At 33.0% G+C, this 72,089-nt stretch overlaps 1 pseudogene; it reads right to left on the reverse strand.

Annotated features, from left to right (window-relative positions):
* Positions 1–17,726: 17,726 nt before the first annotated feature.
* On the reverse strand, positions 17,727–17,857 carry LOC134364270 (U2 spliceosomal RNA; annotated as a pseudogene).
* Between the last annotated feature and the right edge of the window lie 54,232 nt (positions 17,858–72,089).

Consider the following 72,089-nt stretch of genomic DNA (forward strand, 5'->3'; position numbering starts at 1 on the left):
CAAATCATACTAAGAGTTGGTCTCCAGACATTTGTTGGAAGCATTATTATTGATTATTCATGCTACTTCATTCATATATTTTATTAAGCATTGTAGAGAAAGAATTTTAACAGTCCTAATGCTCTGGAGGTTGTAATGTCTAATATCTCCATGTGCAAGATGGTGGTAAATATGAACTATTTTTATACTTTACTTTGACAAAAATATGAACTATCCAATTTGTATTTTGATGGTTTTTTCAGGGCCTGGTTGGACATTTTTACTTAAATGTTTCACATGGGAAACTTTTGAAGGGAAGAATTGAGGATTATTGTCAAATATGTGAGATATCTGAGTTCAGCCAAAGAGTATTTCTATGAACCATTAACAAGCTGTTTGATGAAAAATGTCACTGAATTCTGGTTGAGCGGGAGTGTCAACTAGATTATCAGATTATCGAGGTGATCGAAAGCATTTGTGAAAGCAGGCGATGCTTGTTTTAGTAAAAACTCAGCTTGCTCTGAGAAAACAGTGAAGCCGTTGACCACCCTGCTGAGTCTGTTTCTTCATTTATAAAGTGGGTACAAAAATATGAAATGTATTGTTTTAATGTACGAATTACACATATTTATGAATATAGTAAACATAAAATATCTCAAGAAAAGTAGTCTTTTTTCTCCTTGCCCACTTTACTTTTTATTTTGCTTCTCAGACAGTGCACTTCTGACACTCAGTAGTCTGCTTCCGAATGTGTCCTTCTCACATGGTGGATCTAAAAGAGCTCAGCTCACAAATAGGCCCTTTGTGGTCTCATGATCTCTACAGCGTCTGATGATCAGAAGTTCCATCTCTGCTAGGACCCAGGAGCATGTCAGGAACCATTCTTCAGGAAGTTCTACTGCAGATCACCTGGCTTTTTGCCAGAACACTAGAAGATTTCATTCTGTGCCTTCTGGTGGGGATTGCCATAAACTCCACACGGCAGTTTTTTGGGTTTTTTTTTCTTTCCTCAGCACAAATATTTCCAATAACACAGCCCAAGAAACAGCTTCTTGCACTGAATCCTGGAGCTGCTGCAGAGCCCATCCCTGATCGGGGCACCACTGAAAACTGGCAGTGTACGCTGTCACTTGTGTCACTCACAAAGAGATTTATCAGGGATTGTGTTTATTTCTTTGTAATGAGATGTGTATGGTATCACACTTAGTCTGTTTCCCACTCTATTAGATGTCTTTAACCAAGGCCTCCAGTGTACAGCACTTCCAACAAACACGTTTCTATCACCATAGGTTATATCTGCTTATTTATTTCCTGGAATTTCATAATATGTACTTAGATAAGATGGATTTTTATGTGTCTGACTTCTTTTATTCACATACTAATTTATATGCATCTATTTGTTTGCATGTATTAGCAGTTCTTTTTATTTATGAATAATGTTCCATTGAATGAATATACAACAGTACATTTTCCATTCTCTTAACTGATAGACAGCAAGCCTATTTTCTATTTTTGGCTATTATGAACAAAACTGCTGAGGTAATTCTTGTGTAAGTTTATTTCTGAATGCATGCTATAACGTCTCTTAGATAAGAGGACAATTTCTGGGTCAGAGGATAGATATATGCTTTTAAAAACTGCCAAAAGTTTGCCAAAGTGTATAACACGTTATATACGAAATGGGCGTAACCCTTTTAAACTCTCGTGATTAATGTATGAGCGTCTCAGTCGATCCACATCTTCGCCATTTGGTGCTATCATTCTGATAATTTGTATATCCTCTTTCTGAAGTTTCTGTTCGAATATTTTGTTCATCTGTAATTGGATAGTTTGTGTTTTTATTATTGAATTGTACCAGGGTACTTCAGAAAGTTCATGGAAAGATTTATATTATCTTTCAATTCTACTTTTCTTTTTTTTTCTTTTTTTGTCTTTTTCGTGACCGGCACTCAGCCAGTGAGTGCACCGGCCAGTCCTATATAGGATCCGAACCCGCGGCGGGAGCGTTGCAGCGCTCCCAGCGCTGCACTCTCCCCCAGTGCGCCACGGGCTCGGCCCTCAATTCTACTTTTCCAAGAACTTTTTGAAGTACCCTTGTATGAGTTTATTGCATAATCTGTTTATGCTTATTATACTCAGATACGTACATACTTATGTATATACTTGTGTATACACAAGCAATTTGCTTGAAATATATGCTGCAAATACTTTCCTGCAGTCAGTGGCTTGCTGTTTATTTTCGTGATTTGATTTGCACAAGTTTTAAGTCTAATAAAATACAGCCCATCATTTTTCCTTTTTTATGATTTGTAGTCTGTATCCTTTCTAAGAAATTCTTGCCTATCCCAAGGCATAAAGAAATTATTCCAAAGGCTTTGCTAGTTTAGTTTTACACTTTGATCTATTATTCATCTCTAATTGATTTTTGAGTATGGAATAAGATACCGATTAGGTTATTAATTTTGCATATGAGTATCATATTGTTTTATAAGTTCCTGTAAAGATTTTCCTTTACTGGATAAATTGCTCTAACACTAGTTTAAAAAACAATTTTACTGTTATATTTACTGCATATTACTGTGGGTATATATACATATAAATATATATATATAGAGAGAGACTCTATACTGTTCCATTGAGCTATCCTTACACCAATAGAATATTGTCTTGATTGTCATAAATTTGCACTAAGCCTTTCTATTATTATCTATTACTGTGTAACAAATTATCACAAATTTAGCAGATTAAAATAACACCAAATTATTATCCCTCAGTCTGTAAGTGGGAAGTCTGGGATGGTGTGTCTGTGTGTTCCTGGTTTTCTGCTTATGAGGTCACAAGGCTGTCAAGGTGTCAATGTGTCAGCCACCTGTGTTTTTGCCTGTAGTTTCAGGTAACCTTCCAAGCTCATTCCTGTTGTTTGCAGAATTCAGTTCCTTTTGACTGTAGGACTCCCTTATTGACTATTAACAGGAGTTTACTCTCAGCAGCTCATGGCTGCTTTCTGGCCCTTGCATGTGACCTCATCTGTCTTAACAGCCTGTAATGGCACATGGAATCCTTCTAGTGCTTCAAATCTCTTTTTGGTCCCAAATAGAAATATCTTTGCTTTTAAAGAGGGGCATGTCATTTGATTCAGAACGCCCACATAATCTCCCTACATTACTTTTAGCTGTGCCAGGTAGTATGACGTGATCAAGAGAGTGATATCTCACCATATTCATAGACTTGGGGGATTAAGGCATGGGATCTAGGGGATCATTTTAGAATTCCACCTACCAAAATCTTGAAATGAGATAATATAAATCCTTCCAGTTTCTTTCTTCTTTCTCTTTCTTTTCTCTTTTTCTTTCTTTCCTTCTTTCATTTTTTAAAAATTGTTTTCTCTTATTGGTCCTTTATGTTTCCAAATAAATTTTAAAATGAGATTGTTGATTACTTTAAAAAATTCTACTGTGATTTTGATTGTGATTGCAATGAATCTATAGATAACTTTTAATAAAATTGTTATCATATATATATATATGTAGAATCTTTTAATTCATGAACATAATACACCTCACCATTTCTTTCAGCCTCCTTTATGTTGGTAATGTTTCATGATTTTCCTTGTAGATATATTTTATATCTTTCATTAAATGTATTTCCAAATATTAGATGTTAACAAGCTATTGTAAATTATATGTTTAAATTTATTTTTAATTGTCCATTGTTTATTGTTGTCACATTGCTAAAATAACACATTAGTTCTAGTATTTTTATATATCTGTCAAGATATTTTATTAAATAATCTATTATATAAAAATAAAACTTGTTTTACTCCTTTCTTTCTTAGATATATACTTTTTTTCCTTTTTTTTTCTTGTTATGCTGGCTAGGACATCTCACAGATAATTATATGGAAGTAGTAAAAAACAAAAACAACTTTATGTTGATTTTTGTTGCTGTTTTTAATTTTTAAATGTCCTTCATCAAACAAGTTTACTTATATTCTTTGTTTGATGAGATATTTTTAATATCAGAAATGGGTGATATGTACGGATTTTTAAAAATAATTACATATTTTGCTATTATGGTGAATTATAGTTATTGATTTTTATAAATTAAAATAACTGTATGTTGTTGGAATTATACCTACTTGATCATGGGTGTTTATTTTTGTTATACATTGCCAATGTGTGCTGATTATTTTATAAACTAATATTTGTTTAAAGTATACTGGTCCTCACTTTTTTTATTTTTTTGGTGTTTTTGTCTAGTATTGGTATCATAAAAACATTTGCCTTGTACAATGAGTTGGAAGGGATTCCCTCTGTTTTATTTTCAGATCATTATTTTATTGAAGTTTGGCAGAATTCATCAGAGAAACCATCTGTGCCAGGAAAAAATAGATAACCTGAGTACTCTATATCTGTTAAAGAAAATTGACTTTAGTTGAATGACACGCACAACAAAAACTCCAGACACACATGACTTCAATGAAGAATCCTACCAAACCTTCAAGGAATAAATTTAATACAAAATACTCCATGAAATAAAAGATAAGGAATATTTTCTCAAACATTCTACAGGACCTGCACTATTCTCATACCAAAATCAGGCAAAAACATTACAGGGAAAAAAAGCAAGCAATAAAAAAATGCAAATTAAATCATGTACATTGAGATAAATTCTAAATGAAGTGCAGCCATAGAATCTATGTATAAAACGGAAAACACATCATAACCGCATGAGATTTATCCCAGGACTACAAGATTGTACTGACATTTTAAAATCAGTGATTGTAATTTACCACATTATGGGAATGGATAGGAGCTAGAATAGTCAGAACAATTTTGAAATGGAAGAATAACTTTGAAGGACTTACACTACTATACTTTAGTACTTATTACAAAGCTACAGTAATAAAAGCAATGGTGTATTTATATCAAGATAGAGGATTAGAGCAATTGAACTGAAGAGGTAGTCCGGAAATTGACACTCCCATAAATGGTTAACTAAATGTTAACAAAGGAGTAAAATAAATTCACTGGTGAAGAGATAATTTCTTTCAAAAATATGCAAATTGTTTATCCATGTATAAAAAAAAAAAAGGACTTCATTCCACACCTTGCATCATAATTTTATTTTGAGCTGATCAGAGTAGAAGCTACAAGTCAAATTGGCAAACATTTTGGAAATGAAGATGAGACGCACAGGTTGTTTAACCTCTGGCAGAACAGTAGGAGAAGGCAGCAGCTACCAGAGAAGTGGGTAAGAACAGGACAATTGGGAATTTCACAATTCTTTTAAGACTGAGTGTGGGTTGATGTGAAATTCCTGGCAGCCCCAGACACAAGAGAACATAACACTACCATTTATTTTTTTTTGCCTTTGACTTCCATGTAGTGCTAACAAGAAAGATGGGGAGGGGGCCAGGGAACCAAGAGAATCCCCCGGGTGGTGAAGGCATGCAGAGCCTGTCTGAGATTGAGGGTGGAACAATGAAACTGAAAAAAATCTGTCCCTTTACCAGACCTAGTTCGAGTTCCAGAAGTGATGGCTCTTAGGGATTTGGAATTGCAATCAAGGACATACAGAACTCATTTTTCTATTCTTCTCTGTTGAGGCAGAGATGACATGAAATATACTGTTCATATTGAAAGGGTGCAATACGATAAGTTTTGATATCTTTTTATACCCTTAAAATTATCAGTGCAATCAAATTTCCTCTTGCTTTTTGCTATCTTGTCCTTCCCTATTTTCCCTCTCTCTCAAGACAACCACTGAACTGCTTACTTTGCATTTTATAGAAAGTTTATATAAATGGAATTTATGAACTCTATATTTGTCTGGCTTCTTTCACTTAGCGTAATTATTTTAAAGATAATTCATGTTGTTTTGATGATCAATAGTCTAGTGCTTTTACTGCTGAATGGTATTCGTTTGAATGGATTTACCACAGTTGTTTATCCATTTGTCTATTGATACAATTTGGGGAAGTTTCCTGCTTGGGGAAACTATAAATAACATTATTCTGAATATTTACGTACAAGTCTTTGCATAGACATATGTTTTCATTCCTCTTTGGCAGATACCCAGGACTGAAATGTCTGGATCATATGACAAGCATATGTCTAACATTTTAGGAAACTACCAAACTATTTTCTAAAGTGGCTGCAAAATTTGACAATTCAAAAGCTGCCTATGAGAGTTCCAGCTGTTTTCATCCTCTACAACACTTGATATGGTCAGTCTTTTTATTAGGCATTCTGACAGTATATGCTGATACCAGCTGGCTCTCATTTGCCCTGCCCTATGACTACGTACATTTGTGATTCATATTTATATCTTCTTTGGTGAATTCTCTGTTTATTTTCCAAATCTTTTGCTCTTTTTCGTGTGTCCATCACCTCTTAATTTTGTGTTTTGGGTGTGCTTTATATATTCTACATATTAATCTTTTACCAAACATTTAATTTGCAAATATTTTCTCTAAATTTTTAACTTGTCTTTTTATTCTCTTAACAGCTTTTTTTAAAGTACGGAGGTCTTAATTTTGATGTTATATAATTTATAAATTATGTCTTTTGTGGATTATGTTTTAGGTGTTGTCTCTAAGAAATCCTTACCGTACCCAGGATCACAATAAAAAATTCTCCTGTATTTTCTTCCAGAGGTGTTCTACGTTTAGGTTCTACAGCTAAGTCTACAATCCATTGAGTTCACTTTTTTGTATGATGCAATGGTGAATGTGCAAGAGTAAGCAATTTCTGCAGGCTCAAATTTTTAGAATTTAAGATTTTTGAGCACCTGAATCTTGATGAATCTATTTAATACACTAGAATCTCATTCTTTCTCAACCAGGGTCCTGGTTTTGAATAGGAGATCTGTGTTAGTTGGAAGATCAGATAATCTTACATTTAAGCCCTAAGTGCGGACCTTAATGCTCCCTGGTTTTCTGTGGAAGGAAATATGTCACCAAGGAAGCCCTTTGGCTCTCAATGCAGCCTTTATTTTCCAATTAATCAGCTTTTGCTTTTAGCAATCTTTTTCAGTGTTTAATCAAACTATGTATTAGCTTCCCAATCCCACTGTATTTATATACAATATTTTCTCTTCTTTCTCAATTGTCTGATATATCACTTCTGTTATTTATTCCCTTTTATCATCCTAGTTCACCAACTACGTAAGTTAAAAAAATTTCAAAGCTACCTTTTGCCAGAGGCTGTCTGTGCTCCACCTACAATAAAAACATCAGGTGTTTATCTCCCGCGGTATGTCATCCAGCTACAAAATCTCATTGCAGAGTCTGCTTTCCCAGGCCACTGATGGAAGTCACTGTCTGTAGATTTTGTTTTCATGTATTAAAAGATTTATTAGGAAGTGTCATGAGATTAACATTGGTGGAAGGTATGGTAGAAGAAGATTGGGTGGAAGCTGAGCTCCAAAGTAGATTCAATAGACATGTCAACTGTCTCTTTCGAGAGTTGTAAAGTTAGGAGGACACCTTAGAATTGTCCCAAAGTTGGGCATGGAGTCTTGTCATTTGTAACCCAATGTTGATTAATCACTGGAAGTAGGAATTACTTTGAACAAAGAAGCTCTCTCCAGCTGGGACAAATTCTTTAAATTGTTGACAAATGAGGATGTTCTGACAGGGAGAAGTTGGGGAATAAATCCATCATTCCTACTGGGGAATCTGTCTGATGCAGCCTACCATCTACTATAGGGTCCTTAGAAGGCATCAAAATAACCTCTCAAATAATATAGGTCAAGTTTTTTCAATAATTCAGCAGTTTCTTACAGTCTTTTGATATTCAACTACTCTAATACTTTCATTTCATCCAGTCTAGTGCACTATTATAAAATGGGATTGAGAACTTAAAAAGTTGAAATTTTGCCAGCTGAAACATAATTAGTTTGCATTGATGCCATTTTAATTTAATTTTTGTTAAACCTCTGAAGTATACAATTCTTTTATATCCTAATGGATCAATATCATGACAATAAAGTTATTAATGGAATGACAGGAGTAAGGAAGGGCCTATTTCCAGAAAGACATTTAATTGAGGTGTATCTATTTTTTACAAATTCATTGGAAGTACACATACATACACCCCCCCCCCACAAAATCTGGTAGAATGTACAGTTGTGCCAGGGAAACAGTTGCTTTTATATTGTATAGACATTGTCTTATATCAGTGGCCTGTGAGACACCTCTTCCATGTAATCTGCCAATGAGAGGCATTTGTTATATTCTGTTTTATGCTTGAAAATCATAGTACCTTTAATTCAAAGCTGCAATTAAAACTTCCCATTGGCAATTTCTGTCATTGTTTGCTTTCTGATAGTGCAATATTTTGCTACACTTATTTATAATTTTGGCATGTATTCTATGAGTGAGATTGTTTTATAGTTATTTTTTTTATTATCTTCAGATTTGGGTAACTGATATAATTAAGCTGTGGAATCATCAATTCTGGTGACTTTCCAAAATGTTTCCAATCTTTCCCAAGGAAATTATAGTATTATGGAGAATCATGTATTTCCTATAGCATTACAAACCTACTACATGTAGAATTATAATTTTTTTTCATTTTTTGTCTATGACTATATGTCTTTGCAATTTAATTTTCTTTATTTTTATATATGAGAGTACTTCAAAAAGTTCATGGAAAAATAGAATGGTAAAACAATACAAATTTTTCCATGAACTTTTTGTAGTACCTCGTATGTTTTTGTTTTTAAAAGGAATTAGCTTCTCTATATTTTCAAAATAATATTTTTTATATTTACCTATCTATTCTACTATATTTGTGTATCTTCCATTTTATTAATATCTTTCTTTATATACACTATTTTTTCATCCACACTATATTAGTTTATGTTATTTTTTCTAACTTTTAACACATAGTAAACCCCTTCATATTAAGTTTTACATAATAATGAAAACATAGAAGACTGTAAAGGATTAATATTTACCAAGTACAAAATAAATATATTTATTATAACATTTTGTGCAAATTCCCATTTTTTCCAATTATGGTTATATAAAAGGCTTACTCCAACACACTTTCATGTACACATACTCACACTCACATAAAGAAATACAAACACACAAATAATTGTGCTTTCTTTAAAAATAGCTTTAGCTTACTGAACTGCCTGACTTGTTTTTGTATGATAGATATGACCAATTATTAAACAGGTATGTCAATATGTGTTGCTTTTATACTTTAATGGCAAAGAGAAGTGAATATATATATATATATGTATATATATATATATGATTCTGGGATTTAAAGTTCTTACTCAGTTTTTATAATATTATAAATAAAAGTTTCTTACACTTTAGAAACATTTTTTCTATCCATATATACCAAATTATGTATAAATTTTAAAAAACCTATATTGTTCATCTGATTTGGTTAATTTGTTATTAATTTAATGGACTAAATATGCTTAAACTTTTAGTTCCATTAATAACCTAATTATTACACTTATTTAACATGTAGAAAATACATTTATAGTTATATAACCTGCAATGAATTGTGAGTAAATAAAATTCACTCCTGTAATATGACACATATGAATATATTGAAAATAGAATACAAATTTTGAAATACAGTGTAGCGTATTATATGTAATATGTACTTAATAGGGAATATATAATTTTCAAGGATACTTCAAAAGGTTCATGAGAAAATGGAATTGCCATGAACTTTTCAGAGTACCCTCATATTTATATATGAGAATATATGTAATACATAATATATACTCACTTCTTATATATATTCACATTTGTATATATTTTAAATAAAAATTTTAACATATTTCATACTAATATGTGTATGCAGTATATATATATATATTATATTTGTATAGCATAAATGGTCATATCACAACATTATATATTTCAACACTTCATTTTCTTAATTGATAATACTTATAAAGTTGGGCAGCCAAAATTTCTTGAGTTTAAGCATAACATAATTGAGATAGGCCACATCATATTCATAATGAATTTGTAATAAAGTTGCTTCTAACAAAAAAATTTAATAAATTTATTGAAATTATCTTGCACCTTTCCATTTGAAACCAAAATATCACTATGTCAGTTTCTTTTAATTATTGCATTTTATAACACATAGAGACATTAATTTTAATTTCCATAAATTTATCCAAATTAATGGTATTTTCCCCTTCAAAACTGCTGTATTTATAGAAATTTATTTGCCTAATGAAGAGGATAGTTTTACCATTTATGTAAAAGCTGAAATCAAAGAATTGAAGTTTCAGGATAACAATATTGCTACGTATTATCAGAGATTTGAGACCAGTATGAAGAAATGAACGATTCTATGTATATACAGAATTATTCTCCAGCACACACTTATCCCGTGACATTCAGCCAATTTCCTTTCCTTAACTGGGGTATTTGGAATTCATATCTCATCAGAATGTTGCTCCAATTTTCTGTACTATGTTTGGCTTCTGCCTTCAGTTTACATTTTTGGACTTGTTCACACTCTAGTTATTTATAATGAAATTAGGTACTCTTTTCATATTTGCTTCTGGTTCATCATCACCAGAGGTGTATTAATCAGGAGCTGTGTTAAAATATTTTACTGCAATTTATTTATCAATTTTCGTGTGCATTTCTGAACTTTTTACACTGCAGGAATGTTTGTTTCATACATCTTTACGCCTGTGTTTATTCTGTTTCTTACCCTTTCTCATATTAATATGGTCACTGCAATTTTTGTTTGTATTTTCCTAATATCTTTGTGTACTTGTTCATCTTCATCCTCATCTCTCTGTCTTTCTCTCTCTCTTGCTATCCCTCTGAATTTTTACTCTTAAAAGGTGAATTTCCATAACCAATTTTGTTTGTTGACATATTCAATGTCTCTGCTGTAATTGGGGATTGTTGTTGTTAATAAAAAAAACATTTTGTTTATTATTGGTGAACTCTTGAATATATTTCCATGATTTGACTTTCTATTTATTATTTCTTTCACTTTATGGTTTTCCTTTTATGTGCATATTTATTTTTATACTTCCTGTATATCAGTTTGAGTAAAATGCCATTTATTCCTCTATTCCTCTTTTATTAGTTTTAGTGCAATATTCTAGGTTCTTACTTTTAACATTACCTTTCCTATGGATCAAAATCAAACTCATATAGCCTTACCATTATATAAATGAGTGATTAATATTCCCCTTCGCCAATCTGGATACTCTTTTCCTTTACTACATTCCCTCTCCAATAAAATAAAACTTTTAAAATATTTTCATTTTTCTACTCATCGTTTTTCAACCTTCAAACTACTCTCTAAGTCAGTACAATCTGTAGGTTTTGCTTAGGGAGTATATCGATCTTGAAATCAATACTCAGACAGATCTTACTAAAAATGTTCTTATTTAAAATTTGTGATTCAAATCCCTAGAAGTTTTCTCATTATTCTATTTGATTTAATTCTGTATTTTAGGTATAGACTAAAAATACATGTGCATTTCTAAATATATTTTGTATTCATTGTTTTTTATTGGTTATGAATATTCATGAGATACAAGCCAATCGTCTCCCCTCGTGACCAAGATGTGAAGGCCAGATCCATACTGGCAGCATGCCCATTACCACAAATGGCATTTGTACCCCGTGCCCCACCCAATTATCCGCAACCTCCCTCCCCCTCCCCCTTTCCCCCCACTCCACTTTGTATCCCAAAGTATGTTCTCTGCTTCTGCAAATCCAACTCACCACTGTGATCTTTCTTTCCTTCCTTCTTTCTCTCTTAGCTCCCACTCATGAGTGAGCACATGTGGTATTTATCCCTCTGTGCTTTGCTTATTTCACTCAACATAAGTTTCTCCAAGATCATCCATGTGTTGCAAATGGGAGAATTTAATTCTTTTTTACCGCAGGGTAGTATTCCATGGTGTGTGTGTGTGTGTGTGTATATATATATATATATATATATATATATATATATATATATATATATACACACCACAATTTCCTTATCCAGTCATCCATCGATGGACATTTAGGTTGGTACCATGCCTCGGCTATTGTAAACAGAGCTGTGATGAACATGGTAGTGCAGATATCTCTTTGACATGATGATTTCCATTCCTCTGGGTATATACTCAGAAGTGGGATTACTGGATCATATGGAAAATCTATCTGTAGTTGTTTGAGAAACCTCCATACTGTTTCCCATAGTGGTTGTACTAACTTGCAGTCCCACCAACAGTGCAGGAGTGTTCCCTTCTCTCCAGACCCTAGCTAGCCAGCATTTGTTATTCACTGTTTTTTTGATTATAACCAGTCTAACTGGGGTGAGGTGGTATCTCAATGTAGTTTTAATTTTCATTTCCCTGATGACTAGTGGTGTTGAGCACTTCATCATGTATCTGTTGTCCATTTGTATGTCTTTCTTTGAAAAATATCTATTCAGCTCCTTTACCCATTTTTGAATTGGGTTATTTGGGGTTTTTTTATTGTGTAATTGCTTGAGTTCCTTGTATATTATGGATATTAATCTCTTGTCAGATGCATAGTTAGCAAAAGTTTTCTCCCACATTGTAGGTTGTCATTTCACTCTGTTGCTTGTCTCCTTTACTGTGGAGAAGTTTTTTAGTTTGATATAGTCCCATTTGTTTATCTTTTCTTTTGCTGCTTGTGCTTTCAGGCTGATGTTCATAAAGTCTGTGCCCAGACCTTGTTCCTCAAGTGTTTCACCTATATTATCTCTTAGTAATTTTGCAGTTTCAGGTCTTATACTTAAGTCTTTAATCCACTGGGGGTTGATTTTTAGTATATGGTGAGAGATGCATATCAAGTTTCATTCTTTGGCATATGATATCCAATTTTACCAGGACCACTTGTTGAAGAGGCAGTCTTTTCCCCAATGTAGATTTTTATTGCTTTTGTCCAATATCAGTTGGCTGTAAGCCTGAGGGGTGATTTCTAAGTTCTCAATTATGCTACACTGGTCTGAGTGTCTATATTTATGCCAGTTACCATACTGATTTGGTTACAATTGCTTTGTAGTATAATTTGAAGTCAGGTAGGGTTATGCCTCCAGCTTTATTATTTATTTATTTATTTATTTATTTATTCATTTATTTTTTTGCTCAGGATTGCTTTGGCTATTCAGGGTCTTTTGTTGTTCCTCATGAAAGTTAAGATTGTTTCTTCCATTTCTGTGAAGAATGTCATTGGTATTTTGGTGGGGATTGCATTGAATCTGTAGATTGCTTTGGGTAGTATAGAAATTTTCACAATATTAATTCTTCCAATCCAAGAGCATGGAATATCTTTTCATCTTTTTGTTCTTCTTTAATTTCTTTCAGTAGTGGTTTATAATTCCCATTGTCTCAATCTTTCACCTCCTCAGTTAAATTGATCCCTTGGGGTTCTTTTTTGTGTGTGTGACAATTATAAATAGGCTTACTTTCTTTCTTTCTCTTTCTGTTTGTTCACTGTTTGAGTATATAAGCGCAACTGAGTTTTGGGCATTTATTTGTTATCCTGCAATGTTACTGAAGTTATCAACCAGCTCAAGGAGTTTTTTGATCGAGTCCTTGGGTTTTTCTATATATAATATCATGTCATTGGCAAATAGAGACAGTTTGACTTAATCTTTTCCAATCTGGATTCCCTTTATTTCTTTCTCTTGCTTGATTTCTCTGGTTAGTACCTGCACTGCTATGTTAAATAGAAGTGGTGAGAGGAGGCATCCTTGTCTTGATCCTGTTCTTAACGGGAAGGCCTTCAGTTTTCCCCATTCAGAATGATACTGGTGGTGGGCTTGTCATAGATGACTTTTACTATTTGAGATGCTTTTCTTCTGTATCTAATTTGTTGAAAGTCTTTATCATGAAGGAATGTTGAATTTTGTCAAATGCTTTTTCAGCATCTATTGAGATAATCATATGAACTTTGTCCTTAAGTTTGTTGATGTGATATAACACATTTACTGAGTTTCGTATGCTGAACTATCCTGCATCCTTGGGATGAATCCCACTTCATCATGGTGTATAATTTTTTTAATGTGTTCCTGTATTCTGATTGCTAATATTTTGTTGAGGATTTTTGCATCTATGTTCATCAAGGATATTGGACTGTAATTTTCTTTTTTTTGTTGTTGTTGTGTCTTTATCTGGTTTTGGTATCAGAGACATGTTGGCCTCATATATAGAAGAGTAGCTTCTGTTTAATATTTTATGGAATAATTAGAGGAGAATTAGTATTAACTCCTCTTTAAAAGGTTGATAGAATTCAGCTGTAAAGCCATCCAAGACCTAGACGTTTCTTTGTTGGAAGATTGCTGATTATCACTTCAATCTCATTGCTTGTTATTGGTCTGTTCAGGTTTTCTGTCTCTTCTTGGTTCAGTTTAAGTGGTTTGTATCTTTCTAGAAACTTATCCATATTTTCCAGATTTTCATATTTGTTGTCTTACAGTTTTTTATATTAGTCTCTAATGCTTTTTCATATTTCTGTGGTATTGGTTGTAATGTCTCACTTTTCGTTTCTGATTTTTGTTATTTGAAATTTCCCTCTTCTCTCTTTTTTTTTTTTTTTGTTATCCTAGCTGATGGTTGGTCTATTTTATTTATCTTTTCAAAAAACCAACTTTTTGTTTCATTGATCTTTTCTATTGTTTTTTGGTTCTCTATTTCATTTAGTTCTGCTCTGATCTCAATTATTTCTTTCTGTCTGCTACCTTTAGGTTTGGGTTGTCTTTTAGTACTAGTGTTGAAGTCTTTCCCATTCTTTTGATGTAAGCATTTATTGCAATAAATTTACCTCTTAGTACTGCTTTAGCAGTATCCCACAGGTTTTGGTATGATGTACTTTTATTTCCATTAGTTTCCAGAAGTTTTTTTATTTCATTTTTAATTTCTTCTTGGACCCATAGGTCATTCAGGAGCCTATTGTTTAGCTTCCATGTACTTGTATAGTTTCCAAAGTTTTGCTTATTATTAATTTCCAGTTTTAGTCCATTGTGGTCTGAAAAGACACTTGGAATGATTTCATTTATTTTAAATTTGCTGAGACCTGATTTGTGACCTAAAATGTGGTCTATCCTGGAGAATATTCCATGTGCTGATGAGAAGAAAGTATATTCTTTAGTTGTTGGGTGAAATGTTCTGTATATGTCTGTAAAGTCCAGTTGATCTAAGGTGTAGATTAAATCCTGTGTCTCTTTGTTGATTCATTCCTGGAAGATCTGTTCCACACTTAGAGAGGGGTGTTCTGATCACCCTCTATTCATGTATTAAGGCTTATTTCTTTCTTTAGGTCTAAGAGTGTTTGTTTTATATATCTGGGTGCTCCAGTATTGGGCACATATATATTTATGATTGCTATGTCTTCTTGTTGGATAGATCCTTTTATCATTATATAGTGGCCTTCTTTGTCTCTTTCTATGGTTTTTCATTTAAAGTCTATTTTGTCTGATATAAGAGTAGCTACTCCTGCTCCTTTTTGGTTTCCATTTGCATGGTCTATCTTCTTCCATCCCTTCTCTTTGTCTGTTTTTTTCTCTACAGGTGAGGTGGGTCTCTTGAAGACAACATATACTTGGGTCTAGCTTTTTAAACCAATCAGTCAATCTGTATCTTTTGAATGGAGAGTTTAACACATTCACATTTAGGGCGGTTATTGACAAGTATTGTTTAATTCCTGTTGTTTAATTGCTTTTTGTTTAGATTTTATCAAAATATATTTTGCTCTTTACTTCTCCTTTTATTTCTCTTCTTCATTGTTAGTTGGATATTTGAGGTGACATGATTTAGCTTCTTGCTCTTTCTCACTGGCAGTTTTGTTTTAACAGCAGGTTTTGTTGTTTCTTGTGTATTCGTGATAGTGACATTCATTATTCAGATTCCAGATGCAGGATTCCCTTAAGAATTTCTTGCAGGGCTGGTTGTGTGGTGGTGAACTCCCACAACTTTTGTTTACCTTGGAAATACACTATTTCTTTCTTATTTCTGAACAAGAGACTTGCTGTGTAAAGAGTTCTTGGCTGGCAATTTTTTTCTTTTAGTATTTTGAGTATATCATCCCACTTTATTCTGGCTTGTAGGGATTCAGTTGAGAAGTCTGCGGTTAGTCTGATGGGGGCTCCCCTATAGGTGACTTGATGCTTTTCTCTTGTTACTTTTATAATTCTCTCTTTGTCTTTGAGCTTTGCAAATTCAACTGTTATGGGTCTTGGGGTGGATTTTTTTGGATTGAATCTATTTGGGGACCTTTGAGCTTCCTGGATCTGAAGGTCTGTATCTCTTCCCTACACCTGGGATGTTTTTTGTTGCTACTTCCTTGAATAGATTTTCAATACCCTTTCCTTTGTCCTCCCCTTCTGGAATACCCACAATTCAGATTTTAGAGTGTTTGAGGTTGTCTGTTATCTCTCTCAGATTTTCTTCATTATTTTTAATTCTTTTTTTTCCTTTTTTTGTCTACCTGTGTTATTTTGAAAAGACCATCTTTAAGGTCTGAAATTCTTTATTCTGCTTGCGCTACCCTGCTGCTCAAGCCCTCTGTTGTGTTTTTTATTTCATTGAGTGAATGTTTCATTTCTAGGAGTTCTGGTATACTCTTTTTAAAGGTATTAATCTCTTTGTAAATTTCCTCCTTCATATTGTGGATATTTTTTCTTGTTTCATTGTGTTCTCAAATTGAGTCTTCTTTTATTTCTTCAAGTTCTCTTAAGATCTTTGCTCAGAATTCTTCTGCAGACATTACAAGGGTTCCCTGTTGCACAGAGTCTAAAATTTGACCATTACTGTATTCCTTTTGTGGTCTCTTAACTTCTTTTTTATTTGTAATTCTAGTACTTTTTCATGGATATTTGCTCATTTGGTAGAGAGTTTGCTTCTTCTATTACATGGAGGTTGGCTATGAAAATAAAGACTTCTTCCTCTATTTGCAGGTGACTCTTCTTGTACTAGTGTAGTTGAGTGAGCAGTAGGTTGCCTGTAGAATGACCCTGGCTGCTACTGTGGTGGTGAATTGTCCTTGCTTGACAGTAGGTATGGTAGTGTCTATATTACACTACCTTGGATCTTGTTCCAGAATCTGTGGCCATAGAATGAGCCCCCAGTGCCCTGCAGGTCTCCTTGGCTCACCTTGGTGGAGTGTGCTGCAGGTGCTGGCACTTCTCTCCAGGTCCATGTGGAAAGGAGCTCTAAATATATTTTGGAATTATTTCTCACATTATCAGCTACTATCTTCTCCTATGTTGAGATCTCCAGTTCTGAGTATTAGTTGTTTGGTCCGAATTTTTTTTTTAACCTGATGTTTTTCTCAGATAGACTATGTGAGTTATGTATTCTCTGAATTCTTGCATCTTAAAATAACCTTCCCTACAATCTGTCAGTAGGTTAAGAACTTAGCCTAGCATTCAGGTCTATTCTCTCTGTAGGTAGAAGTAGGTAGTGTTGTAGTCAGATATTTTTCCTGTGTAGATAACCTGAACTTCCTCTCTTTAGGATCAGAAGATTATATACATATTTTGTGCCTTTTTTTTCTTTTAAAATTAATTTATGTAAATATTAGAACTTCTGTAGGTATCTTTCAAGTCTTTTTCATAGTCATAATCGTTTCCTGCCTTGTTTTTTTGGCTGTGTATTATTAGCTATTTCTTCTGCTTAATTGTTTAGGTCTTTATTTGGCATTGTAATAGTGGATGTTCTCTCAATTAACCTGCAAAGGTTTTTTATATTAAAGTTTCATAATTTTCTTTAGAGATTTTAAGTGCATCTCCCTAAAGAATTTTAATACTCTTTTCTGTTGTCAGTTTTCTTATTCACCAACTACATTTTATAGATAAGAACAGATACTACACTTGATCTTGCCAAAAGGCCGAGAAGCAGTACCAGTTACATTTTATAAGCATATATTTTGTCTTCCTTCCCTCTAGCTTTTGGTTCCATGGTTCTATTTAATTACATCCTTACTTTCATTTGTCTTCACATCATTCAGTTCCCATTGGTCACTTTAAATGGTGACAGTCCAGTGCATGATGCTCTCTACCCATGGGGATGATGTGACTTCTAATTATACAACTCATTTTCACTTAAGTATCAGTGACTCTGAAGTAAAAAAGCTGAGGGCCACATTGCTAGAATCACTGGTTTATATATATGTGTGTGTGTGTGTGTGTATGTGTGTGTGTAAATATTCATATCTATATTTATATTTATTTATAATTATGTTGTATTGTATATATATTTATTTATATATTAATCTCTATATAGAGAAAGAGAGAGGAAAGAGAAGAATAATAAAAATTAAATACTACCCATTTATAAAAGTGTGAGTGGCTATTCATGATAGAAGACTAAGGCCTGGATATATGTATCTCAGCCACAATTTTTTATTGTTTTTTTGTCTTCAGAATATTTGCTGAACATTACCATGAATCTTACCTTCTGATCACTGATTAGTCTTTTCACTATTTCTTTTTCACTACCCTTGCATTTCCTTTCTGTACATTGAAATATATAAATCTAAAAAATAAAAATAGGAAAATTCTGAATTATAATAAAACATTATTTTAAATAAGTGTTTTATGTAAGACTATGCAAGCATTTTTGTTGGTGTTTTATGGCAAATAATTAATTAAGTTCACAATAATGTTGTTGTGAGCAATAGAATAAATGAATTTGTGGGAATCAAATTTATTCTTCTTCAATCACAGTAAAATTCTTTTCATCAGTGCAACTTGGGTTATTTAAGCACTAAAAACTAATTCCTTGAAGTACCCTATTGTAATCTTTCATAATAAAAAGAGTATCATTTTGGCATGCTGAGCTAAAGGGAAATATGCAAGACATGAAAAGTGGAACAGACGATAACTGGATTTTCCTCCCACTGCTATTATTGTGAAGTAAATAGGCTAGCTTAATGTCTTGAAGCTGTTGATGACATTTTTCCAAGTAGTTGAACATTAAATATCTGTCTGGTAATACCCTAAGGAATATTTTTAAATGCAATGACCTCTTAAAAGATCATCATAAAAATCATTCTTAATTAGATTTAGGAAATCAATTTAAGTAACTATGTAAATCAAATTTTATGTAATGTCATGTTGAATGCATGGTCAGGTAAGTCTTAGGAAATAATATATATTATATTCCAAAACAGCCTATGTAACCACTAAGTATAAAAAGTGATTTTTAAAAGAGAAGCATCTTTATTATTTCTTGTGTCTAATGATTAAACACTAATAATTATGAATGAAGGTTCTATGATTTGACATAATCACCAATAGCATAGGCATAATTGTCAATGTCATTTTTAAACTATGGTCAATAAAGGGAAAGACTCTTTAGAAAGAGCCATAATTACAGTATTCCATCTTATAAATATGATACTTAAATAGTGTTATATTGTTTTAATATTCAAGAGCACACTTTGTTCACCAAGAGCTCCCTAGATTACCAAGACAATACAGAAGACAAAGGCCAATGTGCTTCAGGGAAAGACAGATACTTTTGCTGATGGTATGAGGTCTTGTAGCACAAGGAAGACATCCAAGAAACGTTCCAAGAGCACAGCTAATATGTTACAGTCTCCTCAAAGTTCATCATCTGTCAGGGCAAGAGGAAAGTGTTAGCAGTAAAGATGACAATATTAAATGAGTACAGCTTTCACTCCCACTCCCATATAAGAAATGCTTGTCACTGGAAGTTAAATTTAGTTAATTTATGGGGTTTTTTTGTGTGTTTGTGTGGACTATGAATTATCTGATAACTTCTATCACTGTGTAACACTACATATTAATAAATATGTGTGTGGATATATGTATACACCTCAGAGTCATTCTAAGTATTGTTGTCATCACTGTATTTTACAGGAAAAAACTGATAATAAAGAGGTATCAGGAAGTTCTGATTTTACTGGTATTATTTTAATTTGTTGCTATCCCTCCATCCTATAAAAGCTCAGCAACAGGAAATTTTTAAGTCACCCAGTACTTACTTTCTTAACATTCTGTTTTAATTCTTCCTCTTGTTTATTTAGAGTTGCCTTTCCTTTATCTTTAGCCATAGTTTTTAAAGTTGTTTGTAAAAGGGGGATAGAAGCATGAGATTTATGGACATTGCAATTCTCACTTCATGTGTGTTGGTGGGTGTAGCAGCACGTGGCTATAAGGGCCTTTATGTGCATATATGCATGTCTACACTGATCATTCTTTTTGCCACATAAACAATATTTATTTAATTTAAAAGTATAAAGCTGTTTTCTAAATATATACTAGTTCATTCAAAATATTCAATGGCTTCAAAAACAAAATGTGTCACAACATTTAAATAACAAAAATGTAATTAATGCTCTCGGTAAAGGGGTCCCTTTCTTCAAGACAACTATACTTTAGCGTTGGACAAAATATAGTACAAAATATAAGATTAGCATCAAAAGATGTAAATGAATGATAAATTATAGAAGCCAAATGGGAGGAAAAATTAATTTAAACTGTACAAAATAATGCATCCAAGAAGATATATTTTTTGAACTAGATTTTGGATAATGAATAAAGTTGGCATAGGTGGAAATTGTTAAAATAAGCATTCTATTATTTTATGAGTTAGGAATAATAAAATAGATTTCAAGTATGTGATCACATATTCAGGAATGATATCACATTCAATTAAGATTAAAATAATAAAGGCAGAAGGTACTTATTTATTAAAAACTAAATTTGCCCAATGATTGAAGTCGTCTGTAGAGACTTAAATGAAACATACCTAGCTTTTCTATAGGAAACATTGTCATTCTCCCTTGTCCTCACATATGTATGTGCCTCTCTACATGAAATGGAACAGCTCGATATCAATTACTGAACATAGTAGCTGAGTAGTAGGCAGCATGGAGGTTAGAGAGAGACATTATCTGTAACGAGCACAATCAATCCATCATGAACTCACAGTGCTAATATCTATATACCAAACAACCCAAAGAAGACAAAGTAGACAAGTTCAAGTTAGATGTTATTGCCATCGTGGAACTGCTTCATCTGGAAGCAACATTTTATCTCCACTGGGTGCTGTGACCTCTGTGTGGCACTGCTATTAGCCACTTTTTTTATGAGCCACAGGGAAAATAAACATTTTAGTGTTGATTGGGGTGGCTTTGAGGTGCTTACTGTTTACTCTCTTTTCATATTGCCTTCATGGTCCTCACAGTAATGAAGCAGACAGCACAACACATCCCTGAGAGTGGTTAAGTTGATAGATTAAACAATGGTGATAAAATAAGCCGTAGAATGCAACCAGATGCTGCAGAATTGAGGGTATATATTTGAAATGCAGAGATTAGTTGGAGTTTTTGTTCTCTTCGAGAAATAATTAGTTTACTTGGTTGGAAGAGAATGAAAAAATGAATACTTGAATGGTCAGGTGCTGTGAGTCTAATATTCTACCCCATTCTGGGCTCACCAGAGAAGATTCCTGAAGAGTGTCGAGCCTACACAAAAGCTAAGTAAAGTAAATAATATGCCCCTGAAGACATGCAAAATTAAGTAAGGATACTGGAAGCTGTAAACCTAGTTTTGTAACTAACCAGTGTGGAATCTAAAAAGTAGTTATTTCCCCGCACTGTAGTGAGAAAGCAAAAATAATTCTCCTGCAATGTTTTTCTGTTTCTCTTATCACCTTGAGCCTTGACATGAAATATCATATACCAATAGAAAGTAATACAACCTTAAGATTTGGGGACACACATTCTACATGGGATGCATTTTGGGTTCTGCAAGGCTAGGAAAGGTAAGGATCAGTTAGAACAAGACTCACAGGGACAAAAATAAAAAGCTCACAGATTTCAGAGGGTTTGCCCTGGATTATATAGGTTTAAGGAAAAAAAAGATGTATAGGTGCTATATTAATCAGGGCTTTTTTAATTACAAGGGACAATAACTCAACTCAAATGGCTTAAGCAAAAGAGGTTCCTTGTTGGCTCAACTTACTGGCTGATCCAAGAGCTAGTCCTGACATCAGGCTCACTGGCATCTGGAGTTCAGCAATGTCTTCAGGACCATATTTCTTTTCTCTCTCTCTCTTGTTCCTGCTTTGGCCCAAGTTTGTTTCATTCCCAAACAAGCTGTCTCCATGTGGTACCAAAAGCAGACCACTGTCAGCTTGAAACTTACACTTTTCTCCCACTGAGAAATCCAATACATGGAATGAGGTTGTGGTATACATGGCCATTGGGGTACCAATAGACTCTTTATATTATCCAATTCCTGCTCCGCTGCGACCACATGGATGCAACAATCTCATTGTTTAACCTGGGTCCTAGTTTGCTCCTGTGGAAAATAAAGTAGTGGTACTTGGTCCTGAATCCTACCGGAATTGAATATAGTGTAGAGGGTCAGGTTCTAAATCAAAATTTTGCCAAAAGAATAGATGACCACCACTTGCTACCTTTTTATTTTCATAAAGGATATTCAACATTGTTCACAGGAAAAAAAATCATAGAAAAGGGATACAGAAGCAGGATGAAAGTTTACACGGGACTTTGAGAATTAGTATAAAGTAGATAGATTAAAGCAAACAAAGGAACTGGAAACAAAGTTCTAAAAAATTAAGCATTTCCAAGTGACAATATATATTCAAGGACTTAGAAAGTTCTACATTTTTATACATTATTTTGATCTACTGGAAGACAAACACATTTCTTATTAATAATGCCAAATATATGTGGTGATTCCCTGTTTTAAATAGCCTTAGAAAAGTGAACTATATTTTTAAATTTTTGACTTACAGAAAGAAAATTGATTGCATTTTAGAATAGAGTTATTTTTTTCTAATACTCAGAATGTGATTTCTCTATGTATAAATAGTTCAACATTGGGTGTTCTATTTGAATGAAAAACAGGCCTCTAGTTTCAATTTTACGGGTGAGTCTCAGTTAAAAAAAAAAAAAAAAAAAAGGAAAGAAAAAGAAAAAGTACCAAATAATGCAATAGTACACTCTCTGCACATATATAGAAAAATCTACTCTTTTTAAATGATAGTGATTTCTGTTCTAAAATGTTACCAGAATGATGTTTTCTCCATGTTCAAGCCACAGTGTTTATTTTCATTTACTTTTAGGCAATCTATTTTTCACACCTTCTTGATTTTAAAAAAATGACATAAGTTAACCTCAAATCTTCCCCTGATAGTTCCAACTGCATCTTAAATCTTTTCTATGGTTCCATGGAGTAATACAGAAAAAGCCTAAAAACTTCAGTGTCATAAGTAATTGAAGAAAGTCAATATTTTCTGAAAATCTTAATTTAATTTTTCTACAGTAAATGTTCTCAGTTGCTTTAAATCTCCTTTTTTAAAATTTACTTTTTAAAATAGATTTTAAATGTGCTGTCCACACCTGAGCTCACTACTCCACAGGGGATCTGATCATGAAAACTGCGACATGCTGTTTGCTGTCTTGTTTTCAATTAATATTTTACACAACATATTTCACTAATTTTAAAACCTTTTCCAACTGTTGGCTTAAGTTGAATTTGGAGTCATCTACTCTCAAGACTTTTTTTTTTCCTTATGAACCGTCAACTTATATCAGAAACAGATTCAAAAGAAAGAATCTTCATATTGTTCACATGGTTGCACCTAATGCAATTTCAACGTACCCAACACACATCTATTGGATGTAGACTCTGAAAGGGATTGTGCCAGTTTTACAAATAACTAAGATGACAATTTCTTTTCGTTTTTCTGCTTGCTCTTATAAATCTCAACAGCATGTTTTCCTCTGTTAGTTACTCGTGTTTGAAATGCCCCTGGCTTAGCCATAGTCTTCTTTGAACTCTCTTCTCTTATTAACTCATTGCTCTTTCCTTTCATTACATACTATGGAAACTGTATTCTGTCTCAAGCATCCCAATGGAGATTTTTTCCTGAAATGTTATTTCAGTTTTTATATCTCAAGAAATTTGGTTTTAATTCCTTTCATTGCAGCCTATCTCTCCTTCTTCATACTTGTGAGGTTTTTAGCAGGGACACATTCCCTCTGCTATCTATTGTTGATGCCAAGTAATAATTCAGCCACTGGTGATCATCTGTCCCTCTTTCTTTGGAAGTGATAACATTTGCCTAAGTCACATCTCCCAAACAGAAAGCAAGTATATGGGATTTCTAACTTTCTTGAGGACTGCAGCATTTAGGGCAGTCTTCCTTTTAAAATACCTATTATTGATCCTGGTGACCTCAATACAAACATTCAAAATCTGTTCACTCTTTTCCTCACTCCTCCTTGCCTTATCAACACCAGTAATATTGTTCTACATCCTGGGTTTGTGATTCTGTAGGATGAATCCATCATATATTTCAAGCAACTGGAAATTATCTACTTTCAATTCTTCAAAACAAATTCCTATTTGGCTACCAGTATCTTTCACTATTCTCCTCTTTAAGTTGTTATAGCCACTTTATGACTCTGTAATAGAGATATGAAGTCACATAGCTTCAAATGACACTCAGTCCATTAACTTTTTGTAGTTCCACCTGATCGTCCATTGAAACCCTAGAATCCATTTTCTTCTCATGTAATCAAATATTGTAGAAGAAACCAAATCAATTTCCACTAGTATTCTGTTTGAATCTAGATTATGTAAGCTTGATTATAGAGGATTCAGTGCCTACATACCTATCATTCACCTTCAGATCTCTTTCTATAAAATTATAGCACTTGTGACAGAACATTTTCACCTTTTAAAAGTCTTGTTTTCAGGTTATCGTAGTTTCTATTTTACTGAAATAATTTAGCTCTACAAAACTATGATACCTTAAATTGCTTCTCAGTCTCAACAGTTTTCTGTATTTTAATCCACATGGTCTTCTTTATTTTTTGTCTCAGGATGAAATATATTTGTCTTTCTTTGTAAGGCTAATCCTCATAACAGAATGTCATAATACAAAGAACACTGTACTTAAAGTCAATAGCTTTGCTTTCAAGTCTGTAATTTCTATTATTTTAAGCAAGTCATATTACTTTTTGGAACATGATATATTCAGCTTAATAAATGCCATTAGTCTTATGTAATTCCCATATTTAGTTCTTTTATTTTATTGCTTGGTACAGATTTTGGAAAAATGTATTATATTCTAAATAACTTTTATCTGAAAGCCTTTTAAATGAAAAGAGTTTTTATAGCTAGAGAAGTAATAAATTTAAGAAAAACAGCTTTAAAGCAGTTATTGTTTAATTGCATTTATCTCTGTTATGTCTTAGCAATCTCATTGATTCTGAGGACTATAAAAAGATCATTAAATTATCTGGTTCAATTCAGTGTAGTAAACAATCCCATTTAAACCAATCTTTTGGACAGTGAAATATTAAATTGCAAAACTTATACAATGCACATTAATTGGACAATGAATATCCCAAAATGCTGGTAAACCTTTAACATAGTGTTATTCCAAAGAATACTTGTGTGCTATACATACATTCATCCCATAATTATTTGAAAATTACAAAATTGAGTACATAGCATAAATGTTTCTTTGTCCTTGACTATGTGATATTACTGTGAAAATGAGCTCCATAACAATAATTTATTTATTTCAACTAAAGTAAGTAGGTGTATTCATTATTCATGTTGACTTGACAACCCTGAATGACACCCCTATGGTACCTTAATTCTTGTGTAATTTTCTTTTTCTCAACAGGCAAGCACACCCCATACCCAAACAAAGGACATTGCTCATAGTCAAATGTAACACCATAAACAGCAAATATAATGAAACATATTGGTTTCTATAAATATTTGAACATACTCATTTGAATGTCTTTTAGGTGGTGCCTTATTATTTTATATGCAATTATGATCACTTAATTATTGTGATCAGTAGCAAAGCCCAGAAGTTTGTACCACTGCTCCTCATGCTATGAAGTTGCTCCAAAGTTAGAAGCAAAATTCTGACTAATTCTCCCTTCCCCTATTGTTGGTCATAGGTTACTTCTTTTTATTTTATTTTAATTCTTTTATTTTTATTATTTTTATTAATACATATTTATGGACTAGAGAGTTGACTATCAGTATTTGTGTACAGTATGTGATGATCAAATCAATATTATTAGCATGTTCTTCATTACAAATAATTTCTTTTTGTGTCTCTTACCCAATTACTCTAACATCCTTCCTCCTTTCCCACCTTTAGTAACTACAGGTCTGTTCTCTCCATAGGTTACTTCTTGAAATACCCCCAGATTTTCTTTCTCTCTTCCTCTACTAAAATCGAACTTGCCAATTTTTTGTCATTATATCTTAAACATATTCTTAATATTTGCTTTTGTTTTTAGTCCCAATTGTCCCTTGTCTGTACCTTCTCCAAACTCACACTAGACCCACACATTCATATCTGTAAGCTCCAACTTACAGTCTTTAAAATTAACCTGCTTCCTGGTCTATTCATTCAGATTCATCTCTCTCTGAACTGTTTTCACCCCCACATCCACTCTTAGACTTTTCACTTATTATCTCCAGTTCTTCACAGTGAAATTTGTCAACAGTGCACTTTTTTTTTCTCTTTCTAGTGTATGTGAGCTTTCCTGTCATTACTGTAAAATAGTATTTATTATGCATACTATGCGTACTTATGTATTATGTATTATGTGTGTTATCAATGTGCATTTTAAAGTGCTGCTAACATGTTCTCCCTTTCTGTTAAAGCAATATTTCACAATTTACTACCCAAAGAAGCTGAAATTCCTCAGCATAACTAATCACAGTTTAAAAGACCTATCACAATTTGACATGATCTTAGCAAAATGGTCTCCTGACTCACTTTGTAGTGAGCACCGCCTTAAAGTTTTATTGCTTATTTTTTCTCTTACACTTTTTTTTCAAAGCATATTTTTTTCCTTTTCTTAGATCTATGTCAGTCCATTTGTATACTTTACATCTAAAAGTATAAAAGAAGGTCTTTAAAAACTTTCCAATCAGTCTAAGTTCTTCAGAAACATAGTACTTATTTTCTAGGACAATTATTTAGTAGTAAGTCTTTCACTGCTTCCTGAATTGTTTATATATTTTGCCTCACATAATAATACGACTATTTACTCAATTAAAACAATCATTTATTCAATTAAAATCACAAGACAGACTGTTTCTAAAGGGTGATTCACATGCCTCATATTTGTTTTCATACTCCGAAGACCTTTAGCCTACTTTATTTTCTGCCTTGTTTGGTTTTAATTTAGCATTTTATGACTCCATTTTTTCACCTCTCTTAGCATAAGTTACACTTTAAAAAAAAATTGACTGCTATAACACTCTCCAGATACTGCCCGTACTTTATAAACAGAGTATTTATTCCTCTCTCCTACCCCTTGTAACATTGTTGCATTCATTTAGTTTATCCATATAGCCCAATCCATTGTTGCTATTATCATTTTGAACAAACATCTATTATGTCAACTAAGAATAAGAAAAATAAAATATTTTACATTAGCTTTTTGTTTGTCTGAGTAAGTTTTATTTCCCTGTGACTTTTAAAGGATTATTTTATTTAAAACAGAATTCTAGTTTTGTTTTGTTTTTTCATAACAGCTTAAATATTTGGTTCACTCCTTTCTCATTTGCATGGTTTCTGATGAGAACAGTGTTAATCTTTGTTATTGTTTCTCTGTAGGTAAGGGGATTTTTCTATGGCTTTTTTCAATATTTTCTCTTTGGTTTTGGTTTTTGGTAGTTTACCCTGTGTCCTCAATTCTCTAATGGATCTAAAAGAGTCATTGATTTTCAGTTTAGATTTTTCCTTGTTTTAAAGATAGGACTGATGTCTTCCAAGCACTTTACATGTCAAAGCTAAAACCCTCTTTGCCTACATTATTTTTTAAAATCACTTTATTTGTTAAAAATGTTAGTGAATATTATAGTATAATAATGCTATAGAAAATAATATTTTATTTACCATGACTTCATGAAGACTGTCTTATAAACATAGTCATTTAGCAGGCTCTGAACATTTACATATTATTTTCAATGTTTAGGTCTCTTCTATATCAAAAATGAAGGATAAATACTGAAAAATTACATTTTCACTTTATGAAAATCTACTGTTATATATACTTTACGTATTTATTAATATTGTGACTTTATTAAACCAGGAAAATGAATAATTTAAAAACTGTACTGATACTCAAGAGAGCTTCTCAGTATTTAGAGATTATTAGTGTGTCTGACTTCTAATATATGTTTATATAGCAGCAGAATGCCTCAATAAGATGCTCCGAATACTTGAAGTAAATGAGAATTCTACAGTTGACTTTTTTTTCATTAGCTTTGTGAACATATATTTTGATTTTACAGATTACCAACATTAAAGATACTTACAAAGTTGTGAAGAAATAGAATTAAAAGATCATCTGAATCTTTCCATGAACTTTTTGAGGATCCGTTATACAATATAGAATAGAAAGAAATTAACTCATAAAGTTCATGATATAAAATATCCAGACTCTTATCCTACACAACTCACTATCTGTAGAATTTCTGTGGGCCTATTGTGTCATTTCTAAAATGTTAAGAGGATGTTAAAATGTAAAGATTACCTATAGACTGGGAGAGAGATTTACAAACTACATACCTGACAAAGAAAGATCTAGAATATACAAAGACCTTTCAAAATTCAAAGCTTAAAAAAAATACAATTAGAAAATGAGCATAAAAAATGAAGAGGCATTTTTCAAAGTGGATATACGGATGGCAAATAAGAAAATGGGAAGATTTCAATATCACTTGTTATTAGGGAAATGCAAATTAAAACTATTTTGAGATATTATGCACAACTATTAAGACAGCTAAAATTAAAACAGCAACAAAAAAATAGTGTCAGTACCAAATTCTGGTGATGATGCAGAGAAACTAGATCTCTCATAGTTTGCTAGTGGGAATTAAAAAATTACAACTAATCTGGAAAACAATTTGGGGATTTTCTAAAAGAATTCAACATACACTATGATGTGCATTTATTGCAGAGAAATTAAAATTTACAGTAAAAACTGTACATGATTGATAATAGCAGCTGTATTTTAGTAGCCAAAGACTAGAAGCAACCAAAATGTCCCTCAATACACATATAGTTAAACTGGTACATCGATACAATGCAATACTACCCAATAAAATAAAAGAACAAATTTGGTGAGCACAGCAAGTTGAATGGATCTCATGAGCATTGTGCTGAGTTTAAAAAAATAAAAAAACTAAAAAGTTTGCATCCAATATTATTTGATTTATGTAATATCCTTGGAATGACAACATTATAGAGATGGAAAAAATACTAGTGGTTACTAGAGCTTAAACATGGTGAAGAGTGGGATATGTGGGTGTTATTAAAAAGGGGTAGCACTAGTAACTTCTTTTCGGTGATGGAATATTGTATATCAGGATTGCAGTGGTAATTACACAATTCTGCACATATCAGCATGCACAAATGTACAAATGTTAAATCCCCATTTGATATTGCACTATAATTAGGTAAGATATAGCTACTGAGGGAAACTGGACAAAGTGCACATGTGACCTCTCTGTACTAACTTTGCAATTTCTTGTGAATATATAATTGTTTCAAGTTAAATTATATTTTTTTGGCAAAGAGCCACTTATGCCCTCACTATATGACATTGACTCCCATCCACTTACACATGATCTGTTTCTCCATTAGTCTTTTGTGCTACTTTTCAGCAAGATTTATGAGAAGCTTGGTATTAATCTACAGAATATTTGAGGCATGTCCACCTGCCAGAGTGAAATCACAGAAAGAGCTGGTGAAGAAGTCTGTGGAAGGCTGGTGTCTCTTTGTCTGTTGGTGGGTCTGGGATCGCTAGTCACCAGGAACACAAGTTATACATGGGGCAAGGGGGGTGAGGACAAGCACGATGAGTCTGACAGCCTTGCTGAATCTTTAACCACAGGGTAGACTGGGGAGAGGTGCCAACTCACTGGCTATGTCTGCATCTGTTCCTCTCTGCTTCTAATCACCAGGACCTCCAGAGAGCATGGATGATGCTTTACTTTCACTCTCCAAATATCACACATATTTCTCTTTCAGCCAACTTTAACTTGGAATCTCAAAGGGAAAGGAACTCTGGGAAATATCATTCTGCTTTAGCCAGGTTGATATAGCCCCAAACCACCACAGTTGCTATTGAAAATCAGAGTGTTTTCATACTGACTTTTAATCTCATAGCTAAACCAATGATATAGATAAAATTTCAGAGAAGAAACAGGATTGGAAATACATTTTTCAGATTTGAATATAGTGTTCATGGCGTTCACTTAATAGATGAACTATTGTGGTGTATTTTGCTGCTTTTTAGAGACACAATCATGTCCATCAGCGTCCTTGAAGAGCATAATGCATAGCAGTAGTGTGCATGAATATAAAGGCCTCATACGAGTTTGAGAACTCCTCAACTTCTCCAGTGTGCAATGGCCACGTTTCCATTTGATTGTACGCTAAATGTTTAAGTAAATAGATTAAAAGAAAAACAGCTTTGGAATTTTGAGAGAAGGAAATTATTTTTGACATCTGATGTTTCCTGCTATATGGAGAGAAATACACTAGTGTAATATCCCTGGCCTCCTTCAACCTCTTAACTCATTCATTTCTGGGAAAAAGAAATAGCTTACGTGATTGGTATGTTTTGTGCATGAATATTGCCATATGCTCAACTCCTTCATCATAGCTGTCTTAGGAAACAGTTGTCCACAGGATACATGATTTTACTCTGAGTAAACCTGTTGTTTTACAAAGCCACCTGTAGCTGGACCAATCAATCTAATTCTGACATTCAGGAACAGAAAGACCATTATCTTCTGATAATATTGTGTTAAGCAATATGTTAACCATACAGTGTGGCTCCTTATTTACATCCATTGCTTCAGAACTTGGGCAAGAAAATTGGTGCTATTGATTAGTCTTCTCTCATCCAAGCTGTTGAGTTTTCAAGTACTTAAATATAAAATCCATACTAAATAATAGAATGTTTTTCCTCTACGGAGGATGCCATCTCAAAGTCTCCAGTTCATAGGACAATTGGTGACTTATCTGACTGAAGTATTGGAACAAAATTGTTCTTACATATATCAGTTAGACTAAATACTGTAATGAGAACTTCTAAAATATACTGCTTTTAACACAAGAGAATTTATTTCACCCTCAACATAAGAGATAGGGCAGATGATTTTTCCTGACACTCAAAGCACATGGTTTCCAGTGTCCTTTCCTTCCATCTGTAGACTCTGCCTTAATATGTGATCAAAGATGTCTCACATCTGTATTCCAACTTGTGTCTAGAGTAGGAGGAAGGGACGTGGAAGAGAAGGTAGGGAATCACACCTTTCAACATAAGGACAAAATGAAAAGTTAATTCATTCTTTTGCTCCTATACCATGTGTTCAAACCTTATCACATTGCCACATTGCTCAAAGAGCAGCTTTATCAGTATAGTAAATTTTCCAGCTTATTATTATTATCATTATCATTATCATTATTTAATTGTATAGGAGGGGATTGATATTAGTCAAAAGTTAACAATCTGAACCTTAATGTGATTGCTGGCTACACCTGGCTTGGGTGTAAATGGCTAAATTATTTTTCTCTACTCTGCTCTGTTAGTTACTTGGAAATTGGTTCAGAACTCATGCCATACCTTCTGGTTGCTGGCCAAGAAACACATCTCTCTCCATCCAACTCTTGCTCTTTTGAGTGTGACAAGAGTTTGAGACAAGGTCATGATGCTTTATGTGCATAATCTGTTAGTATGCTACCAGATCTACTCAGTTCACTAACTGGTCCTAATATCTAGATTTGGGAGCAGGCAATTTTGTTGATTTCAATTCTAAATTGCGTTCTTCAGCTCAGTCTAATTATAAAAGGAATATCTGTATTTAAACCCTTAATTTTTATGTTATTTTCTGAGTTTATTTAGAAGATAGGAAGGAGAGAGATATAATTAATTTGATCATTAATTTATTTGATCTTAAAAACAGTACAGTGAGATAATTATTGTTATTTTCAAGTGAAGATATGGAAATTAACATCAAGGCAGTTTAGTTCATCTGCCAAAGTGGGCTGAGCAGTTAGAAGATGGAAAAATAGGCAGGTACTACATTAATATCCTTGGAGTTAAAATCCCATGACTCATTAACAAATACTTAAAACAGTTCATTAAATATTCAGTTGAACATACTTGCTGTTCTTTAGACACAAAGATACATTAGGGTAGAAAATATTTTAGACCTTAATATCAGAACACGCACACAATGAAAAATGCTAGTAGAGTTTTGCTTAATTACTTATCTGCTCAAAAAAGTACAAAGAAAGATAAGAAATATTTGTAAAAGCACGACAATTTCTTTATGAGAAAAATAAAAATTATGAGTGGTGCAGCAAGGAAAAACATATGGCTTTGGAGTGAGATGCTCTTGGCTTTAACTCTTACATCATAAATTTCTGGGCTATATAAATTTTGGATGAGTTACTTAAAATCTCAGAATTCCTGGTTTCTATTCTAATCGGGTGTGATGATACTGCTTCATAAGATTGTTGGGTGGATTAAATAAGGGATTATATGAAAGCACCCAGTCTACCACTTAACTTACCACAACACTGAATATAATTTACTTTCATCGTAATAACATAAAGCCAAAGAAAATTCGAATAAAATTAGGAAAGAACTTGTTTGCTTTATTTCATAATATCAAACTCTTAGATTTAAATTAAAAATGAACAGGCACATGTTGTATCAAATTTTGTTATTCTCCAGGCACTGCCCGGTAGTAGCACTATAAATATTTGATGAAAGAGTTGCGTGTCTCACATAAAAATACTTTAAGATGGAGCCATAATCATATAAATACTTTGCAGATATTATTAAATTAACAAGAAAAATTACAAATATATAATTTGAGATTGATAGCAAAGAAAACAAAGCAAAGAAAATTTTGATAAAATTTCCTTTGAAGTTACTGTTAAAAATAGACTGGACATGTAACCTGGTATATTAATTTTTATACTGTTATATGCATTTTGACAAAGAAAATGTTATTGTTTTGATGAGTTAACTCTAAGTAATAAGATCTTGGTGATCTCTGAGCTTCTTTCAAGGGTTAAAATAATCCCTATTTTCTTATAAATTGCAGCAAAGATTTCTAAGGAAAAGTTTTTTTTTCTCCCCCTTATCTTTTCTCAAATCAGAACAATCAAAAAACACTCAATACTGTGCACGAAATCATTCCTATCTGATCTTGAAAGAGACTATCCCATTAAGATGGTTATCACTTACAGAAACATTTCATTTTGCAGTCTGTGATAAATTTTCTATTGACTTGCTGTTCTTTGGTTCCTTCCATGTCTAACTTCTAAAGATTTCAGAGTCCCTGTGTCTCCTTCAAAATAAATCCAAATATTCAATATTATTCTTTGCTCAATAGGATGTTATAGCAAAAATATTTTATATTGTATAAAAAATTGGATTTTTGCAAAATGGATTTCCAAAAATAATAATAATAATAATAATAATAATGGTCTGCCCTGAAATTTAGAGGAAGAAGAATGTGTCCATATCATCCAGATTTTTGACGGGGGGGGGGGGGGGGGGAAGCTTTTAAACAAATTGAAAAAAAAAGAGAAGAAAGGGGTTTAGCAACATTATCGCAGTGACAGAAGGAAAACAGGCTTGGGACAGATAAAAAGAACACAGAAGCAGGAAAAATAGTTAAGTAAAAATCCTGGCTAAATAAGAAAGTTTCTTTGATAGAAAGGAACCTAACTTATGACTTCTCATAGTCAATGACTTTAGAGAAATGAAAAGCAAAGTACAGAAAATGAAATAGAGAAATGAACTATAGGACTGTGTCAACCTTTATCATCATAAATGATAACATCATTTGTTATCCCATAAACATGTGCAACTATAATTTGTCAATTTACAATTACAATTAAGAATTTGAATTTAAAGAGCAGATAATGTTATGTATATTATATATGTATTACATATATATATATATTTTTTGAGAGTTGGTGAATGAAATTGATGCACTATGATTTAGTAAGTATAGCCTACGATTGGCATCTTCTGTTTGGATCTCCATATCTTTGTGAATTTTACCTTCCTCACTTATGAGGGCTATTAAACCAAGTAAATAATCTGAATCCAGTAATTAGACGTTTGAAAATAGCTGAATCCAAAGTATTATTGTTTTAAAATATTAAACATATTCACATTCCTCTCACTAAAAAATAAGTTAGAGCAAAAAAGTGTTTTGTACTGTTGATCAATATTGTAAATGTGATATGTTTCATTTTTACATAATACTTTATAATTTTCTATTTCTGTGTATTTTATTATTATATAATATATTAATACAATAGCACATGTATGTAACTTACAAATAAGTAATATTGGGAGTTTATAATCAGAATTTTACACTGAAATTGTGATATTGAAATCAATTAAGCAAATAAAACTTCTTTGTTGTTTTTAAAGATTCAAAAAAAGAAATTAATAGAAAAAAACCAAGAATATATGTCGCACTGAAGGTGTGTTCAAAGTGAATACTTATAACTGTATAGTGACGGAAGTGAGATTTGATGGAAGTAGTTTGGCAAAAATATTGTGACACTTGAATCAACCCGAAATTAGAAATAAAATTTAATGAACACATTTGATGTGTAAAATGTGATTGTATTCAGATCAAAGCGAATGATATAAATGTACTCTTAATTAAGGGGACAGAAAGAAATCAGGAGAAAGGAACAAAAGAACAAAATCTAGAAATATGTATCTAAGTACATATAAGTACATCAGTGTTAAACATTTTAAACAGCAAAAATTAATCCTTAGGAAACATAAGTTCTGCTCAGCCTTTATTAAAAGAAGAAGGTGGATGTGTGGAAAGAAAGCAGAATATTATCAGCTGGAATAAATAATATATTTCAAAAGAAGAACATGTCCAATAGGAGAAACAAATTCCACTGTGGCTAAATACCTTTGGAAAGATTTCTTAGAAGGTTATTACTGGTATGTTGACAATAAAACATATTAAAACTGCCTGTCTTTTAGGGGTTATGTATCCATTGCTGCTATTGGCAGCAGAAATACTACCTGTTTATCAAAAAGGAGTATGCTTGCATTGCCACTTAATGTAAAAAAGGAATGAGCTTCAAATAAACATGATGCTTAAGATATAAACCTCAGTTGGAAAAAAAATCAATACTTTAAGAAATTGTTTAATCATTTTAACTTTAGTTAGTTTCTCAGAGCTTTAGACATGAAAATGTTTTCTGGAGTGATTTCAGTAAAATGACTTACATCAATTTATAGTTTAGAATAGTTATAATATTGTTAGAACTTTCAAGTATATTTCATACTCATGTTTCTATTCATATTTCATAATCATAAATCTTACTAATTATTTTTAAAATTGAAAAATTTTTCATTGGTTGGATATACCACAGTCAACTAACCCTCTGTTAATAAACATTCAGGCTGTTTGCTCTAATATATAAACCATTTAGTTAAGACATTGTGCATGTATTCATTTGAATACTTGGAAATATTTCTTTGAAATATTTTCCATATTTTAAAATGTGCAACATGTTCATATATCTTATCTATCTTAGAATTTTTGGCTATCTGACTATATATGTAAGGATGAAAGCTAGACGTGGTTAATTTACAAATCTCATGCAGATAGTCTCTGCTTTTGGATATGTGGAATTGTTTCTCACTTTTTCTCTCCCTTAAATTTGAAGGTTGTTGGCAGCTATGGAATGCAACGTTGGAACTTTGAGGCTGAGGGGATTGTCATTAGGCTATAGGACTCTAATTCTAAAATAAGGAAGCCTTTTGTGGAGGACCAATAACTAAACTTGCATAACTTGATCTCACAAAGCAGTGTACTCAATGTCATTATGTAAACATCATCTATTTTGGTTTTGACTTTTGCTTTCAATTAGGAACTTCACCTGAGGCATAAACTACAGGCTGCATCTTAGTGGGAAAGGAGACAGGTAGGTCCTGTTTTTGCAACTATTTTTTGACATACTTTCCAATCCCCCTTTTGTATTTTTTGTTTATTTGTTTTTTTGTTGTTTATTTTTTTTGGTTATGAATATTCATGAGATACAAAGCTGATTGTTACCCCTCGTGCCCATGATGTGAGGGCCAGATTCATACTCACCCTTGTTCCCCTTATCCTTCTGCAGCTGCAGACTTAGTCTGGGATAACCTGGCATATGTTAGTGTCATACACATACTTACATTTACATAGGGCTGGCAGGTTAGTTCAGTTGAAGTGCGACGTTAGAACACCAAGGTCAATGGTTCAGATCCCTGTACCACCAGTAGCCAAATTATACACACACACACACACACACACACACACACACACACACATATACATACACATATACATACATGCATACACACAGTGTTCTAAAACAGAAAAAATGAGCTTTCTATGTGTGCTGCCCTCTTTTTTATTTGTAAATATTGTTTACCAATAAATTACATATAAATATATCTCATTAAATTTAAAAATTACTTAGTATTTCGTAATATGCTATTTCTTAATTTAATGATGTTAATGATGGACATTTGTGTCAGTAGTTCTGAATCTTGGCTGCAAACTAAAATCACTCAGTGAACTTTTAAAAATGTCAATGTCCATTCTCCAATAAAGACTAATTAAATCTTTGTCTCTGACAGAGGAAGACGAACCCAAGAATAATTCTCTGACGGTGTACTAAAGGCAAATGTCTCAAACTGAGACAGTATCTTGAGACTGAAAAACGAAATAGACAATTCCATGTGGTAAAGCAAAGGATTTTATGAGGGTAACTTACATACAAAATGATGAATCGGATGATGACTCAGAGGCATATGCAAGGTTGCTCTGAATCACCTCCTGGTTGAGCCCAAGTTTATACAGGCAGTTCACACAAAACAGTGGAAAAAACTGAGAAGCAAGATAACGTCAGTAATTATTATGTTTCTTTTGCATTCTAATCCAGGTTTATTCAATACAATTCTTTCATCCTACACAACAAAGTACAAACACAACCTTTTATCTAAAATGCTACAAAGTTACAAAACTCAAAACAGAAATTTTATAAGTACTGACTGTAAAATTGGAGCCAAAAAAACAAATGTGCATGTTGCCAAGATAATCTGCAAGACCACCATGAAGGCACACGGGGGCTTCAGGATATCTTATGACTAACTCCAAGTATGACAATGATTACTATCCTTGGTGGTCTTGTGATGCATGTAGCCAAATTAGCTGTTGCCATACTAGTACTTAATCATTAAGATCCTTCTTTGTAGTCAGCAAGCTGTTTCTACCTATTGATCTAACTACTTTATCCCTAGTTAATGTATAACTCAGGGTCAGAGTTCACACAAGGGACATAGCAAGCAGTAGCTTCAAGACGGAGTAAGTTACGTTCACAGACTTATCATCATTGTATTTGTAATATGCTTCAAAAGATCACAATGTGCAGGCAAGGATGGAAATTTTGGCTTCCATTTTTGTTGTTGTTATTACAAATGATGAAATAATCATCCTAATTCCCTTATTTTGAAAAATTATTTTTATATTTTTATAGTAGATACCTAGAAATGAATTACTGGAATAAATAGCATGCCCTATCTAAATTTCTGTATGCATTGCCAAATTTTCCTTTAAAAGCCTGTCAGTTAAATATTATGTGACAATCCCCCCCTATTTCTCCTCATAATGACCAACACTATATGAATATAATTAGATAGCTAGATGCTTGAAAATCACAAAAGAAACCTTTATTATTGTTTTTAATACATCAATGCAAGAATCAGTGTGATACAGAATCCAAATTTTAGAATTTGCTAATCAGCTATCCCTACATTTCATAATTAAGTCAAGAGAAGTATAATGCTTCCTTATTTTCAGTGTTTTTATTAGTTGATAACAATATACAATATATGTATTAATCAATGAAACAGAACCACTAGGCTATATATAAGACCGATAAGAGGGGATTTATTATGGGAATTGGCTCACATGATAACAAGAAATCCCAAGATAAGCCGTATGCCTGGGAATGGGCTGTGAGAGGAGAGCACTGGTGTAAATCCCGAAGTCTGAAGAAGATGGCTGTCCCAGTTCAAGAAGAGAGAGTGAATTCATCTTTCCTCTACTTCTTTGTTCCATATGGGCTCTCAGTGAATTAGAGGATGACCCATCCAAATTGGTGAGGATGGATCTTCTTTACTTAGTGTACTGACTCAAATACTAAAGTCTTCCAGAATCACCCTCACAGACACACCCAGAAAGGATATTATACCAGCTATCTAGGCATCCCTTAACCCAGTCAAATTGATCCATAAAATTAACCTTCACAGTACATATCTCTATATATTCATTTTAAAAGAGGAAACCTTAACATGTTAACCTCTGCTTCAATATCTAAATTATTCTGAATTTGCCAGATTTATAGTCAGAAGACCAAAAGAATCTCTCTTCTATATTTTCTCTAAAGGTTGACTCTATAATTTGCAGATAATTTGAAAAGCATAGTAAGCTTGGTGAATATGTTACATGATGTACTATGAAAATGACTATTATAACTGGGCACACAAAAGGAAAATAGATAGTCTTATGTCACTAAACCCATGCAGCTTGAAAAAATGTCAGTTTATATTGCTACTCTTTCAATCTTTTTACTTTTTCTTTGACATATTTTGGTTTATGTATTTTTTGAAAAGTAGTTCTACTTCTTTGATTCTATTTGTTTGGGTTTTACTGAAATAAATCTATATATTACACACACGTAAAACTTAGAAAGTGTTTATAAGTGTCAAATCTGATGAGTTCTTGTCAATCTCTAAACATCTTTGTTTTGTGTTTACACATGCTTAATAATTTCCTTGAATATAGATATTGGGATTCAAAATCATTTTTCTTTAATACATTATTTAGTTTAGATATTAGTAAATGTTGTCTATTACTTTTTATTCTAAGTTTTTTTGTAGCTAATCTGTTTTATTCTATTCTATTCTGTATCTTTCTTAAAATATTTTAAGGTTTTTGTCTTTAATCCTGACATGAAATTTTATAAAAAGATATTTAGATACACTTTTTATGTCCTTTTATTTTAGCATTTGTATACTTTTTTAAACAAGAAGATGAAATGTTTCTTAAACTAAGAAAAGCCTTTTTTATATTTGATTATTTCCTCTATCCAACAATCCATTACCCATAACTATCTCTTTTTTTCTTTTGGAAATTCATTTTGTAAAAATGCTTTTGTCAAAATTCTTCAAGATTATAATTTCTAGACCACTAATGTGCTCTCTATCAGTGTCCATTTCATTCTCATCTCTTGTGATGACACATTCCATAATACACAAAAGTAATCATTAATTATTTAAGTAGGATAGTCTAGCTTATGCTGCAATAACAACCAACCACAATATTTCAATGGTAAAGAAAACTCCAAAGTATTTCTAGTTCCTCCCTTGTATCCCCCCTCTGATCAGTAAGAGGCTCTTCTTCACACAGTTACTCAGGGATTCCACCATATCATGGCTATACCACTTGGAACATGAGGCCTCCATATTTTTTGTAGTAAAATGAAAAAGAACCTGGAAGGTCTCACACAGAACTTTGAGTGTCACAGTCCTAAAGTAGGGCACACTGACATGTCTGCTTACATTTTACTTGACAGTACCAATCACCCCCCTACCCAAGTACAAGAAACATAGACATTCAACCAATATTCCGTGTGTGCAGCATGGGAGACCTGGGTGTTGGTGAATACTCTCAGTGTCTTCCACAATCTATCTCTCTGGTTACAACAATTTGGTACACTCATCTTCCCAACATAGGTTATATTCAACCGTCATTAGAGAAGCTAACACAAAATTAGAATCAATTCATGGTATTGATCTCAAATTCCAGGAAGTCTAGGTGATAAGCATTGATGTTTAGATCAGATTTGGATGTGAATTATCTTGATTCATATCCATGAACTTAAAACAAAACAGTTACCTATCTATCTCATGATCGATGGAACAGTAAAAAGATAAAGGGCAACAAATAATCCTACTTGATATACGAAGAATTAGAAAATATAGTGAAGTCACTGGACCTAAGGACACGTGCAACCTTGTTGGTAAATTATTGTATGAGCTCACAACCCTAAGAGTGGGAAATAGATTCAATTCCGCTACTGTGGCAGAAGTATTTATTTTTCTCCTTGAATATGGTCTCCATTCTCTGCTAAAAGTTTTTTTGTTTGTTTGTTTTACATTATTCTTGGCCACAACTCAAGGGATTTGAACCTCTTTAGGGACTGCATAGATTTCTCTTCTCTGTTCTTATTCACAGAGCTCAAAGAGGACATTTTAGAACATTTTATTATGAAAATTCTATTCTGAGAGCAAAATTAAAATCATTTTTGATTGCACTTCTGCATACCCACTATCTATATCATTCACAACTATATCATTAACTAAATCATTAACAACTAAAATATATGCTTCTTCACATACCTGTCCGTCTATCTACCCATCCCTCCTCACATTAATCTTATTTTAAAGCATTTAAAAGTAAATTACCAATAACGGTATAATTTCCCTAAATAGCTCAGCATGTACATCATTAACTCAAAAATTGTTCACAGTTTTGTTTGCATAAAATTTATGTGAAATGAAATGCAAAACTTTAAGTGTTCATTTTCTGAATTTTGACAAATGCATATACCTCCCTAATTCACCCATATCATGTTATGGAATACTGCCATCACTCCAGAATGTTTCCTTAGATTATTGTCTCAGTCATCCCTGCCCGACATCCCAGTTTTGATTTTTTTCCACCATAGATTAATTTTATCTGTTCTAGAATTTTACATAAAAGTATAAGTCAGGACTCATTTGTATAAGTCTTTTTAAATTTAGCATAATGCTTTTGAGGATCATTCATGTCATTACAGGTATCAGTAGTATATTCTCTTTTATTGTTGAGTAGTATTCCACTATTTGAATATCTATAGTATAGTGTGCTGAACTAGTCTCCCCAAAACTCACTGAAGCTTGAATTGTCTCCAAAGTTTTTGTATTAGAAACTTAGCCCCCACTGTGAATAGTAATTGAAAGATGGAGCCAAGCCTTGAAGAGGTGATTGGATTGTAGGACCATGCAGTAGTTAATGGATTATAAATGGTGGTCAGGGGTGTGGTTCTGAGGGCTTTAAAAGAAGAGGAGGGTCTCTCTGCTTTCTCTCTCTCTTCTCTCTGCTTCCACCATCTTGCAATGTGAGACCCCTGGGTCACCACCAGATGGGCTTTGGACTTTCCAGCCTCAGGCACTATAAGCAATAAATTTTGTTTTCTTTATAAATCACCCACTTGTAGGTATTTTGTTATAAGCAACATAAATGGACTAATACACAAAACTGGTACCAAGGAGTAGGGTATTGCTTATAACAAATACTTGAAAATATGGAAGCAGCTTTGGAACTGGGTGTTAGGCAAAGGCTGGAGGAGTTTGGAGGACTCAAAAGAAGACAAAAAGACTAGGGAAAGTTTGGAATGTCCTAGAGACTGGTTACGTGGTAGTGAGCAGAATGCTGATAGGAATATGGACTGTAAAGACCATTCTAAGGAGGTCTCAGGTAGAAATAAGATGGAGTTTTTCAGAAACTGGGAAAAAGATCATCCTTGCTATAAACTGGCAAGGAACTTGGCTGCATTGTGCCCATGCTCTAGGACTTTCTGGAAGTTGGAACTTAAAAGTTGTGAACCAGAGTATTTTGTGGAAGAAATTTCCATGCAGCAAAGCATTAAGGAAGCTGCATGGCTACTTGTAACAGGCTACGCTGAGTTATGGTGGCAAAGGCATGACAAAAAGCCAGAATTTAAAGGGAAGCAGCATGTCAAAATTTAGGAAATTTGCAGCCTGGCCATGTGGTAAAGATGCAGACAGCATGCAATGGTGCAGCCCGGCGAGTATTGCATAAGATTAGTGCAAAATAAAAGGGAATATCAAGGGAAGAGGGAAAAGGCCCTGAAGGCATTGCAGAAACTTCTGGGGCCAACCCTTCCATTACAGGCCAAAAGGCCTAGGGAGACAGAATGGTCTCAGGGAACAGATCTGAGGCACCCTCCACGGACCTGCTGCCCAGGGCTACCTGGGAAGCTGCTCCCCACATGAGCACCCCAGCTGCTTTGGCTGCTCCAGCCATGGCTAAATTGGCCCCAGGTGTGGCTGGACCTACAGCTTTGAGAAACACAAGCCGGAAGCCTTGGCAGTGTCCATATAGTGTTAGGTGTGCAGGCTCACAGAATGCCAGAGCTGGAAAAGTTTAGGAGACTCCACCTCAATTTCAAAGGATGTATGTAAAAGTCTGGGGACCCAGGAAGAGATCTGTCTCAGGGGCGGGGTTACCACAGACAGCCTTCCCTAGAGCAATGCCAGCAGAAATGCGGGGTCAGAGTTGCAGCAGAGAAACCCCAACAGCACCATACCTAGTAGATCTGTGGGAGCAAGACTGCCACTGAGACCCCAGGCCTGTGGAGCCACTAGCACACAACACCAGCCTGGGAAAGCTAAAGAATCACTTGAGACCAGAAAAGCCCTAGGAGCAGAGCTGCCCAAGGACGTGGGGAACCCACCCCAACTCCAGCATGCAAAGATCAGACCTGGAATCAAGGTACGTGATTCACCAACTTTGAGATCTAACACCTGCCCCCCTGGGTTTCGGACTTGTTTGGGACCTGTTACACCTTTCTTTTAGCCTATTTCTCCCTTTTGGAATGGGAATACGGAAATATGTACCCTATGTTTGTCCCACCGTTGTATCATGGAAGTAGATAAATTTGTTTTTGGTTTTTACAGGTTCACAGCTGGAAGGACTTTTGCCTTTGGTCTCAGATGAGACTTTGGACTTTGGACTTTTAAGTTGGTGCTGGAACAAGCTAAGACTTTTGGGACTATTGGGATGGAATGATTGTAATTTGTATGTGAGAGTGACATGAGTTTTGGGGGCCAGGGGCAGAATGATAGAGTTTGGATATGTTGTCCCTGCCAAAACTTGTGTGAAAATCTGATCCCCAGTGTGGCAGCATTGGAAACTGATTGAGTCATGGGGGTGGATCCCCCACGAATGGATTAATGCTCTTTCTGGGGGAGGGTGGATTAATGAGTGAATTCTCCCTCTATTAGTTCCTGTGAGACCTGGTTGTTTAAAAGACCCAGGCACTTCCCCTCTCTCTCTCTCTCTCTCTTGCTTCCTGTCGCCATGTGATCTGCTTGTACCCACCGGCTGCCTGCCACTTTCCACCATGAGTAGAAGCAGCCTGAGGTCCATGCCAGATGCAGCTGTCCCAGAATCATAAGCCAAATAAACCTCTGTTCTTTCTAAATTACCTCGTCTCAGGTATTTCTGTTATAGCAACACAAAATGGATTAATACATATAGTTTTCCCATTTTGCCATTAATGGACACCTGCCTTACTTCTAGTTTTTTCCATTTTTGGTGTTTACGATATGAATGAACTGCTATGAATTTTCTTATGCAAGTCTTTTTGTGAATATATATTTTCATTTCTCTTGGATAAATATCTAGGAATGTAATTACTAAGCCATAGAATAAGTATATAATATTTTCTGTTTTATTTTGGTTTGTTTGATTTTCTAAAGAAGCTTACTATATTTTTTCTCAAAGTGACTGTACCAATTGACATTCCAGCCAACATAAGACTTAGGGTTTGCAAACACTCAGTGTCACCAGTTTTGTTAATTTTAGCCATGTAAGTCTCTGTTGTGGTTTCCAGGGTAATGTCAAGGCTTAAACAATCACAGAACTTTCTGTCCAGGTTCAAAATGTTTTGTTTTTGTTTTTATTTTTTAATAAGACAACACTCTCACATGTATTTGTTTCTTTCTATTAGTTTCTAATCTGTTCCACTTTAGGAATCAATCCCACAGTTTATTTGAAGATATAATTTTCATTTCAGCTATAATTATTTGCTTTATCATTCCTATATTTCTCTTTTGTATTTAAAGAGAACTACATCGAAGGCATTGCCTTTTGAATTAAGGAATGCCACTTTTCTGATCTTTGTCCTGAGTTACTTTATTGAAACAAATTAGTGTTCTTAGTTGCACCCTTTGTATTTACCTAATGCCATATAAATAGTAGAAATATTTAATTCTGATTCTGTTGCTTAAAGTCTTTCTCAGTCATACTCACAACTGTTTTAGTTCTGTAAAAGTTGCCTCCTTTAATCTTGCTTTCAAAGATGCTAACAAATATATACTACTAAACTCCTATGTTCTAGTCCCTTTGCTTAAATTCATATATGATGCATGACATGCTAGCAACAGTTTCATTAATTGGTTAGTTGTTACATAACTTAGATCAATGTCTTTCCAGTTACCAATATCACTTTTGCCTAAGAACAAGCAATTTCTTGCTCATGTTATATGCTTTGCAGAAACAGGATAAGCTCTGCTCCATAGAATTGCAGGGTGGCCCTGATGGAAGAAGGATATAGCTGGAATATGAAGCCTCCTTGATAACTCAGTAAGGAAAGAGAGCAACTGAGAAAAAAATGAAGTGAAAAGCATTGGACTGGGCATTTTAAAGGGTGCTGTAAGGTGATCATTTTAAATAACCAATAAACAGTGTTTCCTCCTGGTACTTACATAGGATATTGCATTTCCATTGTGTTACGGTTATTAACTTGACATTGCAACAGAAAAATAATTTTCTTACTGATTTCATATAACTGATATGTAATTATGCATGTATGACTTGTAAAAGTATTTTAGAAAGGTGCAATTGTTTAATGACAAAAGAACACGAACAGGCATTTACTTTGAAACAAGGTCAGATTAATCCGACTTTTGACAGTAACATGATTCTGAAATATATATATATATATTAAATGATGAAGACATTTTCTCACAAACCCAAGAAACTAAATTAAAAATCATTGGCAGTATATAAAGCTTTACATCAACCATAACTGTAGAAATGAGGGAGTTTTGAAAGATACCCGACACTTTCCTTTAACTTAGTACTGTATGAAATCAGTTACCTCTGCTTTTTAGACACATAAAAGCTAAAGTGAAATTGCTTGAAGCTTCGGAAATTGACAAAACGTTAATGAAACTTTCAGCATTCACACCTTGTCTTTTCTGAACTGAAAGTCAGTCTCAGTCGGGAATGCATTAGGGTCATTAAGAAGATGACTTCCATTTGTTGCTAGAAATATTACTTTTTATCTGTGTGCAAATTGATTTTGAATCTGGTAAGAATCACATATTGATCGTGTGTCCTGTGATATGAAGGGGCATCTTAGTAGGAGTTTTGCTTATTCTGTCTGTTTAGGTGCATGGGTGTGTATTTTTTATTGATCCAACCACATGCTGATTTTTTTTGGGGGGGCATAGAAAAAATGTTTGGCACATTCTGATCCATAGAGTCTTCAAACAGTAAAAACAGCTTATCAAAGTTTTGGGGTCAAGTGTATTATCTTTTAGAGTGATAACATCTTTAGATGTGTGGATAGCTGTATGAATGAAAATATTGCATTATAATACCCACACAATAACAATCCAAGTGTAAATGTAAAACTTTGGTGAATTGTTCTCAAATTGATTTAAGAATCTGAAGACTTGTCACCTAGGAGAAAAAAAGAAAAAAAAAAAAGGTAAACTGGAAGTGGACAGGCCTTGGCAAGGAATGGGGAATGAAGCTTAACTTTGATTCAAATAATCCCTGAAATTTGATTAAGTTGGCCCTGATTGCTAGATCGCCAGCACTAGAAATTCCAGAAGCCGTACAGTTATGATAATGTGTCACTAAGAGGTGAGAAAATAACGATCTTTAAATAAATGGGTTAATTGGATATGTGTGGAAAAATTGAAATTTGACAACAATCTCACATTATATGCAAAAGTATATTCCAGATTAATTATAGATTTAAATTTGGGGAGAATAATAAAGATTCTAGAAGAACATAAGGATAATTCCTCCACAGCTTCCTGGATTAGAAATGCCATTACCCATTTTTCATCTGTTGTCTTCTATTGCTTTCTGAAATCTGATACCTTTACCTTTCAGTGAAAAAAAATAAAATGAAATCGGTCATCTTCTCCATTGCTGACATCTGGCTCATGAAAAGAAATACTTATCAAAGAAAGTCCACTTTAGCCACCTAAACTATCACAATTTCCTGAAGTATATATTGTTAAACTCTGAGAACTATTGTAAGAATTCATATTGTTCCCTCAAATTTCACTTGCTCCCATATATCATGTATTGCAAAAAATGGTGAAGGATTCTAACAGTAGTTGGTGCAGTGCTGCTGTACATGTGGAAATTTAACATTTCATGTTTTTGTAAGAGAAGTTTATCAAATAACGAAATTATACTTGGTCCAATGCTTTGGAAATTGAGGCATTTTTCTGATCATCATTTTATTCGAACAGTCACGATTTCCACTTTGCTAGGTGACAAGTGCATGTCTTTTTTCATTCCTCTTGCCTGTTATTGAGTGATAACTTCTGAAGGTGGAGGCCAGGAAGTCTTACCACATTCTTTTCTCATCCTCTCTTTTAAAAGATATTCAGTACAGCGGAGACCAAGTGGGCAGTGGTTGCAATCTTAGGAGACAGAAAGTCAAATCTTCAAATGGAGAATCATGAAATGTGTGGAATTCATTGTTATCCAGAATTGGACAAAACAAAGGCAGAAACAGATTTTTGAGAAAATCAGGAAAAGGTGAAACAGGATGTTAGATATTATTACTATTATTTTACTTTTGGGGTGTGATAATGACATCATTGTAACATTTTAAATCCCTATCACTTAGACTCAGCAAAAAAGTTAGGTGCTTACATTTGAAAACAAGAAGAGCACACAGATACACTGGAATTAACTTAATCGTGACAAGTTGCAATGGCAATTCTAATGACATTGCAAAAAAAATCGATGACATTATGAAAAAAATAAATAACTACAAAAGAAAATAGAACCATATATATTTATTCTGATGGTTAAAATAATTAAATAAATAATACCTTTGTAGACTGAAATCACATCGTTATGAATAAGAAATTTCTATTAATTTTTTGGCTGAATAACCATGACATTCCTGAATATAGCCTCACCCCAACATTTGCTAGTCCAAGTTTTCCACTGAGAAAATGCAAGCAAAATCTTAATAACATACATTTTGGGGATGTAGATGGAATAAGAGAAAAATCTATTTACACTGTACTTGTTTACAATATGGTTCTCATAATATAATTCATTTGAACACAGCCTGAGCTATTCACTTACATATTGTCTATGGCTGCTTTTTTTTTTTGCTTCAATGACAGAGGGAAGTAGTTGTGACAGAGACCTTATAGCTCACAAAGCCTAAATATTTACACTCTGAAAAATTTGCTGAAAACTTGTCTAAACCATTTGTTCTTCCAAATAAAGCTACACTCTCTAAAAAGATAGTACATATAAAAACTCAAATGTAAGCTGATTTCCTCTTTCCTGAGGTGAAACTTTTGTCGAAGTAACTTGTATTTAGGTATACATTGTAAAACAATATAATATACATTTTTCAAACCTATTTCAGTTTGGGAGAAGCTAACAAGAATCCAGCTTGTCAGGCTATTTTAATATTTTAATGTAATTTTGTATTATTATTTCAATATTTTTTGATATTAAAACACCATAGACAACACATTTATTATAATTATTGTTAAATTTTCAAGAAATGGGGAAAAATAGAAATACATTGGGTAAGAAGACATGCCAAATACAGCCAAGACATTTTGAAACCATAAAGACATTTGCTGTATTGGTATCTTGTTGAGGTTACAGCTTAATTTCATAGTTTTTAACTCAGGAAAACCAAATCAAAAGATGTTTTAATATAAAGAGAAAACCTTCTATCATATAAAATTAATAAAATTATAGTTTTACTTAAAATACTATGCTTTTTTGCATTGTTTAAAAATGCATGAACTCGATAAAGGTTAAACTAATAAAACTATACAAGTTAAAATTGTATCACATTGATGCTTTGAGGTCATTTTTCAAGACTTCAATGTATGAAGACAAGCATAAGCCTAGGGGAAAGCACTTAATTTGTTCAAGCAGAGAATACAGTTAGGTTCTCTGATCTCTCAGGCAGATTTTGATTCATTCCTTAATACCAAGAGACAATGATTTTTTTTTTTCTAAATAGTGAGCATTATAACATCAGGATTTTTCTATTCTTTTATATTATAAACAGAATACTAATTTCCTTAAGCTCTACAGGGAGTAAAATTTGCTTTATGAAAAAGAATAAATCACAGATTTCTTTTAGAAATAATGCTCTAGGGATAGTATAGACACGTCAAATATTTCATAGAATACATCAATAGAAGTAACTGTTCACAAGAAGTAAGACCACAAAATGTTTGAACTTGGAAAGCAAGTACAATTAAATAAAAGTATTCATTTAAATGCAAGAGTGACACATCTGTCTGTGACCCAGTCTCCACTGCAGTATGTGTACAAATCAATGCAGAACTTCTCCATAAATTAATCTTCATGTCTCTAGAGGGAAGTATGCTGCCACACAAGGCCTATGTCTCAATAGACCATCTCCTCTTCAACCTCCTAGCCCGTATGGCTTTGCAACATAAAGCATCGAAGTTCGGCTTTGTACAGGTAGAATAATAAATGTAACTACTTCCATGTTATAGAAAGTTGCAAAACAAACTTATCTTGTCACGTCAGGTTTTCGTGGGATGTTTCTTGGTCATATTGGCATAATTATTATTAAATAGTAATTTATTTTTTGAATATTGAATTAAATTAAAATTAATTTTTGCCTATCCCCAATATCAATATTCAATATATCATCAAGTAACTCAATTTCAGTTCAAAAATTTAGGAAGCATGATTTGGAGTTTTATAAGATATGAGTATTTTCCTGGGCTGTCGGTAATTTTTATGCCCAAGACTGGAATGTGTATTTTACAAAAATGAAAAGCCGAACGAACCCAATATAAGTTTGGTGTAACAGTGAGTTTTGAAGTAACTTAATCTGCTTCCCTTGACTGTCCCACATTGTTTAAGGCATTCATAACAGGTTCGCTACACAACTGCGAGTGTTTGTTATTGGTCTCAAGCATCACCTGCTCAAAATCAACCTAAAAATTACCATTTGAATCTCTTCCTAAAATGGAAAAAAATGCAAATCATTTCCCTGCTTTGTAAATATATTGAACCAATCATTTCTCCCATAGCTGATAAAATTGACTGTACACATATGGATATAAATTTATATATATAAAATGTATATACATGAAAAATTATATACATATATACACACATGCACACATATATAAGCAAATAAACTTAAATCCATACATTGCACACATATGCAAATTAAGCTAAAATAGCTCATATACCTATACATCACTTCTTGGAAAAGTTATGTATAACTTCTCCCAGAAATCAAGGTAAAATATATTTGTGACCTTAAGTTAAATAAAATTTTCTTATCTGTACCACCAGCAGCTTAATCAATAAAAGAAGAAAAGATAAATAAAACATCATTATAATAAAAAAAAAGTCTGCTAATCTAAAGGCACTGTCAATAGAACAAAAAGATAATCCATAAACTGGAAAAAAAATATTTGCAAAGCATATATTTGATAGCAACCAGAATATATAAAGAACTCTCAAAACTCAATTATAAGGAAAAAAGTAGGGAAATGTGCAATGTCTTGAAATCTTGACTATATTTGTGCTTTTCAAAATTTTGTTACATTTCTACATTTTTTGCTTACATATTCTTCATGTTATTCCAATAATTATAATTGTACAGTTAAATGAATATAAATTTTACATTCATGTACACATGTAAACCAATTTAATAAATATATCAGTGCCAGCACTCTAAGAGCCCTACACGTGGCTTCCTATTTCCAGCACCTCTCTCCTTTCTAGAGAAAACTATCCAAACATCTATGCTAATCATTTTCTGTATTCTTATTTTATTTTTACATCCTATACTTACTTTTCTAAGATATATAATTTTCCTCCTTTAAAAATTGTGCACATTAAATGAAAATTACGTTACTCCTATGCCTTGATATTATGTGAGATTCATCTATGCTACTGGTAGTTGTAGTACATTTTTCCTCTGTAATATTCATTGAATGATTCCTTAAATAACATAAGATTTTATATGAAGATTTTCTTAGCTTTTTATGTTTTTAACATTTATATTTAGCTGCAATGTTACTCAGTTTGTACAGGGATATGCTGTTTTTATCTTTTCATGTACTGTAGCTTTCAAAATTATATGCCATTTTTTATTCTGTTTAGTGCCTTCACTTTTTAATTTCATCTTCTTGGACAATAAGGCTTCCACTACCACTTTATTGTGTTTGCATTTGCCTAAAATATAATTTTATGCTCATTTATGTGCACTCATGCTGTTTTTACTTTCAATGTTCCTTACAAGGAATATTTAACCACTGTATATGATACTTTTTAAACCAAATCTTCATGGTTTAATTTTTTAAAGGAGATACTTGAGCCAGATTTATATGCAATGTCATAACTGGTGTAATAGATTATATCCATTTAAGATCTTGCCTCTGTTTTACTTTTTTGCTTAATCTTTTTTTCCATACCTTTAGTAATTTAAAGTTTTTTTTAATTTTTTTATATCAATTCTTTATTTTCATGTAGTGTAGAATATCCACTTTAGTTTTTAATTTTGACAAAGTTTGTCTTTTCTATTTATGAAATAATATTTACATATACTTACACTTCTTAATAATGCTCTATTTTCCCTCTGCTGGCTTACTCTCCTTGTAATAAGATATGATATCTTAAATACTTTGTTTTATGAACTATAACCCAAGTGATATATATGAAACACTGTTTCCCTCCTCATTCTGTTCCCCTTCAAAAAATATTTTTGTTGTTGTTCACCAAATTTAGGATTTGTGACAGTTATTGCTTTATTGCCATTCAACTTAAATTCGCCTTTTTTTGGGCTCTGTGAAAATGTGTCTTGGACCTAAATATAATAATATAATATGTGTGTGTGTATATGTGTATATATATATATATATGTATATATGTATATGTATATATGTATATATATATAATTTTTATATATGTATATGTGTGTGTGCATATATATTTATTTATTTTTAGGACCAAGATCCATTTTTTTTTTTTTTTTTTGCCAGATGTCACTTAAGCTTTTTCTGTAGAGTACAGTAAAGAGACATTGCAAGAAGAGAGGATTTTTGCTTCCTGGTTCTGCATTGTCCTGAATCACTGCACATGGCTTCTTTAGTGCTCAACTCCTACAGTATGGACAGCTTCTTTGGCAACTGTCATAGCCATATTTAATTCCCACGTCATCTCACTGACCCATACAGGGGATATTATGGTAGAAAGCACTAAGTGGAAGCTCCTGGAACTTTTATGTACTTTCAAGATGATAAATCAGAAGCAATATCATATCCTTGTGGAAACTAAAGAAATTAATTCCCCCATAAAAGACTAAAACAGGCATGTTGATACCTATCACAACCCCCTTTAACTCATCAGTTTGGCCAGTGAAAAAGTCAGATGGAACAAGGAGAAACAGTGTGGACTATAATAAATTTAATCCATTGGTGACTGCCATCACAGCTACCTTCCTAAATGTAGTATCTTTTCAGAGATAAAATTAAGACAGATCTGAAAGTTGGTGTGCAGCAATTGACCTAGCTAATGCTATTTTCTTGATATTCACTTCCAAGGGGAACCAGAAACAGTTTGCTTTAACTAGGAAGTCCAACAGTTTATTTTCACAATGTTGCCTCAAAGCTATTTCGATTTTCTATTGCTTTCCACCCGATTATAGTCCCCAGAGATTGTGATCATCTTGGTATCCCATAGGACATCACAATAGTCCACTACATTAACTACATTATGCTGATTGGATCTGAAGATAGTCAGATATATTTATATAAATAAATATATAAGTATATAAAGATATAGAGTCAGCCCTCTATATCTGTGGGTTCTGCATCCTCAGATTCAGCCAACTACAGATCAAAAATATTCTGGAAAAAAATAATACAACAATAAAAATATTGCAAATTAAAAACATAGTGTAAAAACTATTATACTGTATTATATATAAGTAATCTAGAGATGATTTAAAATATACAGGAGGATGGGCTTAGGTCATGTACAAATACTATGCTACTTTATATAAGGGATTTGAGCATCCTTGGATTTTGTTATTTGAGGGGGTCCTGTAACTAATCCCTGCAGATTCCAAGGGACGAGTGTACTTGACATGTCTCAGTAAGAGAGACGTGAATGAGAGGGTAGAAGATTAACCTCACAAAAATTCAGGAGCCAGCCACCTTTTGAAGAAGTAACTAGGGATACAGTGGTCCGGAGCAAGTTGAGATATCCCCTCCGGGGTGAGAGACAAGTTTCTGCATCTTACATCAACAACCATAAAAAGAGAGAGGCCCAACACTTGACAGGACCTTTTCAGATATAAGCCTAGAACAAAAACACTGCAGAAAGTTCAGGCTATAGTACTAGTTGTTTTATTACTCAGATCTTGTAATCCAGCAGATCCAATGACATTTGAAGTGTCTATGCCAAATGCAAATGCTGTATGTAGCCTCTGGCTGACGTCAGGGGAAATAGGGAATCAATTCCCAAAGAAGGAAGCATAGACACTTCTTACTGCATTAACCAACTAGAAATCGATCTTTCCATATTAGCATGTTATATGTGTTTGTGCTTATTTGAAATTGTTACTTTCTATGTCTAGTTCTATCTCCTAATTTTTATTTTATATAGAAGCTGTGGAAGTTAATGTTACAATTTAGTCTTTAGGTAACAGAATATTCAATGGGATGGTGACTGAATTAGGGGTGCCTACTATATACATAGATGAATTCAATGACTCTTGTGATTATATGTCTCTTCATTTGGGGGAAAGTGGGGGAATTTTTATCACTTGTAAGAATGATAGTTGTATCTTAAGTAGAAATACAGTTATTTTCTTGTTGGACCAGGAGTTCAAATATATAGAGAAGGGTGTATATGGAAGATGAATAGTCAAAGGGGTGGACTGAAATGATTATTAATGCATTGCTTCTTAGCCCCCAGTTCATCTATTTTTGCCAACTCTGTGACGATGGATCCCGGTCCTTAAAACATTTTTTCTTTACCAGCTGGCATTGAAGTGTTGTCGGTAGAGGGTGCTGGAGAGTTGTTCAAGAGGAAGTGTTTGCTTCCTGGCTCTTGGGTGCTCCCTGTTCAGGACCAGGCTCCTGAAACTCTCACAGCCTTCAGTGCCCAGTTCCTGTGGTTTAGAAGCCAGAAGGACTGAGCAGCCAGTAGCTCCTGTTGGTAGATCACTCACCTAGGGAATTATACGTAGCAGAGTGCCTCCGGTTTCTGCAGTGCTCACAGTGCCTCTGAAATCAGCGCCTGAAGTGTATGGTAGCACACACTAGTCAGCAGCTTTCCTCAACACCTCTCCCTTGGGAAGTTTGGTAGTGAAGGGCCACAGAAGAGACACTATCCCATGAAAAGCTTTCTCCAACACCTCAGATTTAGGATTTCCGACAGTTCCAGAGGGCACATTCCCTAGTCTGCTCAGCACGGCACCACAGTGACTCCTCCACGTTCAGTGAGCCAGGTTGTTCCTCTCCAACAAGAGGATCTCAGCCCTGGGCAAGCTACTCTTTGTATACTGTGTCTCTGCCGTAAGGGTAGGCGCTGCTCCTTATATCTGTTCTAGCTATATTTTTAAATTTCTCTTGGTTTCTTATTAGCCCAATCCCTTGTTATACCAATTTCTTGTTATGGTACATATATATATTTATGTCAAATTTCTTCTGTTCAAATTATTATGTGATTTCCCTCTTCTCATTGGACTCAGACTAATACATGACTTTTATCTCCACATTATTTGTAGCATGGCATTTAAAGTACATCCCTTCGATTTTAGTAAATTTATTTGGAATTTATACAACACATCCCCATATTGTCTGTCATTAAATATATTCCAAACACTACATATTTAACCCGCCATTATTTCCTCGCTTCTTCATCAAGCTAAATCTCTGCTCATTAATTTGTTATTTATGGTTTTTTCCTCAGATGAAGTGTAGACATCATAGACTATTTTCTTTAGTTTTAGCATATTCATAGTGTTATGGGCCTCTTCTAGTTAATTTATTTGTGTTCCCTTTCTCTGATGTCTCCTTCACTTCAAATGTATTATTATTTATCTTTGTTTGCAACCAGTGCTCTACTGCCAGGTCACATTAAGGTTCAGCTGTTCCAAGATGCATGGAAGGTGCAATGATCTCTGTTTCTACGCAGGCACCAGGAGACAGCTTCTTTACTATGCAGTCTCCTATGGCCTCGTAGCCTGATGTATTTAACCTGTCTGCAAGAGTATAGGAACCTCTACTGGGTAATTTTTTTCTGCAATCTTCCATATAGGGAAATCTGATTCAGGATGGAGAAAGCCCTGTAAGAATGGCCTTGCACATCTCTGCTCGCGGCAATCTTCCTGCTTCCTTTGCAATGTTTCTACTCCAGAGAAGTGGATAATTCAGAGATCCAGATCGGATTAGAGGGAAATTGCTATGAAATAACTATCTCCCTACTTTATACAATATAGTTGTTTTTAGTTGTATCTGAGTATATATGTGTGTATATATATGCACATATGTATACGTAGGTAGAGATTTATATCACATTTGTTTTCCACCTAATGACATATCAATAACATCTAGTGACAATAAATATATAACTTATGCAACTTAGAAGTATCTTTACATATAATCAGATAAATAGATGAATTTTGTTACAATATACTTTGTACAAGCATCTTTATTTAACTTATTAAATATTTGTTCAATAATCTCCTTCAAAATAATCTATATTACAAACATTTCCAGATCAATTACTTAATATTTTATATCTGTTAGAATACATAACCTATGTTTTAGTACTTTAGTATATAATACATATATATGAATAATCGTAGTCATGTTTTGTGTGTCAGAGATACCTATAAAATGCTCTAGTAACATTAAATATCAGACAGAAAGAAAACAAAAACCGATTTAGCCTGGAGGATTAAAGTAAATAATTTTAACTGAATATGGCAACATAGATGTTCACAAGTGATTCTATATATGCCTGTTGTGCTTTAATAAAATAAGTGCGAAGAGGAGGGAAGGGAAATTGGGGACAGGGTGGCAAGAGGAAGAAGGTAAACAAAATACAAGGAGGGATTTATGGTTAATTTTTAAAATGGTGTGAAATTATTCATATCTAGATTTGTTTGGTTTCTTTTCTTAACATCTTTAACTTGCCTGTGATTTGGCTTTTGATTATATTGATAATTGGGATATTTTCAGGCACTGTAGAATAATAAATTAATTTGGGACAGGGTCTGAAAGTCTGTTTTCTAAAAGAAACTGTTATTTCTCTCAAAGACTGGTCCATGTGAACTGGAACATCTAAGTAATTAATCCAAGTGAAAAATTAGGGACTAAATGAAGCATGCACTATGTTTATGCTGCTTAATGTATAAGAAAGTATAGAGGCAGAGCTGTGTGTGTGATTTTGTTAATGAAGCTACGCTGTAGTCATAGAACTCCGTAGAACTCCTGCTCTACTATTAATTTTTGTTTTGTCTCACAGCTTCAATATTTCTGAGCCTGGACAGAACTATGCAGGCATATTTCCCATGCAAAGCTTTCAAAGAAAAAAATATCACTATTAATATTACAGTTAAAGAATATAAATTATTTTCTTTGGAAGACTTAAATCATTGTAACAGATGCAGTTTCCTCTGTCGTTGGAGGACCTGATGTTTGTAAAAAAAAAAATTTTAATGAATTTTTTTTTCTCGCTGACATTAATCTTACAAATGCAAATTTTAAAACAGCAGGATAACTATAAAGCAAAAGTTTAGAAACCATGCTATGTATGTAGTGAATTACTCACTGCGTTGTGTTAATACTGGGAACAATTGAGCTGAGAACCCACAGTGATGAGAACCATGCTATTAAAAAAGAATTTTATTACTATCATTTGATATAATTAAGATATTTTATTTGATATAAAATAAGAAAAAGAAGCAGTCTTCTTTTCTTTGGTTTAAATCTGGGTAGCAAGTACTTTAAAATATTTCTATGAGACAATAGAAAACTCACACAATAAGCTAGAATAGGCTTTGATAAATAGAATCTGATCAGTAAAAGTGCCTTATATTGCAATTACATGTATCATTTACTTTTCGACAATTTGGAACCCAGCTCAAAGCACAGAAGGAAGAAAAATAGAATTTTTGACAATCAAAATCATGACTATGGGTAAAGTTTATTTATTCAGCTGCAAATTATTTAAGTGCCTACTTCATGGCTATTTGGAAGGGACACAGACTACTGGCCAAATCACACATGGCTCTTACGCTCCTGAAGTTCATTTGTCTATACAACACATAGGAAGATCTTTCTATGTTTTTCTCTAGACACAATTATAATAAGTTTACTTTTATGATGACAAGTATTCAAATAATTAGAACACTGGGGTTCTAATTATTTGAATACTTGTCATCAAGCATCAGAATCAGATGTAAGGATCGGGGAAAAAATGGAGTTACACAGAGGAGATCAAAATATCTTCAACTGAGGGAAAGAAAATAGTTCAGTCACACTCCTCTCTTTTCCACCCCCCAAAGGAAAATAAACAAACAAGCAAAAATTTCCTTTTACTTTTAGGGCAGTATTTCAAATTGATCACTGTAACATATTATTTTGAAATCCACCAATTCAACATATGCATGTATCTCTCACCACATTTATTCATTTTTCGAAGGCATATTGAATATTTTGCCTCAATTAGAAAATCACACTAGGAGCTCCAAATTATTTGTTAACTGAAAAATAAGAAATATGACTTGATAATAATTTGGTTTAGATAGCATAGGAGATGAACATAAAGACAGAGAGAAATGGAAGAAAGGGCATGTCCAATGAGCTACATACACAAAATGATACGAAGAAGGACAGGATCTTGAGCCTTCTGTATGAGCTTTGTCAAGAAGGAACTGAGAAGTAATATGACATGCTTTTATAAGTGCAGTTTACGAAGAAATTATAAATATCCCTTAAGAAATAATACCTCCTTATCATACATCATCAAGGAAATGAACATTGAAAAAGAGGTACCACTACACATTTGTGAAAATGGCCAAAATTCAGAACACTAACACCAAATGCTGGCCAGAGTGTGGAGCAACAGGAGCTCTCATTTATTGCTGGCACAAATGCAAAAATGGTACAGCCATTTTGGAAGACAGTTTGCTGGCTTCTTCTACAACTGAACATGCTCTCACCATGCAATACAGCAATACTGCTCTTTGGTATTTGCCCAAAGCAGTCGAAAGCTTATGAACACATAAAAACCTACACACAGATATTTACTGAAGCTTTATTTATAGCAGCCAAAACTTGGAAAGCAGCCAAGATGCCCTTCAGTAGGTGAATGGATAAATAAACTGTGATACATCCTGACAGTGGAATAGGACTCGGCACACACACACAAAAGAGCTATCCAGCCATGAAAACGCACGGGGAAATGTTAAATACAGGTTTCTATGTGAAAGAGGCTAATCTGAATGAAGAGGCTGTGTAATGTATGCTTCTAATTATATGACTATACAACATTCTGGAATGGGCAACACTAGGAAGACAGTAAAAAGATCAGTGGTTGCCAGGGGGTGTGGGTAGAGGATAATAAACAGGCAGAGCACAGAGAATGTTTAGGACAGTGAAGATACTCTGCGTGGCACTGTAATGATAGATACGTGTCATTATACATTTGTCTAAACCCATAGAAGGTAAAACACCAAAAGTGAACCCTGACATGTACTATGGATTTTTGGTGATTTTGCTGTGTCAGTGTAGGTTTATCAGTTGTAACAAATGTATCAGTTTGGTTGGGAAGTTGATCTATGCATGTGTGGGGCAGGGAGTATGTGGGAAATCTCTGTATCTTCCTCCCAATTTTGCTGTGAATCTAGAACTACTCTTAAAAAAAAAAAAAGTCTTTTAAAAAGTCTAAGAAACAAGGCAGGAAGCACAAAAGGAAAAAAGGAGTAGAGAAAGAAAGGGAGGAAGGAAGAAGGAAGGAAGGAAGGAAGAAAGACTAGACCAAGGAATAATGTGCTCCCCCCAAAAATATAGCGTATAATGACTTAGTCTGAAACCTGTAGTACTTTACAAGGAACGGCTACTGGAAACGGAGTGGTCCACTATATGAAAAATACTATGCATATGACAATTGGAAGCCCAATTGTCACATGCAAGTGCACGTGTGGGTGTGTGTATTTTGATATACATGTTGAAAATGATTCAATCTATATAACCAGATAGTAGATGGGAAAAAGACACTACCAGAACAGAAATGGAGATTAGAGAAAATGGTGGTAAAGATTACAATATTGCAATTTTTTTTTTTTTTCCTGTGAGGAGTTTCATTAGCTTTTGTAAAGGTTAGAAGTCTCCAAATGCCACCCTTTCAATAATTTGCTGGAAGGACTCATGGAAATAAGCAAAGCTGTTACACTCGTGATTGTGGTTTATTGTAGCAAAACATGTGAGTGAAGCAGCACATAAGGCAGGGTCCAGTAGTCACCAAACAGGGGGCTTCCAGTTGTCATCTCCTAGTGGAATTGTGCAGACAGTGTTACTTCTGTGTGTGACAATGTGCACAGAGTATTGCCAGCAGGGCACGTTATCTAAGTCTTGGTTTCCAGAATTCTTTTGGAGGCATGGACGTGTAGATATGTTGAGTGCCTATGTGCTGACTTTAGTCTATATCCCTCTTGAGGTCAAGTTGATATTATGTGGCCCAAAACCCCCACCTTAAACCACATTGTTAAACTAAACTTCATGGTCCAAAGCCTCCCAGTAAATAAAGACACTTTTATCAGACAGGACATTGTAAGGACTTACAGATCACATCCTAGGAGCCAAACGCAAATGCCAGACTTATCTTTGGGCAAGGTTAAACCTTTACTGCACAATTATTATTTTATTCTATTTTACTTTATGTGGCTTTGTTTTGACACTCTCTACTACATGAATAAATGAAAACTTCAGTATATAATGTTTTATCTGAGTCTTTAAAATTTGGAAAAAACTTGTGCTAATGTCTCATAAATAAAAACAGAAACAAATATAGTATGACTGTAAAGCAGTGAGAATTTAACAATCCTGAATTTGGAATGTTTTGTGTTGAGAAGTAATAAGAGTAATTAAAATGGATTGGATCAAGTAGAAGGCAGACAGATTAGGAACAGCCCTGTACGCTGAGCAGAGTGAGCTATTTGGACTTGAGCTGATACACTTTAAGGAAATGGTGTACTTTCCTCAGCAGTAACAAGAGGGAAGAGGGATTTACAGGAGGCTATTCTTTCTGCTGTATTCCAACTGCAACGAATACTCAAATTTATGTCAGAAAAACCTAAGAAGAGCCTGTTGCAGTAATTTTAAAATGAGACAATAATGGTCTGGATTAGTTTTGTAGCCGTAGAAATGCAAAGTTAAATATTAAGAATAAATCTTGATTGGTAAACAAATTTACTTCTATAGTATATTGCCTTTGATAATGTAAGTATATAAAGAGAAGAGAAATTTCCGCTTCTATTCATTATTTTCAGTATTTTGTACTTTTCCGCCTTCTACCTATCTAGAAACTGTCATCTCTAGAGATATAATTGTGGTATTTTTATTATGGATAATGTATACTTGTAAGTTGAACTTGCCTAAATTATTATTCAGGAACTTCATTACTCTATGAAACAGAGAGACTTCCCACTTCTTAAATAGCTAATTAACATTAAAATTAGAGCATTTTACACCTGAATTAATTTTCAATGTTTTTAAATTAAAGCCTCATTTTGTAAAACTGTCAAACCAGTGCAAAATTCTGAAAGCAAGAACAATCAATTAATAACTTTGAGTGATATTATGATCATAAAAGCTGTATTTACTCATATTAAATTAGACAGACCAGGCACCATATAGTTAGAATTCTATAAAAGAAACTAAATCCAATTAATGGTTTAGCTACACGGTTATTTACTACTTGCTTGTTAAGCTCAGTCGTCATTTATTGTTTGGTTGTTATAGGCGAGCTTTAACCCTTATACTAAAAGTATTTTGCAAAGGCTGACAGAAAAAAAATAAATCCATTAAAAAGGATTGGTAAATCTCTGTAGCTTGCATCATCAGTCTTTGAATTCTTGTTGATGACATCTTTAGAAAATTTATTTTACTTTTGACATTATTTTAGAGAATCCAAAGAGTAAGCAAAATAAAACTAATTTTTAGATGATTTTATAAAGTTTCGGAAACCTTAACTCATAATGATCTCAACCGTTACATATTTTATATATAAATAGATTTATATTAGGAACAAATTTGAAGAAAAAGAATTAGAAAAAGATTAATAAAAATAGTAAACTCAGTTTGTGTTGAAAATTGAAATTGAGCCTCACTTTGCAGTAGTTCTATCAATAATTAAAAAATAACAATAGCATTTATTAATCAAGTCATATACCAGGACTCTTTGAAGAGCTTTACATATATTATATCGGCTATCTCTCACTATGGATTAGACATTATTATTTTGCTTATTTTAAAAATAAGAGACTGGGATTTGGCATCTTTTTACCTTGACCAAAATTTCACAAAGAGTAAAGAATAGGCATATTGCTGCCTGATGACATCCTAGAATCTTACTTTCTACGCATCCTTGCTTCGTCATATTGGGACTTAGGGTCTATGGAAAATATGAGTAAACAGAGGTCCAAATTTAAGGATGAAACATAGAAGAGAAGCCAGGGCTAAAATCCAAAAGAGCCAACCTATTATAATAAAAATAGCATGTGATTATAACCTGAGTTTAAAACTTGATTCTATCAGTCATGTCTCTGAGATTCAACTATTTGGCCTATACAATTGAGAAATAATAACTGCTTTACTTGATGGCTTAATAAATATAGATAATATATTCTAGAACCCACTACTGATAACCAGGGCCTATTAGGAAGTGATTTATAAAATCTATTCCCTATACAAATTTTCAACTAAATTGGACCTTAAATTTGAGGAAAAGACATGTACAATAAGGTGAGTAGCTTCAAATTGGTAGAATAATGTAATGGTATAAACCTTCAACTTGTCCAACCTTAAATTCAGTTAGAGATCACTTACAGAAATATTTGGTACTGTCCCTGCGTATTACAAAGAAGTGGAGTCAATTGGTCCTACTCTGAGATAACTTCATCCTTTAAACAACAGATATTTATGGAGCATCTACTGTGAGTATAGCTCTCTAGCATATGCTGAATAGTATAACAACATATCACAATTAATATATTTTAATAGCAAGTCTTCAGGATCTAGGATTTCTAGGGAAAAATAATGTATTTACAAAAATCAGTTAATTAATATAGGCAAGACTTGTAACATTGATAGACAAAGAATGCTATAAAATGCAAATGGGCTGAATGAATTGGAGAAGACCTCTTGGTGAGTGTAGATTTAGGGAGGTGGGACACTGGAAAAAATAAGTAAAATTTGATGAGGGAGGGGGAAAGAAAAGACCATGCAAACATTATTGACCTAAAAATAGGTCCTGTATGTCCCCACTCCCGTGCATTTATTCACATATTTCTCCTTCTGGAAGCATAGTCTACCACAGAAATAGGAGATATAATTTACAATTTATGTTTTGATTAATTAGCAAAAATACTGAATGCTTGATTCATGAGTTTAAACTTTACTCTTTAAAACTTTAAATGTATCACGCTTCAAATGATTTTTCCAAGAACAAACATTCAGAATTTTACAAACCCTTTTGCCTTTTTTATTCAGTTTTCTTCAATTACACCTCAGTATACAGGTTTTCTTGATGTTTCCTCCCAATGGAAAATGCAAGCTTATACACACATACATACGTACATACATACTCGCACATACACATATGCAATTTTGTCTTTTTAATCAAGAGCAGTGCACAGCTGAAGGCAGAAATAGAATTGATGTCTTTATCTTGTTTTTATATTAACATTTTAAACCCTGACTATTCTGTTTTATATAGCTTGCTTATTATTTATTATTTAATTCTTCAGATTAACATGAATCATATATATAGTATGATGCAGACATCAATATATACTTGAAGAATATAACTGAAATACCAAGCAATCTTTTCACTTGATGGTAGTTAAAAGAAACAGTTCATTTTATGCTTTAATTTTCTTTGTATTAAGTGTATGTTATTGAATAACTTCAGTGCTGAGCAAGTGTTATTCTGCCTTTAAATAAAATTTTAATTATTTATTCAATGATTAATTCTGTCTTCTTCAAAAATATTAATCTTCCTAATCATTTTAAAATTTGGAAAGTTAAAATTTTATTTCTGGATGGTGATCTGCCTTATAACTACAAAAAACACGTTCCAGAGGCTCTGGATTTACATATCAATGTCTTGACCAGTTGAATTATCAAGTAGAGTCCCTAGCTCTAACAAAATGTATCAGATTATCATCTAGATTCTTTAGCGGTTGATAAACACGGTTCAAATTTTTTTTTTCTATAAATTCTTGCTATTACTCCACTAAATGATGATTTATGTAAAAACAAGGCATAAAAAGGGCTGGTGGTGAAAAAGCTTTCAAAAAATTCAATTCAGGCATAATACAAGCAGTGGGCAAGTATATTACATTTTAGTTTTAAGGAAATACTAAATTTCCAACCACTAAAACCATTTAATCTTATGAAGCAGAGGCCCCTAATTCACACAGACAAGTTCAATAATAACCCAGACCTTGGTACAATCGCATCCCTTTTGAAGAAAGTTTCCATGTCAAATTGACTAGATTAAAAATAAAAGGAAATAGAGACGGGGAGAACACAATTCCCAGGACTGGGATTCCTATTTGCCCCTTGAAGCCATCTCTCTTTCGTTTTCCGCCTCTATTGACGTGAATCAGACATCTGACTGTGCATATGTCTCTGCTGGTTCTCTGGAACACGATCCAGCTTCCTCCATCAAGACAAATATTTCTTGATATAACAGGGAGTGAGAACTCACTGGCTGCATCCTGACCCTCCCACAAGTAGTTCTCAAGCGTGGGTGTCTTGCCGTGATCCTGAACTTCTTAGCTCAGTCTTCTTCTAGTCCTGCTACCTAGCTTACCAGTTCTCCATGTCTGTCGCTATTTTAATTTTTTTAGAATGGATAGTGATAGTTCTCTCTAAGGAAGAATGATTTGGCTTTTAATTGATCACAATTATTATTTTAGTAAAGAAGAAATAAAATTATTTTATCACATCTTTTATCCTTATATAAAAATGTTCATTGCCTTTTATTAGCTTTTAATTTGTAATGTTTTGTTCTGTTTTAAAGATAAAATGGTGTAGATACCAGGCTCTTATACCTTCACAGTCTATTAAATTGCTGTTGTCCTTTAGCTTCTCTGGGGAAGAAACCATCTGAGCTGACAGTTATGAAAAGTGCAACCAAATGTTAGATATTACATTGAGAGCAAGCCTGAATAGATTTTCTCTGCTAAGGTAATTCAAGAGAAGCCAGTCTTAGAAAATTAATGTTTTCATTGAGCCAAAAAATTGTATAAACCTTTCATAGCAAATATAAATTTCTTTGTTTTAACTACCACTGTTCACTGGGGGAAAAAAGCCAAAAATACATATATTTCATTTAACAATTTCAAATGCAGCCTCAAGTTTTTCTGCAATCACATTTATGTCAAAAATTGTTTAACTTGGAAAAGAAAAATTAACAAAGTAGAACCATTTATATGTGTTTATTATTACACAGATTCTGTTATATAAAGAGCCAAATTAATATCTTCTGAAATCAATCTAGTTGAAAGTTTTGAGATGTCATCAGTAATTTACAATAGGAAAAATCTAAAACGTGGGTTTATTTTCAGCTTTATTCGGGTATACTTGACAAATAAAAAATGTGTGTATGTATATGGTGTTTTGATGTACATGTACATTGTGAAATGATTGCCTCACCAAGCTAATGAATACGTTCTTCATCTCACATAGTTGTGTGTGTGTGTGTGTGTGTGTGTGTGTGTGTGTGTGTGTGTGTGTTAAAAACACTTAATATTAACTCTCAGGGAATTTCAAGAATACAATATAGTATTACTAACTCTAGTGACCATGCTATTTATTAGATCTCCAGAGCTTATTCATCACACGTAACTGAACATTTGTATACTTTGACCACCATCTCCCTGCTTTTCCGAACCCAGCCCCTGACAACCACCAGTCTACTATGTGCTTTGTGTGTGTGTATTTTTATAAGTAAAACTAATTTAGAGTATTTGGGTGCCAAAAGACTTTGTTTTGTCTTCATCATTTATCATGCTATACATAATGTAATATGTATAGTCTTTAAATGCTAGAATCTTGAGAAATTTCAAGTAAAATAGAAACTATTTTTAATTTTACAGGTTAAAAATGTATTGGGATTCATCTAGGTAGTAATGTAGAACTGAGAGAGAAAAAACAATTTCCCTGTTTTTATGAAACTAAATAAACTAAATAAAACTAAATTTACATTTATGGTATACTAAAAAGCAACAGTTTATTGTTCACAACTATATAGTAACCACTAATGGAATAGTAAAACATTGACAAGAAAGTAAAAGGAAAGACATTTGCTATTTTTTTTTTTGACAGTTTATGCTCTTTTTTGTTTTTTCTTTCCTATATTATCTTGGGCATTACTTTTACAATTTAAAGATGTAGAAGTTGAAATATACAATACAGTATTAACTGTGATCACATGCAGTGCAGGGGATCACTGAAACTCACTCCTACAGTCTAACTGAAACTTTGTACCCTTCAGGCAGCATCTTCAGATTCCCCATCTCTTCTCTTCCTGCCTTCCCTCAGCTCCTGGTAAACAACTTTCTACTTTCTGTTTCTTTGAGATTGACTTTTTTAGATTCCACATGCAAGTGAGATCACACAGCATTCATCTTTCTGTGAAAATTTCTAAAAGAATCCATTTTTAACGTTCTCACCATAACAACAAAAAAATAAGTCGGTGAGGTAATAGATACGTTAATTAGCTTGGCTGAATCTTTCTACAATGTATAAGTAGATCAAAACACTACATTGTACTCCATAAATATACACAACTGAAAAAAATTAAAATGTAGAAAACCAAGATACATTATCTTTAGATCTTATCAATCTTTACTATTCTCCGTGAACAAATTATATAATATCTTGATTGTATTTTATTACTGAGATTATGAACTATCAGATATTTGGTAATTGGATTTGAAGTGATACAAACAACTGTGGAGGGGAGATGGCAAGATAGTAATATTTCATCTTTGTGACTTGTATCTTACAATAAACTATTTTAAAGGCAAAATGATATATTGGGTAAATTGTGTGTTTTGTCATCAAACGGATTCATTGCTTACATCTTGACTCAGTTAAGTCTTACCTATATGTCCATGCATAATTACCCTTTAGAAGTTCAGATCACTTATTTATAGACTTGAGATAATAACATCTGTTGAAGAGATTTGGCATGTTATTTATTAATAATGAATGCAATTATCTCTAGTTTTTAAAAATCTACTAAGAAATACTAAATTTTCCTACATTAAATGAATTGTCTTCATAGCCATGCCACTGATTTATCAAACTATCTTTTCTTATTTGTATATGTGCTTAAATACCCAGGTTTATTATGGAATACACTCAAAGTGGATTAAAGACTTAAAGGTAAGACCTGAAACTGTGGAACTACTAGAAGAAAACATAGGGAAAAAGCTTTTTGATATGCCACCAAAAGCACAGGAAAAACAACAACAAAAATAGATAGATTAGTGGGATTGCATCAAACTTAAAAGCTTCTGCACAGCAGAGGAAACAACAAAGTGAAGAGAATCCTAAGAATAAGAGAAAAGATTTACAAACCATACATCTGATAAGGGGTTAATGTCCAAAATACATAAGAAACTCATGCAACTAAAAGTAAACAAACAAAAAACCCAATTAAGAAATAGACAAAGAACCTGACTAGACATTTCTCAAAAGAAGGCATGAAAATTACCAAAAGGTATATGAGAAAAGATGCACAACATAACTAATCATCAGGGAAATGTAAATTAAAACCACAATGAGATATCTCTTTACAACTGTTAGGATGGCTATTATCAAAAAGACAAAAGATAATAAGCATTGGTAAAGATGTGGAGAGATGGGAGCCCTTGTACCTTGTTGGTGGAAATACAAATTAGCACAGCCATTATGAAAAGCAGTATGGAGGTTTTTCAAAAAATAAAAAATTGAATTATCATATGATCCAGGAATCCCACTTCTGAGTATACATCCAATGGAAGTGAAATCAGCATTTTGAAGAGATAATCACACTCCCATGTTCATTACAGTATTATCCACAATAGCCAAGATATGAAATAAGCCTAAGTGTTTATCAATGGATGAATGAATAAAGAAACTGTGAGAAATACATGGGCACATACATACGTTTATTTGTTTATTTATAATGAAATAGTATTCAATCTTTGAAAAGAAGGAAATCCTGTCATTTGTGCCAACGTGGATGAAGCTGGAGGAGACTATGCTAAGTAAAATAAGCCAGACACAGAAAGACAAATACTGAATGATCTGACTTATACATGGAATCTAAAAACAGTTGAACTCAGACAGAGAGGAGAATGGTGGTTGTCAGGGGCTAGGGCAGGGAGAGGAAGCGAATGGGGTGGTATTGGTCAAAGGCTACAAAGTTTCAGTTATACAGGATGGATTAGTTCTGGAGACCAATCGTGCAGCAGAGTGACTATAGGTAATAATGATCTATTGTATACTTGAAAATCTCCAAGAATGTAAATCTTAAATGTTCTTAACACACACACACACACACACACACACACACACACACACACACACACACACACACACACACACACACACACACACACACACACACACACACACACACAGAACTATGTGAGGTGATATATGTGAATATGTTAATAAGCTTGATTTTGGTAATCATTTCACAATGTGTACCTATATCAAAACATCACATTGTACCCCATAAATAGATACAATTTTTTTTGTCAATTATACCTTATTAAAGTCGGAAAATTTAAATAAAAATAAAAATAAAAAATAAGATAATTTTAGACTTAAAAAACCTTATTTAGAATAGTCTGATCTCAGAAATCTGTCAAGTTTCTCAAAATCAAACAGAAAAAGTCTTTTCTCTTATAGGGAGGAGTGAGAGGGGAAGTTAGGTATAGGGTGTTAGAATGACCAGACCATGTGACCTAGAAGTTTAACAGAAAACATGTTTCGCTGTGGTCATCTGATTCTCTGGATAAGCTGATGAAGGGATATGTCCCATAGTGTAGCGCTTGCTTGGAGACCAGCTAAAATTCAGGGGCCTGTAGGGAGGAAAGAAACCTAACTGCAGTTTGATTAAGACAAAGCAAAGAGTTAGAAATGGCCAATTGTGAACATTTTCTCAAAACTGAAATAATACCATCTGGGAAAAAGCTTTCCCCACATTTCAAATATTTTAAGGTTTAGGAAAATTTTGTTTACACCAGAATTTGAGTATGTTAAGTGCTTAAAGAGAAATTCTAAGAAAGCTAAGAAAATAAAATCAGTATATCTAAAGTAACTCTTGTTTCTGAATTAATTTTTATAAAACTTATCAAAGATGACAGGGGAGAAAATAAAAATGTTTCTTTGAGAAGCCAAAAAAGGTATCATAGAGTCATTATATCCTATGAATAAAATAAGTTCTAAATGGGAGATACAGAATGCTTTCAGAAATCTATTTGTCTCTCTGTCCAAAGGACACAAAAATGAGGAGGTTAGTGACGATTTTGATTGTAGCTTTAGATGTCTAGGTAAATGACAAATAGTGATTGAACTGAGGCTCTACCCAATTTTATCAGAATTATCATGTAAATATAAAAGTAGCTTCCTCTCAATATCCTACAATATTAAATAATCTTACATTGTATTTTTAATAACTCATAAAGATTTCTGATATGCTAATTTTACCAATTAATTCCTCTAAAATGTTTAATATATTTTTCAAAAGAAGAAAAATAATTACTGAAGCATATTACTGTTTTATAAAGGATATAGTAATTATCCTGATTTGAGCATCGTATATTGCACGTCAGTATTAAAATCCAGCACTGCACCCCACAGATAAACACAATCAATTGCTCTGTTAAAAAATAAAAATATATATACAATCATTATCTAAAGTATTTTTAATTATGAATTTTACTTCCAGAACATGAGAAACTTGAAAGGCAAAATATTTCACATTGAATAATCCTTTATCTAATTATGTAAAATTCTCCTGCTGTGCTTTACATTTTAATGAGGTGAGCAGCAAAACACCTGTGGCTATTATAAGTGATTTGCTGTCACTATGTTATTTGAGAAATCCAAAGACAGAAGAGATTTCTAACACTATTATAAAGGCATAGAAGGATGTGAGATTTATAGTTCCAATAATCTTGGTAATCTCTCTCTCTACATATATTTAAATTCTTGAAGGATATGGTTTCTTCCAATATACAATAAAGGCTTACCCATCTATGAGTTATTACTCACGTATGTAAAATCAATGGCAAATGACAAAAGGAAACTTTAAGGACTCAGACTTGAGTCTGAGTAATAATTTCAATGTCCGAGTAATAATTTTGATATTAAAAATAGAAATCAGAAGGAGAAATTATCTAATACTATAATGTCTAGTGATTATCTGCAAAGTATGTCCTTTATAAATTATAAAATGTTTCCTTATAAGTTTTCTAAGTGGAGAGAATAACAAAAAATATGATCCATATAAACTTTTGAGCAGAAGCAGTATACAATTCCATTATGTGGAGAAGACTTGTAATGAATTGGATGTAAAAGAAAATTACAACAAGACACAGATCATTATAAGGCTTCTCAATATAATGGAATTGCATGCTGCTTCTGCTCAAAATTTATCTTCTATAATTTGTGAGTTTTGTTGGGGTAAGAGGGCTTGCATATAACCCTATATTGTTTTGTTCATGATATCCCAAGTCATAGTCTCTCTGCACTGGAATCAACATACATCATTATAGTAGGTGACCATCTTCATTATATAAATGGGAAAACCTTCTATTCTCCACCAAGTGTTTATTATATTATTATTATTATTATTAATCTGCTCATGATGTATTTCCCCATTATTTAATGTTTGTTTCCTTAACACAATGATTTTGCATGTTTTGAATTCAAGACAGATATTAATAATTAAAAATGCTACATTTGAGTGCATTAAAATAGTCAAGTCAATGCTAAAAGTCACAGATAATTTTGATGTATTTACTCCTTTGGTAAAATAGTATTTTATAATGTTCATGAAAGATATATAATTATATTTAATATGTACTAGCTAATTAGATAAATGATCTCCTAGGTTTTACTTTAATACATTATGCTAACTTCATAATATATATTATTTTGGTGGTAGTATTTTCTGATCAGGAGCAATTTTCTTCTATATCCCCATAAAAAAGCATTCTTTTACTGGAATAGCTTAATACTTAAGATGTATTAAGTGTTATATATTTCTTGGTAGGATATTATAACATCTATACATCTCAAGACTAAATCAATTCCATGTTATATCATGCAACTATCATTGTGAAAATGTGTATAATCTAGTTTAGAAAAATAAATAAAATTCAAAAATATTTTACCACATACCTGTTTAAGGTTCTATATAGAAAGCTGTACTGGCACCTTTTCAATTCCAATGACTTCATAAAGAAAACATACTGAAAGCAACTTGGAAAGATAGTAGAATCGTTCCGAATCAGCACAATAAAAAAAAATACGTTCCGTAAGGTGCATATATGAGGTGAAAGTTGAAAATCGTTTTAAATTATATAAAATATATTAGTTTTACATAAACTACCAACCAGAGTAATATTCACAAAGCACTGCAATTAACCAATTTAATATCTTCAAAGAACTTTACATTTTTGTTATTCTTTGTAGTCATTTACTAATGAAAAACATTGACGGATAGAACCATGTTGTCATTTTGTACTATTTTTTTCTGCCTCTATCTTCAGCCAGACTAATAAATGCCAATGCTTTTAAAGAAGGAAACAGATTACAATACTATGCTTGGCCCCCGGAGTGTCCACGGTGTGAGAACATTTCTACTTATTTTAGAATATTAAAGTAGAAGTCTATAATCCATTTGCTCCAAGCAACAGTATGACATTCTATTCCACCTTGAAATAAAAAAACAAAACAAAACAAGGTGGGTTCCATTTTACAGTATTTGATTTCCTAGTATAGAATACAGTACCATGGGTTATATGTTGGTGTTATTTTTTAAAGGAAAAAAGGAAATTTATTGTGACATAAAGTACACTGCTAAGACATGTTTTAAAATTCTAACCTGCAGGATAAGTTCCACGGAAATGGCTGCAGTTCAATTTTCAATAACCTTTCTCCTTTCAAATCTCCCAAGAAGGGAGAATAGAACAGTATCCACAAGAAGCAGTATGTAAGATGGAGAAGTGAGTTAACTATACCAGTCTGTGTGTATACAAAATGTTTTAATGATTTTGAAATCATGGTTCACCTGACATTTGTACAGTGCTTTTTGTTTTGCAAATCACTAATACATACATAATGCCATTAAATATGTGTGAAACAGGCTCACAATAAGTGCAATAGCTACTATTTGAATCCACCTTTTGATTTATATCCACATATTTTGCCTTAAGTAAAAAAAGAAAAAAAATCAAAACAGGAATGCAGTATTATTACATAAAATATTACCTAGTTCTTAGTAAATTATAGTAAACCTTAGTTGAAAAAAATACATGCATTTTACAACTTATTAAACTTTAACCAATACCAGGTCTAGATGCCCCAATAATAACTACATGCACACCATTTTTCTTTATTTACAATTCCAAAATAAAATAATTTTATGATACACAGACGTTAATTTCCCAGCTTAACTATTATATGTGATTGCCTTAAATAGCCTAGAAAATATTCACTAAAAATATCTTCCACAATTAACAAAACCAATTTTCATAGAAATTATAATTCTGAGTTACTGTTGGTAAATTATTAAACTTTTAAAAAGTAGCATAATTTTAGCACCATGTAAAATTTTTAACTTGAATGGTATATGAATTATGTACTATGGAAAATTAATTTCCTGTTATTATCTGTATTTATTCTAACAGTATTTTATGCATTACATATTATAGTAAAGAATATCTACAGGCTTAATCTACATGTGTATGTATTTTGTGTACCTGTTCATATTGTCTCTTTCATAAGCTTGAATCTTATTCAAAAGATTTCCTTAAAAGTGTATGAGTTACATAGAGATCACAGTTCTGGACTACTTTTGGTATTAATATTGGAAATTCATATTACAAGTTTTATTCCATGACATTAAAAATAAAATAATCTCTTTAGTTTTAGATGTTCACTGCACACACTCAATCAACTGACCAGTTTTCATGGGAAAGTTAATTTATTTTTTATGATTACTGAGTTTATATCTCTACAACATGCATTTTTTTTGGAATATGTGAATTTAAATGATTGTCTCACCCTTTACTCAAAGCATTCTACTTTCCCAGAAGATATTCTGTTGTTATAAAGACAGTGCAGCATAACTTTTGAAACCAGGGATCATAAGAATTTGTATGATGTTTTGAACAACAGTCACTCAGAATAAATTTTCCCTCTTTTGAAATGTCTCTCATACAGATTTGCCTTGGGCAATTGTTGTATCTTGGGTTATCAAAACATCTCTCTTTTGGTAGCTTTTATTTCACAGACACCAGAAATGTGTAACTGATATTCCTTCTATATTTTTATTTGTTTTTGA

Source organism: Cynocephalus volans, chromosome 15 (genome assembly GCF_027409185.1).
Source record: "Cynocephalus volans isolate mCynVol1 chromosome 15, mCynVol1.pri, whole genome shotgun sequence".
Taxonomy (NCBI): Eukaryota; Metazoa; Chordata; class Mammalia; order Dermoptera; family Cynocephalidae; genus Cynocephalus; species Cynocephalus volans.